The following is a 72,089-nucleotide window of genomic DNA, read 5'->3' on the forward strand; positions in this document are numbered from 1 at the left end:
TGGATACGCTGAAAGCCTAGGTGAGGATTTGATGAGGATTTTGGGTTGCTGCTGATGCTGCTCCTGCTGACGCTTCCGCTGCTGCTGTGGCTGCTGCTGTGGCTGCAGTCGCTGCTTCTTGCACCTCTGGCTTTTGCAAACTGGGGGCCCAGGAGCTGCACCCAGGGGTTTTATAAGCCGTTCTTATCGGTCCTTAGGATCAACGACCAATCAGGTCCCTCAACTGGTCTGGCTAGCCAATCGGAGGGCACGCTCATTGGGCTGGAGCTATTTGACTTCTTAGAAATATTTTCCAGCAAATTAAAAGTACCTGCTGCCAATGTTTCATATGTGTGTGTGACTGTATGTGCATAGATGGGTGAAAAAGCTATTTTCACAGAATTAAAGGATAACTTTGTATTGCTTGAACTAAAGGAAAATCATAGGACAATCTCAGCAAGGTGCTTTGGAAATCTATCCATCTTTTTAAAAAAATGAGCTGGGGGATGGGAATGGGCAGCGAGGGCAGGATGGGGAGTGTGCTTTCTGCATTTTCATTCAACCCCGTTATAGTGGTTTTACTCTAATTTTAATAGCACATTCTCTGTGTTGTAATCTACATAGATGTTACCTCGTCATCTTCTCAGCATATACATGGTCACAGGTCTGTGATGTATTTTGGCTGTGTGTGAGAATCCTGAGTTCTCACCCATATCCAGGAGCCCTCAAGGGATACACATGAGTGAAAGGGCCCAGATGAACAGGGACAGCTCTGAGCTGTGACCCCAGCTTCCCTCTTGCTTAGCTCTATGACCCTGGTTCCTTTTACCTTGCTCTGCCTTTGTTTCCAAAGCTGTGAAAAGTCAAGGTTGGGGTCTAGCATTCCTTGGGCCTCTAACACTATGATTCTCTAGTAACACAATGAAACACAACTCTGTCTCTTTAGTCACCAACAGGATTGCAAACTCCAGGACTGTTAGTCATGATAGGTACCCACATGTACACCTACATACACTGCACTCAGCAGGGAGACCTGGCCTGGAAAGAGAATAAATGGTGCTTTCAAACCCAGCAACTCCATAGGTACATTGAAACAATAAGCCAGTCAATGCAAGCCTAAAACCACTGGGGAAACCAGTTCATTTCTTGGGGGTAGGGGTGGGGATGGGGGCAGCAGGACTGGGAGGAATGGGTATGAAAAGTCCAGAATGTGTAGGAGAGAAAACTGATAAGTTCTAAACTTAATGGGGAAATTACAGCGGCATCATGAGGCATGCCTAGCATAGAAGCTCCTATATTCTTACATGTGGGCTGTAGGCAACAGTGAAGCTTGTCTCTAACTTGTGAAGGAGCTAAATAATTCAGGGCAGGATTTGCCAGGGTGGAGAGGTGGATCTTAAGCGCTGGGCGAAGTGAGGGGATTAAGCGAAACAAAAACAAAACAAAACAAAACAAAACAAAACAAAAAAACCTTAAAAATTTTCAGGAGGTAAATGAGAAAGGGCCACTGGGGATTCACACAGACACAGGCAGGATGATCTTTCAAAGAAACAGAGCCAGCCAGCAGTTTCAGGTTAAGTGCTAAAACCTCCCACAAAGGTTGAAGAAAGAGTGCCAACTCTATTAACTACAAACCAAGAATCAGCTCTATATGTGTGTGGGGAGTGGTCTTGCTGAGTGTGTAGCCACCCTTGCAAATAAAGGGACTGTTTGGAAAGAATAAAGAGATAGAAAAAATAGGTAAAGAAAATATCTAAGAAAAAGAAAGAAATGTCCAGTTTCCATGATACAGTCAGTACATTTCAATTTTTATTAATTAACCTGATCACTATTTTTCAAGTACGGTCTAGGCTGAGTGAGTAGACCATATGAGGTCAGTTGAGAGAGTAAAAGAGGAAAGATACAGAGGAAGGAAAAGTAATGGTTCTTGTCATTGAGGTGCTTGCAGTCAAGTCTGGAAGACAGTCAACCTCAGTCCTACTTCCTGGATGTTCAGGGTGTTAAAACCTTGCGTGGTAAGGGAAGGGCATGGTCCACATTGGTTAGAGATGTGGGGAAGGCTTCATGTAAGGGTCTGCAAAGAATGATCAGCAAGGGAACGATGTGAACTGGTGTTGTTTATTGCTTTTTAAGAATTTCGGGAAAAGCCATGATACTTTCGTTTTAAAGAATATAAGAGCTGAATGTTCTCTTCTAGAAAAGGAAGAAGAGGACGGATGCGTGCATTTCCCCCCCAAGGATCTTGGTTTCTGTTCCTCAGCATTCTCTGCTTTCTTCACAGTTCTTCACCATTAAATGCCGTGCTGTTGGTTTCTCTCATTGCACTTGCTCCATGTTGGCCTACTGGCTTAGTGGAGTGATGGAGACTTCCTCCCCGCCATCCACATTCTCTTTCTCTCGTGTTCACAGACAGCACATGGTCCCACAAGTATCAGGATGTTCCCTTGTGCTTTCTCTGATGTTAATTTATCATTCTTCCTTATTTCTTTACCTTTCAGTCGTGTGCCTGGACATTCATTACTGGGTGTGCAAAGTGCCTCCCAGTGACAAACAAATAAGTTGTCATCTGAGGAAATCCAATAGTGGTCAGCTATATTGGTTTGCATATAACTAATGTCAGTGTGTTTGAGAACATCCAAGGACATAGCTGGAGTCTAAGCAGAGACACCCAATGTCAGGTTTCTTCCCAGGAGTTCATGGATATTTGAATGTCCACAGTCATTGAGTTTTGTCTTGAACTTTAATATAGCAATGATAGAAGAGTCTTGGGAACACTGAAGGGGATGTCCAGTTCCCTTGTAACTTCTCCTGGGGGTGGGGTGGGTGTGAGGGAATACCAAGGAGTCTGAATATCAGATTTCAGAGTTCAGATTTTATCCTGCAAGCAACAGGGACCAGTAGGGGTTCCTGAGTAGAAATTGTTAAATGATGTGTTGAGATTATTGTTTAGAGAAATCTTTTGATGATACTTAGGATAGTTTGGAAGAAGAAAAAAATGAAAGTTATAGGAATAGTCAGTAATATCAGTATGTATTGATATTGGGTAACTATGGTAGCAGTGAGAAAGGAAGTGAGGAAAAATAAGAGAGTTATTTTAAATGAAATGGAAATTCTTAATTAACCTAAGGACTCTATTGGAAAAAACCTTTTTCCCAGCTTCATGACAACAGAGATGATGTACATTCCTTCTTCATGTATTGGTTCTGACTTTTAGTTGTCAGGACTCTCTAGCACCTCCATTAGGCAGACACTGTTTGGCCTTCTGTTAAGGTAGCAGACGGGACTGATCAAACAAAAAGCTTGAAGGGGCTTTAGATAGACGAAGAACCCTTCCAACCCTGGTTCTGTGAGTTGGAGGTGCCCCCAGGTGCATGGTGGGAGGGGAGCGGAGCTTGCCACTGCCCTGGAGTAAGGAAAGTGCAAAGAAGTGAGTGGGAGAAGCTGCCAACACCTGAAGCTGGGGTGGGGTGGGGAGGGTGATGCCCTGGCTGTGCCCGTGAAAGGCTGGTACGAGTTCAATGAGAAGATTCAGCCAAAAATCTCCAAGCCTTTGTTTGGCTAGCTTAAGGCTAAGCAGCGAACAGCTCTATGCCTTTTTTGCTTAGAGGAAACCAGGAACGTGGTGTCTAAATATTTCTTTTGCTGTTAACAGAGCACAAGACCCATCTAGGTTGGTCTGATATAGAGACCAAGGTTGGAGTGACATTGTCACTCTTTTTCAGGAATTCTGGCCTGACTGCATGGCTGGATTATTGAGTCATGCCTTCCTAACCTCAAAAAAAAAAAAGGAGGAAGGGAGAGGAGGAAGATGAGGGGAAAATTTCATTTCCATTTTATATGAAGAAGGTACCAGGTTTTTTCTGTGCAGTCTCAACTATTTGTGTGAATCCTTGCCCCTTTACTTGCCTTAAATTGCTTTAAACTCTGCTAAAGAGAGAGAACAGAGCAGGAGGGCAAACTCCCTCTCCCCACTTCTCCAAGGTTTGTGGAGGGTTACTGAGTGCCTGGCAAGAGGGCAGGTGTTGTGGGAAATGCAGGGAAATGTTTGACCTTTCCCTGTGCTCCATGAATTCCCAAGCTGTTTCTTAATGCATGAACGTTACATTTGAGGAAGAATGTCTGTTTTCTGGAAATATAATACAGCATGTGGGTTGGAATCGAGTTTACAGGTTTGGATTCAATTAACATTTACAGGGTGTCTATCTACTCTAGTCCAGGCATTACTGCAGATGTTTCTCATCCTGCGAGAAGAAATGCTACTCTGTCTTTCCACAGGAAGAGCCGGAATCCAGGGAGAAGAATGGCTTACTCTTGGGCAAGCGAGGAGGGGGGAGCTAGGTCTCTTGAGATTTGCTATTTCAGAAGTAGCTGGGGTCCTTCAGGTGCGTGAGCACCGCAGTGGAGAAGGGAGTACCTGTGCCCACGGCGCTGCCCCTCGGGGTGGGGGAGGGGCGGGAGGAATAAGAAATAGATGGGCTGATCTAACTCGTTTAAACCAGAGCAGGCAAGTTGAAATTAGCCTCTACTCCTGAGAACACCGGCTTTTCTCTCCTTTTTTTTTCAGGTATAAGTTACGACGTCACTATATATCAGGGAAGACAAATTCATAGTCCTAGGGCAGCCCACAAGTCTTCAGTTTCACACAAGGCTCCTGAAACAAGTATGAAGAGGATGTGATCTGTATGTCATTGACTCTGCCATTAGCGATAACCCTTTGGCAGACCTGAAAGGACGTTATGCTGCGGGGGACACACGAGGGCGCTCGAATCAACCGACAACAAGCGGTTTCTTTTACATTAAAAAAGAAAAGTTGTGAATCCTGGCTCTGTTAGATTGACCATTGTTTCAGGATGCTTTTTAGGGAGATAACTTATGTTTGTCGTTTAGGTCACTCACCGGTAACTTAGCTGGTGAGCTCGCAGACCAGCCTGTCAGCACGTTTGGAAGTTTTGCAGCATATGCTGTTCTATATCCCACGCTGTTACTGCTTAAGGGGAAACAAGCTGCAGGCAGTTTCTTAAGTATTCTGCCCCAGTGCTGAGGGGGGAGTAGCATCTGTACCTAACTTCAGGACAGATAAGATCATACATCAGATAACACGTGGGGAGATCCTTGGTTTAACGAAGGGATTCTATTTCCCAGTGATAGTGAGCACTACTCCTAAACTTTAGTGAAAAAAACGAAACGCCTGTGACCCACTTTTCCACTTAGCATTCTTTCTCCCGATGGTCTGCTGACAGAGGTCGAGGCCGAATCAGAACTGTTGTCTATTTCTAACACTTTGGGTGCCTATTCTATTGCTTGGAAGTCTTCCAGGGGAGTGTGGGAGTTGGCGGGTAGGTGGCATACTGGAGCATGACTGCTCTCTGGCTTCTTGGTTCTGCCTTAAACACCTTTGTGAAGAAGTTCTCTGCACTCTGTTAGACGCAAGAATTGGAGTGGGGCAGGCCTATCACCCTGAAGACACACGAGAAAGCCTTTCACCCAGCACTTAATGCAGCCCTCTCCAGTTAGAGGTCAGGGCTCAGCACTCGCAGCCAACCGACCCATCATCCATGGGTGCATGCGGGGCAAGGCATGGCAGCATGCACCTGAACCTGAGGTAGCAAATACACAGGGCTGAACTGTGACCTGTAGTGAATAAGACTGGTGGATGATGCCAATGAGTTTGTGAAATAGAAATAAAAACAAAATCTACCTCAACAATCATGCTGAGGCATCAATCTGACATATTTAAGCTAAAGCCAACTTGTCATGTGCAAAATGCTGTCCAAGTATAAAGAAGTGTCTTGCAGCCATTCTTGAGTGCTACACGAATCTATTATTACTAGTTTATTGGCTGAGAATAAGGGATGTGGAGAGGGAGCAGCTTTTATATAGAGTTACCTGGCAAGTCAGCAAAGGGGCCATACTAGGAGATTATAGATTTCTTTACTTGATGTTTGGAAATCTTGCCAAGAAATTTATTATGGCAATCCAAATGCATTTTATAATCAAGTTGCATTTAATATGCTTTAGGCTAAAGTGCAATTAAGATAAACCAGTTCCCAGCTCTGGATGAGTATCATGGGAGTATCAACATATTCCGATGACTCTATCAGAGTAATAAAGTGCAGAATGCAAAGTCAGAATGTAAACTGTAAGGGTTTTATAATGGTAGCAAAAATGGTCACCAAGTGCCATTTTGTTTGCTTTCATGGAACATGGTTTTCATCAGCTGTTTGGGAAATGAGCTCTCTCAGCCCTTTTAAAAATTAATTGTAAGAAAGTTTAGTGGAATAAATGGAAATCCAAGTGCAAAGGAAACACACTCTCTGGCTGTCAGGCATGCGTTTTGTTGCACATGTCATTTTGCATTCTCTAGTGACAATAATAGGAAGGTGGAGGAAGAGGGAGAGAAAAAGCCAGAGCTTCAGAGGAAGTGGGGAAATCCTTAAGGACAAAAGTGTCATCAGGGGAGTAGTTGTGCTATGACAGGGACATTTAGCTCAAAAGACGTAGAGCTGGGGAACATTATTGTTTTCAGAGAGCAAATTTTAATAATATCTCATTGGCTCTTTTCATGTTTGTATTTATAATATTTTTTGCATTGTTGTAATTCATTGTAACTGTTTCTCTTGTTAGATTAACAAAGGAAGGGCAGTTTCCTGTGTATGTGTGTGTGTGGCGTGTTGTGTGCCCGTTGGGGGAACACTTATTCTTCATTTGATGTTTAGATCACTCACAGCAAACTTGGGAAATGCGGAAAACAATGAGAAATGAGCCACACTGTTCAACTCAAACTTTAGAAGTGAGAAAAGAGTATTTCTCATTATGATGTTAAGCAGACCTTGAAAAACAGATTGATTTGAAGGAACGGTCAATGTTTTGGTATTTTTTAGTAATAACTTCTCTCTATTTTCTCCAAGAAGTAGAGAAATGGACTGATTGTTTAGACTTATTCTATGAGTCTCGATATCTTTCCAGATCCTAGAGAAAGGTGCAGAGATACAGAATCACTTTGCTTATGACTCAGTTGTCCTCATGCACAAGCTCCTCCTCCCAGCCTGGCTACCCCCAAGCTGGAGTGAGGGACCTGAACTGAATGTGAGGAGCTGCCTTCTATCCCCCAGTCTCTGTCCACACAGCTCTGAGGATTTGTACCTCTCCTAGCCTGTCTCCTTCCAAACAAATGAAATCCTTTTAGAAGATCTTTAGTCCTTCTCATACCCCTCCCCCCACACCCCTTGAAATGTTGCCTTTTGCCATGAATTGGAAAGAACCACTGAAGCCCACAGCTTCTTTTAGAAGCCGTGAATGCAAAGTCATCAGCTGTAAAATAGGGGCCTAGAATGGCTTTTCACAGGGTGGCGGCAGATTTGCTGAGAAGGAGCTGCATTTGCTGCAGGGTTCTGTGGCTATTGCCAAATAGGATTTGGCGCATGGTTAAGGATCTAAACCCATGGACTCCTTGGGCACTGTGGGCTTGTGTAAGGTCTGGGGGACCCCAACAACCTTACTGTTAAGTGACTGAATCTGACTGCTGCACTCATGGTTCTTAGTTGAAATGTCTTCAGCCCCAGGTTGTGTGCGCATTTGTGTGCACATCCCACAGTGTGTGCATGCAGTTTAAAGGTAGGGCCCTTATCAAGGTCACCAGCAGCCTTAGAAACTGCTAGGCTCTCATTCTAATGGAGCCCCCAAATCACAGTGTAACAAACATGTCGCAGTGCACCCACAGTCCACAAAAAATATATTTTTATGTAATGATATATGATGTGTTGAACAGCAGTTGACTATTGGCATAATGTTAGATTTTGTAGGTATTTACTTAAATATCTGTTTCAAATTTCTTATTGCATTTTTTTCTTTTGGAACCAGCAAATTTTCTCCCCAGTTCTCAATCATCTTTAGGAGGTTGAAGAAGTCAGAGTTGCTGGGCACCCTCCAATGCTGACAAGCCCGGGAAGACCAGCATGGCAGGCTCTGTAAACCAAGGTGGAAAGTAACCACATAGGATGGTCTGAACACAAAATTCCTAAGTGAAAGTAGGTTGTGGTGGCTAGTAGCATTCTAGACCTATAGCTGCCTCAGCAAAGGTCAGCCTTGACCTTATATGAGCTTGTCTATTGTCTTTTTGCATCAAAGAGAACATACCTTTGAAATGTCAGAGAAATGTCCTTTTCCAGACCTCTTGATACTGCCGGGCACTGGAGCCGAGGCCACAGATCTCCTCGTTGTTGTTCATCGCCCGCATTCATGCTGTAAATGTTGGTTGTTCACTATCCTAAACTGGCCAATGTAAAAGACCTGTGTGTTCCTCTACATTGTCTAGTTACCCAGTCCCAGAGATTTCCCCACTTCGCTTCCTCCCATGTCCTTAATCTTCCACTAATGGATTTCATTGTCAATACTCTTTATTTCTCCTCCTTTTATTCTAATGTATAAAATCAGCTGCAAAACTTCCATTTCCTCAATCTGCTGAGATTTTGCTCCCCAGAAATTGTCAGTTTGACTCAAATAAACGTTGATATATTCTCTATGTGTTTGGATGCTCCTCACATTGACAGTCCTATAGTGCTGAACGAACAATTTGCTTCTGAGTTTTTGGTTTAAGAAGGAGCTATCAGACAGGACCCTGAGATCCATTCATTTAAACCAGCAGTTCCAAGAGGCAACTGTCCTATAAAATGCACCAAGAAAAAGGGACCCCATGCTCAAATGCATTTTCGTAGGGGGTGGTTTTCCATGAGCATCAGCATATTAAAGTCACTCAGAAATCCTACAATAGGAAAGCTTTTAAATTGTATAATTAAATGTTTCTCAAATATATTATTCAGACAGTGTTTTAAAAAATGAGTACTCCTTTTTAATGTCCTATAGGACTAGTGTTCCTTGGAACAAACTTTGGGAAATGCTGCTTCTAAACCCATTAACTGTCACTGGCCTTCTCTAAATTTCACTGGGTGCTGCTGTGAACCAGCTTTATTATCCCCACAACCTCATGCTCCCTTCTTTGCAGCTGGACTCGTAGCTATACCCACCATTATGTGAGTATCTACATGACTTTCTGGGTTGGATATATCTCATTTAATCTTCATAACAGGATATAACACAGCTATTATTATGCATGCCGCACCTACAAAGAGAGTGAAATTCAAGGAAGCCCCATCATTAAGAAGTTGTGTTTTGATTCAATATTGGGTCTGTCTGACTCTTGAGAACACGATTCTAACAAGTGGTGTTCTGTAGAAAAAAACTAAAACACTTTATTCAGATATAAGTATATTTAGGAAAACAGTAGAAAGTGTGTGTCTCTCTTCAGGTTCCTGAAGACTCTGCCTTCAGCTGATCAAAACTTTTCCAAACTGATCATTGGAGCAGAGTTGGGGGTTGTGGGGGGAGGAGCCCAAGCTCTCCTGAATGGCATTTCTCTTCCAGCTTGGTTGTCCCTATTGTTACCAGTGATTTGGGGTTGTTAGGCCAGGCTTCACCCAGATATTTAGGAGTGCTGGGATTTCGGAATTTCTCTGCTTCTTCTTGTAATCACTGCTGGCTCCTTCAATTTGCTCTGGCTACCTGAAATACTACAACTAAACAGCACTGCCTAGGCTACCCTTGTCTGTGACCCTTTCGTTGTCTCATTGAAATTGCTCCTGCTGAGCCTTGTTTCTCACTAGGGCATGGCTCAGCCTCTGACTGAAGGTTAATTTCTTGCCTTGAAAGAGGGGAGGAGGAGCACAATGACTGCTTTGATGAGTCTGGGAGGGTGCAATGGCTTTCTTGGCTTTCTCTCTACTTAAAGAAAAGATCTTTAGAGTTACAACTATTACTGCTGCTCACTGGAGGAGTCCCAAGTCCTCACTCTTCAAAACTTCTGGGGAAATTCTAAGCTTATGCCTTTCCCCATCAGTATGTAATGTAGTGGATGTACACCTGGTAAACATTACAAGACCTAACTCTGTAAAGCACCACTTAAATAGAAGAGCATCTGTGTGCTCCTGAATAGTTGTTTCTCCATTAGTGAGGTGTTTGGTCTGGATTATAAGGCTATGCATAGTTATGGCCTTCCCACGTATCTTTTTTGGGAGAGTTAGGAAGGGAACAGAAATTTGCACATATATACTCTTCAGGACTTTCAAGTGTATGAAATGGAAAATTTAAAAGCCAAGTTATTAAAATTGAAATAATTATTCATGTTGTTTTATTTTTTCCCTTTACACTGTGTCTAAGTCAAGAACATCATTTGGGATAGGGAGAAACTACATTAAATATTAAATAGACATTTGATGTGTTAGGAGGAAAAAGATCCAACCACACTCTGATGTATAACACTATGTTCCATCCTATGTTGACATCACTAGTTTGCTTGAGTGGCAGTTACAGGCTAGCATAAACAAGTAGTGACCAACATGCCAAATGTTGCAATTCAAAAATTCAAGACATGATCAGAATGAACCTGGAAGGGTGGTCAGAGAAGTTTTCCTACATGAGGAGGCGTTTAAGCTGAAATCTGAACAATAGCCAAGAGGTTAGTCTGGCAATTGTGGGGCCAGTGGGGGCTGAGGGTGAGGTTGCACAACTTTAGGGATCACCAGTCATGGCTTACGTGCTCTGTGTTTGAGGCCCTCTAGTTACTCAACCCTGCTGTGAAGTGTATGAAGTGGGAGCTCCTTCTAGTAAGGATGACGTGCATGGACATGTCTAGTAAGGCCACGTGCATGGCCATCCAGCAATGCAGTATGATACGTCCAGGGAACTGAAAAGTATCCAATGTGGTGAAACTTAGGGAAAAGAAGAGTGATATTAGATGAGACCACAGAGGTTGGATGGAGCTAGATCAAGCATGACTTTGTGGTCTATGTTAAGATTTTTCAACTCTTTCCTAAGACAATGAGAGACCTTAAAAGGGTTTAAGAAAGCAAGTGTTGTAAGATTTGCATTTTAAAAGTACATATTTCATACTACAGTATAAAGAATAGACTGGTTGAGAACTAAGATAGACTGTGTACACTAATTGCTGATGAGTGATAATATGATGTTTGGACTACAGTAACGGTACAATTGGAGAAAAAGGAACGGATCCAGGAGACATGCAAGATGTTGGGTCAATAGGGCCAGGTGATGAATGTTTGGGGGTGGGTGCATATTGTGGAGAGGGGGAGAAGATTCAGAGATAATTTCTGGGTTTCTGTTTTAAACTGGGTGGACGGGGGTGACATTTACTGAGGAACACTAGTGGGAGAGAGGTTTTTTTGTGTGTGAATGCAAAATGATGACCTCTGTTTTGAATTGAATCAAGATACTAGGATGTCTAATGGGAGATTTTGAGTAGGTGGTTGGTTATATGGATCTAGCCAACAGAAGGGAAATCTGAGCTGGAGTTACAAATTTGGCCCTTGTCAGGTGTAGAAACCATGGAAGTATTTGAGATTATTTAAAGATAAAGTGTGGAAATCACACATTAAATGGTTGGGTAGAGGAAAAGGTGGTTACAAAGGAGATTTAAAAGGTGAATCCAGAGAGACGAGAGGGTGCAGTCAACATAAGCCAGGGAAGAGAGGGTTTCAGGAAGAGGAGGGTTACCTGTTTCAGGAAACAGGTAAGTGCAGTTGAGAGATCAAGGGTATAATGTAGGCTATCTTACGCTGGATGTAACAGAATCTGATTCAAACTTGCTTTAAACAACAGGATATGTACTTACTCTTCTAACTAGAATTTAAGAAGTGTCTAAGCCTTCAGGTTCACCTTATTCTAATGGCTCTGCTTTCATTATTCTGTATTCCCTTAGGTGTACCTTCCTCTGTGGGTTGGTTTTATCCCTTAGCTATTTCCCTTATGGGGACGCAGTAGTTGTAGTCTTTCTTGTGTCATATTTGTACCTGCTGGTGTCCAGAGGGAGAGTTTGTCTCTTCTGCTTGCTCACTGATGAAAGTGAGAAAACCCATTACAGGAGCCCTTGGAACACTCCTGGCTTCCTGGACTTGGAGGCACATGCTTATTCCTGAACCAAACTCTGACCAGGAAAATGCCTTGCATTTAATGACATCAGTGTGATTTCCTAAAACGATTACTGCTAAGGGGGTGAAGATAAATAGACCAATAAGGCTCATTTCAGAAAATAGGGATGGAGGTAATGTCTCTTGAGGCACAAAACTGTAGTTCTTTTAGGAATGATGAAGAAAAGAATAGATGTAGGTTGAGCAACCACAATGTCCACTATATTAACATAAGCAAGGACTGAGAATTGTACATTGGAATTTTAAATATTTACACACACTCAAAAATAGTTTATTTTTATTGTATTTTTTTCTTTTACAAGTTATCCGTCCTATACCCTTTTCCACCTCCACACTCCCAAACACAATTCACAGCAATTACCACAATGTCGTCTATGTTCATGAGTTCTTTTTCTTTTTTGCTTGATCCTGATTCTTCCACCCATCCCCACCCTCCCTAGAGCTATCAGCCTGCTCTCTATCTAAGAGTCTGTCTCTATTTTACTTGTTAGTTCCGTTTGTTCATTAGATCCCACATATGAGTGAGATCATATGGTATTTGTCTTTCTCTGACTGTCTATTTCACTTAGCATAATGTTCTCCAGGTCCATTCATGCCATTGCCAAAGGTAAAATTTTCTTCTCTTTACAGCTGAGTAGTATTCCATTGTGTAAATGTACCACAGCTGTTTCATCCATTCATCGTCTGATGGGCACTTGGGCTTCTACCAAATCTTGGCTATTGTAAATAACACTGCAATGAACATAGAGTGCACATGCTTATTGAGATATAATTGACTTACATTACATGGCATATAGCTAACCATGACCATAATCAGGATGAAGAACTTACCCATACCATGGAGGTTTTCTCATGACTCTTTGTAATTATCCCCCTTGCTTCTCTGCATCCTAGCCCTCCCTCCTTGTCCAGTCCTCAGGCAATCACTGTTTGTGTCTTCTGAGGAATTTATCCCTTTCATCTCAGTTGTCTTATTCATTGGTATGAAGTTGTCCACAGCTGTTCCTTCTTTCCTTTCACCATTTGTAGTATCTGCAATGATGTCACCTCTCTCATTGCTGTTATTGACTACTCATGTGTTCTCCCTTCTGTTCTACGTCATTCTAGCTAGAAAATTCTTCATTGGATATCTTTGTTCTTTTTTTTATAGGTCTTCTATTGGTTATTAAAAAATCGAAAGGAAGAAATAGATCAGGTTTAGATACTCAATTAAAGAAAGTACCTCTTGCCCTGGCTGGCGTAGCTCAGTGGATTGAGCGTGGGCTGCGAACCAAAGTGCCGCAGGTTCAATTCCCAGCCAGGGTACATTCCTGGGTTGCAGGCCATGACCCCCAGCAACCGCACACTGATGTTTCTCTCTCTCTCTCCCTCTCCCTCCCCCCCCCAAAGTGAATAAATAAAAAAAAAGTACCTCTTCATTCACAACAGTTTTAATGATTCTTTTTAAAGCATTAAATTACTTTATATAAGATAATCATTTTCAATTGTGAAAAATTTGAAGAGTGCAAGATTAGAAAATAAAAATTAAAAGTTCCACTTTGTTTCTCACATTGGCATCCCAGAGATTGTTTTCTATAGTTTGGTGAATGTTCTACACAATGATCTCATTGTTTTAAAATTTGAATGGGATTATATTGCACATATTACTCCATAATTTACTTTTTTTTCCTCCAGAAACATTTTGTAAACACATTAATGTAATTGTATAGAGATGGACATTATTTTAAAGCTGTTTCATATAATTAATGTCCATAATTTGTAATGAATTCCCTAATGAGAGGATATTTAGTTGTTTCAATTTTTTCAATATTACAAACTATTCTATATCATTTTCAATGCCTTTTTGGGCACATCTAACCCTTTCTTTTATTATTATTATTATTATTATTTATTTTTTAGAATATATTTTATTGATTATGCTATTACAGTTGTCCCTTTATTTCTCCCCTTTATCCCCCTCATCCCTGCACCACACCTTCCACTAGTATTACCACCCATCCCCTTAGTTTGGTTCTTAACATCCCCCCTGTGTATTTTGTACCTACCATTTATGCTTCTTATTTTCTTTTTACCTTTTCCCCCTTTTTCCCCTGTCACCCTTCCTACTGATAACCCTCCATGTGATCTCCACTTCTCTTATTCTTTTCCTGTTTGAGTTGTTTGCTTAGTTTGATTTTGTTTTTCAGTTTCACTTGTTGATAATTGTGAGTTTGTTGTCATTTTACTGTTCATAGTTTTGATCTTCTTTTTCTTAGATAAATTCCTTTAATATTTCACATAATAAGAGCTTGGTGATGATGAACTCCTTTAATTTGACCTTATCTGGGAAGCACTTCATCTGCCCTTCCATTCTAAATGATAGCTTTGCTGGATAAAGCAATCTTGGATGTGGGTCTTTACCTTTCATGACTTTGAATACTTCTTTCAGCCCCTTCTTACTTCCAAGGTTTCTTTTGAGAAATTAGCTGATAGTCTTATGGGAACTCCTTGGTAAGCAACTGTCTCCTTTTCTCTTGCTGCTTTTAAGAGTCCTTATCTTTAATCTTGGGTAATGTAATTATGATGTGCCTTAGTGTGCGCTTCTCTGGGTCCAACTTCTTTGGGCCTCTCTGAGCTTCCTGGACTTCCTGGAAGTCTATTTCCTTTGCCAGGTTGGGGAAGCTTTTCTTCATTATTTGTTCAATTAAGTTTTCAATTTCTTGCTCTTGTTCTTCTCCTCCTGGCACCCTATGATTCAGAAGTTGGAGTGCTTAAAGTTGCCCCATATGTTCCTAAGCCTCTCCTCATTGTTTTGGAATTCTTGTCTCTTCATTCTGTTCCGGTTCTATGTTTATTTCTTCTTTTTTTTCCAAAACGTTGATTTGAGTACCAGTTCCTTCCCTTCACTGTTGGTTCCCTGTACATTTTCCTTTATTTCACTTTGCATAGCCTTCCCTTCTTCCTCTATTTTGCAACCACACTCAACTATTTCTGTGAGCATCTTGATTACTGGTGTTTTGAACTCTGCACCTGATAGGTTGGCTATCTCTTCATCCCTTAGTTCTATTTTGGGGGTTTTGATCTGTTCTTTCATTTGGGCCATATGTTTTTGCCTTGGTGTGCCAGTCTGGATGAATGTTTCTTCTTTAACTCCTCAGTTGTCAGACTCCCATACAGTTTGATTTTCTGGCAGTTCTGGTTATTTTTTTGTTTTTATGTTTGTTGCTGTCCTTTTGGTTGTGCGAGGAGGCAGAGTGTATCTACCTACCTCTCCATCTTGGCTGGAAGTCAAACTCTTCCTGCAGAATGTTTCTCAAGGTGAAATTTCTGGGCCAGAGGTAAGCACATAAAATTTTATGGAGGCTGACGTAGCATCCTTTTTTACATGACCTCTTTGAACAGTCTGTGAGAGTATTTCATCCATGTACTGACCAATACTGAAAACACCAGCAATTAGAAAATATTTGGCAAAATCAAATTGTCATTTTAATTTATTTTCTAGAGCACCATTATGTCTTTCAGAATGAATCTTTCCCTCTATTTAAAATTTTTTTTTCTGTTTACCCAAGGACATATTTTCATTATTTTTAGTGAGAGAGGAAGGGGGGGTGGAGAGATAGAGAGAAAGAGAGAGGAGGGAGAGAGAGAGAGACATAGATGTGAGAGAGAAATATCTATTGGTTTCCTCCTGCATGTGCCCTGAGCAGGGATCAAACCTGAAATGTAGGTATGTGCCCTAACCAGGAATCAAACCTGAAACCTTTCAGTGAATGAGACAACATTCCAATCAACCAAGCCACACTAGCCAGGGCTTCTGTTTTTTTTTAAATATATTTTATTGATTATGCTATTACAGTTGTCCCATTTTGCCCCCTTCACTCCCCTCCACCCTGCACACCATCTCCCACCCATATTCCCCCCCTTTAGTTCATATCCATGTATCATACATTTAAGTTCTTTGGCTTCTATATTTCCCATACTATTCTTGACCTCCCCCTATCTATTTTCTACCTACCATCTGTGCTACTTATTCTCTATACCTTTTTCCCCTCTCTCCTCTTCCCACTCCCCTGTTGATAACCCTCCAGGTGATCTCTATTTCTGCTGTTCTGTTCCTATTCTAGTTGTTTGCTTAGTTTGTTTTTGTTTTTGTTTTAGGTGTGGTTGTTAATAATTGTGAGTTTGCTGTCATTTTACTGTTCATAGTTTTAATCTTCTTTTTCTTAGATAAATCTGTTTAACATTTCATATAATAAAGGCTTGGTGATGAAGAACTCCTTTAACTTGACCTTATCTGAGAAGCACTTTATCTGCCCTTGCATCCTAAATGAAAGCTTTGCTGGATAGAGTAATCTTGGATGTAGGTCCTTGCCTTTCATGACTTGGAATATTTCTTTCCAGCCCCTTCTTCCCTGCAAGGTCTCATTTGAGCAATCAGCTGATAGCTGATAGTCTGATGGGAACTCCTTTGTAGGTAACTGTTTCCTTTTCTCTTGCTGATTCTAATCTTGGGTGATATAATTATGATGTGCCTCAGTGTGTTCCTTCTTGGGTCCAACTTCTTTGGGACTCTCTGAGCTTCCTGGACTTCCTGGAAGTCTATTTCCTTTGCCAGATTGGGGAACTTCTCTTTTATTATTTGTTCAAGTAAATTTTCCTCTTGTTGGTCTTCCTCTTCCCCTTCTGGTACCCCTATAGTGTGGATGTTGGAACATTTAAAGATGTCCTGGAGGTTCCTAAACCTCTCCTCATTTTTTTGAATTCTTGTTTCCTCATTCTTTACTGTTTCTTTTCTTCCTTCTTGTCCACTCCATTGATTTGAGTCCCAGTTTCCTTCCCATCATTATTGGTTTCCTATACATTTTCCTTTATTTCACTTAGCGTAGCCTTCATTTATTCATCTAATTTGTGACCAAATTCAACCAATTCTGTGAGCATCCTGATCACCAGTGGTTTGAACTGTGCATCTGATAGATTGGCTATCTCTTGGTTGCTTAGTTGTATTTGCTGTGGAGCTCTGTTCCACAGCAAATACAACAGAGCTCTGTGTGATCTGTTCTTTCGTTTGGGCCTTTTTTTTTTTGTCTTGATGGGCCTGTTATGTTGTGAGAGGCAGAGCCTTAGGTGTTCACCTGGGTGGGGAAGCCCAGTTGCTGGATTGTGAGCAGTATGTGCAGGAGGGGTCCGAGAGGGAACAATGGCGCTTGCTCTGCTCTCTGTCGGATTTCAGTCCCTTCTGCCGCTTCCCCCAAGCAAACTGGGCCCTTCTAGTGCTGGTTCCCATGTGGGTGGGTTTGTGTACATTCTAGGACCCTGTGGGTCTCTCCAATGACCTCGCATGGGAGGCTGGGAGTCTCTCCTAGAACCTCAACCCCCACAGCTGTTTCAATCGGTGTTTTGAGGCTTTATTTTCCCTCGCTGGAGCCCTGGGTTGCACGGTCTGTCTCACTCCCCAGTTTTACCTGGTTTATCTGCACACAAATGTGGGACCACCTGGTCCACCAGCCACCTTGCGCGCTGCACCCTGTTCCACAATCTGCCTCCTCGCTGGGTCCACCTGCTGCCACCTGGTGTCTGGCGTCCGCCAGCTACCACTTTTTTTGCTGCGACCCCTCTCTGCTCAGCTGCCCAACTCTGCCCCTCCTACCAGTTTAGATGAATGTGTCATTTTAACTCCTTGGTTGTCAGACTTCCATACATTTCAATTTTCTGTCAGTACTGGTTGTTTTTTGGTTTCTAAATTATTGCTGACCTTATTTTGGTTGTGAGTGGAGGCAGTGTGTCTACCTACACCTCCATCTTGGCCGGAAGTCCCCAGGGCATCTTTATTGTATTTTTATTTTTTGCTTTATTTGGATTTTCTACTTTGAGTGCAAATTAGCAATTTATTTTTCCTAGAAAAATTAGTCATCTATATTTTCATTATGTTGGTATAAATTTCTCCCTTGTATTACCTTCTCATTTGTAAGTTTTCCCCTGTGCCTAAGATTAAGACCATCTGTTAGCTTTTATTTATTTTTAAAAGGTTATTTATTTATTTTAGAGAGAGGAAAAGGTAAGGAGAAAGAGAGGGAGAGAAACATCAAGATGTGGTTGCCTCTCGCGTGCCCCTTACTGAGGACCTGGCCTGCAACCCAGGAATGTTCCCTGATTGGGAATAGAACTGGTGACCCTTTGCTTTGCAGGCCTACACTCAATCCAGTGAGCCACACCAGCCAGGATTTGCTGGCTTTTAATATTGCTTATTTTTATCTTCTTTCTGTTGTTGGTTAATCAGACTTGGTAAAATTTGCTCATTATTGTTTTCAAAGCACTATTTTTTGTTTTATTGATTCTTCTAGTTTTTTATTCTAGGTTACTAATTTGTTATCTTTACCAATTTATTCTTTCTGCTTTGAAGATGCTTATTTTGCTGTTAGTTTTATAGTCTTTTTGATTAGAAATTTAATTTATTTGAAAAATCTCTGGTTATATAATGCATTAAATATATTTCCCTGAAAGCTATTTTGGCCACATTGCAAAAATTTAGTTATCTGTTACATAGATGTATCATTTTTTCCCATTAATTTGTAATTTTATTTTGAAGTCCCCTTAAAAAATGAATAATTATTTAGATCAATTCTAGTTTTCTAATGGTGGCACTAATATTTTTAAACATATTTTGACATGTTTTTTTCTAGTGATGGCTAACATTAATATTCTTCTTCAATAATATTAATTAGCCTGGCTGGTGTAGCTCAGTGGATTGAGCACAGACTGCGAACCAAAAGGTCATCAGTTTGATTCCCAGTCAGGGGACATGACTTGGATTGTAGGCCAGGTCCCCAGTAGGCAACCACACCTTGATGTTTCCCTCCCTCTCTTTCTCCTTCCCTTCCCCTTTCTCTAAAAATAAATAAATAAAATCTTTAAAAAAGAATATTAATTAGCATGCTACATCTTTTGCTTTATCCAATTTTATCATATCCCAAATTATCACCTGGAATTTTAGATCCAGATTTATATTAATATTTTAAAGCTACAGGTCAATACTTATTAGCTTTAACTATAGGTTTTTATTAGATTTTCCAGTAACTGCTATTTATATATTCCATATCTTCCTCTTTTTAGGCACATAATAATTTTCTTGTTTGTTTTGAACATAGTAAGTCATTAAGTTATTCTTTCAGAGAGGGTCTCTGGTACCTTACCTGAATTCTTATGTGCCAAGAACATCTTTATTTTTCCACATTTAGTATAGCTTGCTCAGATATAGAACTCTTATTCAAAGTCATTTTCCTATAGATCATGGCAATTGCTTTTTTACTACTTTTTAACATCTTGTGTTGCAGGTGGTAATTTTGATGCCTGTTTAATTTTTATTGCATTGATGGTCAGCTATTTTTAAAAAACAATTTTTGGAAGATTTTGGCTTTCCTATTTATTTTTAAATAGGAAATTTAAAAATAAATAGATCTGGAATCTATTAATCTAAGATCTGGAATTTTTAAAAAAAATTTCAAGTTTTACATCTTTGTTTTGATTTATAAAAACATTAACATGACTGAAAATGTAAAAGGCACAGTGAGTTATTTGGTGAAAAACTTCTCTTTCTCTCCCATTCAATTTCCAGCTCTCCCTTTCTCCCTACAAACAACTGATGTAATCAATGTCTTGTGTATCCTTCTAGAGCTATCTCCCCTTTCTCCCTACCCCATGTGGCAGCATAGTATATATATTGTTCAATGCTTTTTTCCTATTTAACACCCTGGAGAACAACAGACAGAATATTTGAGAAATGTTTTTTGGATATAAAATTCTGGATAATTTTTTCCCATTAAGCATTTCAAAGATGTTATCTCATTAAATTTGGCCTCCTTGCTTTTTAATGATAAGTTAGTAGTCATTCTTAACTGTGTTCCTTAACTAGGGATGATTTCAAGACACTATCTTTGTTGCATAAGAATGGTTCCTTTTATATTCATCCTGCTTAGAGTTTGCTGAACTTCTTGGATTTGCAAGTCAGTGTTTTCATCAAATTGGGAAATTTCAGCCTTTATTTCTTCAAATAATTTTTCTGCCCCATTTGGCTCTGTTCTCTTCCTGAGATTCTTATTACACATGTTACACCATTTTCTGTTTTCCCATAGGTCCCTAAAGATGTGTTCCTTTTTCTCCAACCTTTTCCTCCCTCTATCCCATAGATTAAATAATTATTGATACTCTGTCTTTATACTAACTAGGTTAAATATCCAAGATGACTCATTCACATGACTAGTTGTTGATGCTGGCTGCCAGATGGAGCTTGATTAGAGTTGTCAAATAGACTTACATGTGGCCTCTCTGTGTAGCTTGAACTTGCATAGCATGCCAACTGTGTGAGTATTCTAAGACAGAAGCTGCGAACAGGGGTGTCCAACATTTTGGCATCTCTGAGCCACACTTGAAGAAGAGTTACCTTGGGCTACACATTAAATCCACAAACACTAATGAAAACTGATGAGAAAAAGAAAGGTTTTAAGTAGATTTACAATTTTACATTGGGCCAGATTCATAGCCATCCTGGGCTGCAGGTCGCTTGCAGGCCACAGGTTGGACACCCCTACTAGGGCTTCTTATAGTCTTGCCTAAGGAGTCCCATAATGTCACTTCTGCTGCATTCTATTTGTCAAAATGTTCTATGTTCAGACCATGAGAGAGTGGTACAGTCACTATGAAGGAAGATACTGGTGCAGCCATCTTTACAAAATAGTCTGTCACAACTTCTTTAGTCTTTGTCTGCTAATTATACCATCTGGGCCATCTTGGTTTTGGTTTCTACACATTACCTTTTTCCTTGGTGATATGTTACATTTTCTTCTTTCCTTGTGTGCTTAATAGTTTGTAATTGAATATCAGACATTTGGAATAACACATTGTAGTGACTCTGTATTCTATTATCTTTCTCTGAAGATTATTGAGGAATGTTTTATTATTATTATTGTGGCAGTGAAATTCCTGGCTGGTTGTTTGGAATTTGTGTAATCTTGACTTTGTGCTTTAATTGGGTGGATATTTCCCAAGCCTCAAGAAATTTTGGTAGTCTCCTATAACAAGATGTATTTCAACGTCCAAAGTCTCTCTTCCAAAAAGATATTGTCAGGGTTTGGTTGAAGGCATTGTTGGTTCTAGGAAGGTCTGGAATATGTCTTACACTAGGGCATCATTTTTATCCTAAGGAAAGCTGGTCTGGTAATGCAGCCTGATGGTGGGGTGTTGATGAGATTTCTTCACTCCAGCAGAGTCAGAACTCCCTGGCACTGCTCTTACCTCAGCAGAACCCAGCCTCTGGACTCTCAGTTCTACTCTAAACCTGAAGGACTTGCTATCTGGTGAGACTGGAATGGACTTGTCTTGTTCAGTTACAGCCTAGCCCTCATCATGGAAGTACCCGACAGAGATTTTTGGAGCAGCCCCCCAACTCAGTGCATCTTTATTTCTCTCTTGTTACTTTCCCTGTAGAATCCATCATTTCAACTGCTCTGAAGTCAGATTTCTGTTGTCTCAACTCAGCGGGATGCCAGGTTCTTCTTACCTCCTGAATTTCCCTTTTCCCAGAAATTGCAGACTTGTCCTACTCATTACCCAAGTCCTTAAAAGAATTGGTTTGTATATTCTGTCCCGTGTTACAGTTGCAATGGTAAAGAGACTAATGTAGTACCAGTTACACCATCACGGCTTGAAGCAGAGTTTCTCTCAGTCTTGTTATTTACGACTCCTCAACTTGGTATTATATTTAGGAGAACTGGCTCCATTCGGAGGTTACTATAAAAAATTCTCCCATATTTTTTCTAGTACTATTTATGGTTTTAATTTTTAAAGATTTTAATCTCTGATCTAAGATTTATTTTTATGATGTGTGCTATGAAATATGGAGCCAATTTAATTTTCCCTCAAGATGGTTGTCCTCAAACCATTTATTTATACACTCCTTAATTTTTAACTACTAACTTGAAATGACTCATAATTTATTGTATTTTAACACTCAAAGATATTTTTTGTCTTTCTAGTTTATTACACTAGACTATCTCTTCATATATGAACATTACTGTTTAATTCTAACTTTATAATGGATTTTAAATATGGTAAAGGTATTTCCTCCTCACTAACCTTCTTTTTCACAATTATAATAGTTCTTTTTTATTATTTTCCATATCAACTTGTATTGTTGAAAATTTCCATTGTTATTCATTGAATTTATAAATTTAGCAGGAAGGGTTATCTTTGTGATGTTATTCTCTTCAAGAATGCATATGGCCATTTTATTTAGTTAAGCATTCTTTTGCATTGTTCAGTGGCACATTTCTCATTGTATTCACATACAGGTACATCTTTGCTGTATTATTTTTCATATGGATCATTTTTTTCTACATTTTTTCTAATTGGTAGTTATTTGTGTATAGGAAGACCTTTGGCTAAATAATGCTCCATTGTATGTATCTACCACATTTTCTTTCTTTATTCATCTGCCAATGAATCTTTAGATGGTTTTTACATTTTGGGTATTGTGAATAGTGTTGCAGTGAGCATGGGACTGCTAATGTCTCTCTGAGATGCTGATTTCAATTCTTTTGGATAAATACCCAGGAGTAGGGTTGCTGGATCAATTTTTAATGTTTTGAGGAACTTCATACTGTTTTCTAAGGCAACTGCACCATTTTGCATTCACACTAAGAGTGTACAAGTGTCCTGATTTCTCCATATCCTGCCAAAACTTACATAAACTTTCAGTTAAACAAGCTGAATAAGTTCTAGCAATCTGATGAACAGAATTATACCTAAAGCTGACAATAGTGTATTATACAATTTAAATTTTATTAAGAGGGTAGATCTTACATTACATTTATTCCTCACCTGCCACCCCTGGATGTAGTGATCTTAATTTATCTATCTATCTATCTATCTATCTATCTATCTATCTATCTATCTAATTTATTTATTTATCTACCTATCTATCTACCTATGCATTTAATTTTAGAGATAGAGCAAGAAATATTGATGTGTTGTTCCACTCATTCATGCATTCATTGGTTGATTCTTGTATGCCCCCCAACTGGGGATCAAACCCGCCTGCAACCTCCACAACCTTGGCATATGAGACGATGCTCTAACCAACTGAGCTACACAGCCAGGGCAAACACTGCATTTATTCTTACCACAATAGAATAAAATTTAAAAAAGAGAAAGCCTTTAGATAAAATACAGATATGGTTCTCATTTTCAACCAATTTTTAACAACTTCCTGTGATGATATAGATGGTACCCTTTTAATCTAGCAATATCACACTTGCAAAATTAAAAAGAAATCCACAGACAATAACAAATGCTATTCATCATACTGTAATCACTCCACCTTGCAAAATGAATAAATAATACAAAATCCTTTTTAGCTCATGTGGCACTTGGAGTTTGTGGGTGATTTTTACTTTGTATTTCTCATATGATGAGATTGCTGTCATTTGCTTTTCTTGCCAGGACTTCCAACTTTTCTTTCTGGACAGTTTTCTCTTAATGGCATTCAAGCCAAGCACCTGCTATTTGGAGCTCCACTCACCTGAATAGGTCATCAAACATCCCAGGATGATAATCATGGGCCAGCAGTGATGTGGTCACCAGATACATGCAGTATGGCTGGTGTATTCCTTTTATCCGTAATCTCACATGGATCCCTGGGAAACAGCCTATGTGCCTTCACACTCTTTCTCACTCTTTCAGTGGGATTTGGACCCATTGGCTTTCTAGGTGCTTTGAGTTTATCTGTAGCTACCTGGTCAGCTCGGGAGCAGACATTGTAACTGAGGTACCTACACACTCACCTCCCAGGTCTGGGCCCTAGGGCTTCCCCACCTTCATATTTATCCAAGAAATGTAATAACCTGGTTGTCAGCATTATGGAAATATTGAGGAAAGAGGGCTAGAGTGTCATACCCCATCCCTCTGTGGGAATTTGCTTTCTAGAACCCTCTGTACCCCCACAGAACATGGTGCATAAAAAAGATAATGGTAGACCATTGTATAAGAACTGAAGGTGTAGAAATATTGTTTGAGGGGGCAAGTTTCTTCTCTTTGATGTTAATGATGTCAGTGACACAATTTTCTCTAACTATTGCTACTGTTACTGTCACATTTTTATGACTTCAGACCTGAGGGTGTAGTGGATGCTAGAAGGTTTAGGGCCTGGAATAACTCATGTCCTTGAAGGAATAGGGTCATCCTGATGCAGTTGGATACAGTACTTTGCTCCATGTGCCTGTGGGCCATGTTTATCTGCAGCCATTGCCAGGCAGCCCACCCCACACCTTGGCCTTTCACCACTTGGGATTGTGTTCCCTTTCTCCTGTGCTTTACAGAGGACTTGTGCATTATGCAAGTTTGAGAAATGGTGGGGTAAAGCATTATCTCCAGACTAGTAAAAATGCTGGTGTGATCCGTGGCAGGATCAAAGGTGAATGTAACTTCTTCCAACATTCAACAATGAATATGTAGATGGTATCATTGCCTAGTTTTCTGCACCATAACATAATAGTGGAGCTTCATATGGGGCCAGCTGAATGTTCATGAAGAGGCTTACTTAGAATCTAAACCATGAAGCATTTGTCCTAGTCTGTTTGGGCTGCTCTAACAAAATTCCACAGACAGGATGGCTTATTAAAAACATAAACTTATTTCTTACAGCTTTGGAGTTTGGAAGTTCAAGACCAAGGTGTCAGCATGGTTATGCTCTTGTAAGGTCCCTCTTTCTTGTTCAGAGCCAGCCCCTTCTCATTGTGTCCTCACCTGATGGAAGGGGCCATAGATCTCTCTGATACCTCTTTAATGAAGCACTAATTCCATTCATGAGAAATTATGCATCTCCTAAAAGCCCCACCTACTAATACCATCACTTTCAACATTAGGATTTCAATATTTGAATTTTGAGGGGACACAAGCATTCAGACCACAGCAGTGCTTAAGAAGGGAAATAAAAGAATAGCAAAATGCAGGGAACAGTCTTCTGTTAATCCACATTTCCCTTTTGTATAGGTCTAATTTGACAAAGATTTAATTAATATAAAAACTTATCATGACTGTACATGGATCTTTGTTGGTGAAGCCATTTTTTATCCCTCCATACCCACTTTCACCCTCACCTGGTGCTCAGGTGAGCTTGGTGGGCCTCAATTTCATTCTCCTTTTTACTCTTCACAGCATTGCATTGGCAACATTAATCTGGTTATATCATTTTACATGTTTTTAAAGTCTTTTTTATTTATTATGCTATTATAATTTTCCCCCCGTTCCCCCTCCACCCTGTCCCCAACCCTCCAGCATCTCACACCCCCTAAGTTTATGCCTATGGGTTGTACATATAAGTTCTTTGAGTCCTCTGTTTCCTATTCCATTTTTTATCTCCCCCCATCTATTTTATGCCTAATAATTATGCTTCTTCTTCTCTGTACCTTTTCCCCCCTATTCCTCCCTTCCCCCTCCCCACTGAAATCCCTCTGTGTGATGTCCATTTCTCTGGTTCTGTTCCTGTTCTGGCTGTTTGCTTAGTTTTTGTTTTCATTGTTTTTCTTTTAGGTTCATTTGTTAATAGTTATGAATTTGTGGTCATTTTATTGTTCATATTTTTATCTTCTTTTTCATAGATAAGTCCCTTTAACATTTCATATAATAATGGCTTGGTGATGATGAACTCCTTTAACTTGACCTTATCTGGGAAGCACTTTATCTGCCCTTCCATTCTAAATAGATAGCTTTGCTGGAGAGAGTAATCTTGGATGTGGGTCCTTGCCTTTCATGATTTGGAACACTTTTTCCCAGGCCCTTCTTGCCTGCAAGGTTTCTTGGGAGAAATCAGCTGATAGCCTTATAGGAAATCCTTTTTAGGTAACTGTCTTCTTATCTCTTGCTGCTCTTAGGATTTTCTCTGTCTTTAATCTTGGGTAACTTAATGATGATGTGCCTTGGTGTGTTCTTCTTTGGGTCCAACTTCTTTGGGACTCTCTGAGCTTCCTGGACTTTCTGGAAGTCTATTTCCTTTGCCAGATTGGGGAAGTTTTCCTTCATTATTTGTTCAAATAAGTTTTCAGTTCCTTACTGCTGTTCTTCTCCTTCTGGCATCCCTGTAATTTGGATATTGGAACATTTCAGATTGTCCCAGAGAGTCCTCAGCCTCTCTTGATTTTTTTGGATTCTTGTTTCTTTGTTCTGATCCAGTTGGGTGTTTATTTCTTCCTTTTGTTCCAAGTTGTTTTGAATCCTGGTTTCCTTCTTGTCGTTGTTGGTTCCCTGAAAATTTTGCTTTAGTTCATTTTCGGTATCTTTCATTTGTTCTTTCATTTTTTGACCAAGCTCAATCAGTTCTATGAACATTTTGATTATCAGGGCTTTAAATTCTCCATCAGATAGGTTGGTAATCTCCTCATTGCTTAGTTTTGAGGTTATGCTCTGTTCTTTCATTTGGGCCATATTTCTTTGTCTTGGCACACCTGATAAGTTGTAAGGGGGAGGGACCTTAGGTATTCACCCAGGTAGGGTGATCCTCTATGCTGCACTGCCTGTGGGGGAGGGAAAAATGCGGCTTGCCTGCTCATCTCTAGTGCACTTTACAACAGACTCTTGAGTCAGACTGGAAGTATCTCCCACTGTGGCAACCCCAGCTGAAGCCCACAGTCAGCTCCGAGTCTCAGTTTTCCCCTTAAGTCAGTCCCTCCTGTGCAGCTCTACCAAGCTTGACAGTCAGCCCCACCCCACTGCCTCCCCACAGTTTTTCTGAGTTGCCTGCTGTCAGAGGGGTCTGCCTTACTGGTCTGGTTGTTCTGGTTGATTTTTAAAAAATTCCTTGGTTGTTGGAGTTCCATGAAGTTTGATTTTCTGGTGCTTCTGGTTGTTTATTGATTTTAGATTGGTTGTTATCCTCCTTTTGGTTGTGCGAGGGAATGAAGGGTTTCTACCTATGCCTACATCTTAGCCAGAACTCCCCATCATTTTATATTTTAGGAAACTCAGTTCTATTTATTTTTTCATGACTTACCAAAGATTTCTTATCTTGCAGCCTACAATAGTCATTGCCTACCTTAAAAATACTAAATCCCCATCCTCTAAGTAAGGCAGTGAAGGACACAGTCCCCTGTGAGGATTCTTTCTGAGACCAGCCTCAGGAGATCAAAGCCCAACTTCACAAAACTTGTGGGTGAGTTTTCTAACATGCCTTTGGAACTAAATTTATGTAGAGCCACAGCAACAGTGAAAGCTTTTGACAGTGACAATCATGGGTTTACACAGACTAATATGAAGTTAAAAGAGATTTATTTATTAGTGGAAAATGTGAGAAACTGTTAGGTAGCTATGTGAGTTGATGACAGGCATATATGCCAGAAATAAAGATTTGTATTTGTATACCTAATATCTCAGAGTGAATGTTGTCTTGAGAATTTTGGCAGGAAAACATACTATGAAAGGAAAACAGTTATTCTAGACACCTCAACTAAAATAAGAATAAAATCATGACTTATTGGCCACCCCATGGCTATTTCTTTTTTCTTCAAGTACCATCAGTTGGTTTAACTTTATTTAGTGTCTGATTCTCTTTCTTTTCTAACAGTGGTAATTGCCAAGCTATTTACCTATGTATTTATTGATCTATTCCTCTGTCACCAGTGAAGGGGTTATTACCAATGCCCCCACCCCAGGATAGAAATCAAGAAAGGAGGAGAAACAGATTCAGAAGAGGAGAGATTTACTAAAAAACAGAGTGAGAGGAAAAGGGAGAGAAGAGGGAGCTTGATGCATCAAGGGAGCTCATGCTGACAGTCTGGCTCCCTGGGCTGCTGCCACGGTCTGGCTTGCAGAGTGGATCTCTTTGTTCCCCAGGTTCACATGTGGGCTGGCACTGACTCCTGCTGATCAGTTCAAGGTCTGAGAATACCTGGAGGGAATTCTACTCTTATTTAGGAGACCCTCAAGAAGGACATTCTCAATCATCTTGGAGGGTCTCAAGTCTTATATCCATCATCTAGCATCACACCTTGGGCTGCTGTGGCATTTTTTATGGGTTTATTTATTTCTCATATTGCACTCTAATTGTCAGATTATATGGTTTGTTTTTTTTTGTAAACACCAGACTGAATTCTTTGAGGAAAGGGTCCTTGTCTTATTTGAAATCACAAACACTTTATTCATTTCATACGTTCTTATATGCCATACACAGTGCTAGCTGCTGGGGATACAACATTGAATGGGAACCATGAAAGTCAGTAAGTATCCACCCTTAAGCTACTGAATGGGAGAACATATTCACCAATGAGACATCTGACAAGAGGTTACTATCCAAAATTTATAAAGAACTTATATAACTCAACACCAAAAAAAACAAACACTCCAATTAAAAAATGGGCAAAGGACCTGAATAGATGCTTCTCCAAAGAGGACACAGGGATGGCCAATGGACATATGAAAAGATGTTCAATCATCAGAGAGATGCAATTTAAAACCACAATTGTATATCACCTCCCACTTGTCAGAATGGCTACCATCAGTAAATTAACAAACAAGTGCTGATGAGAATGTGGAGATAAGGGAACCCTTTTGAACTTTTGGTGGGAAAGCAGATTGGTGAGCCACAGTGGAACACAGTGTGGAGATAGCTCAAAAAATTAAAAATGGAACTGCCTTATGACCTTACAATTCTACTTCTGGGAGTACATCTGAAGAAATCCACAACACTAATTCAAAAGAATATATGCACCCCTATATTCACAGCAGTGTTATTTACAATAGTCAAGATTTGGAAGCAGTCCAAGTATTCATCAATAGATGAGTGGGTAAAAAAGCTGTGGTCCATTTACACACAGCATCATGTGCAATGGAATACTATTCAACTGTAAAAAATAAGGAAATCTTATCTTTTGGGACAGCATGGATGGACCTGGAGATTATTATGCTAAGTGAAGTAAGTCGGTCAGAGAAAGACAAGAACCATATGATTTCAATTATATGTGGAATCTTTTTTAGGTATATTTTATTGATTATGCTATTAGTTGTCCCCTTTAATTTTTGTTTCCCCTTTGTCCCCACTCCAACCTGCATTCATCCCTCCAGCATCCCCCCTGTCCTTAGTTCATGTCCATGGGTTGTACAAATAAGTTCTTTGGCTTCTCTGTTTCCTTTATTATTCTTAACCTCCCCCTGTCTATTTTATGCCTACCAATTACGCTTCTTATTCCCCCCGTTCTTCCCCTCCCCCTTCCCACAGATAACCTGATGCGGATCCTGACTCCTGGGGTCCTCGGTGTTATGGATGAGATGAGATAAATTCACACGGACTACCGAGTCCTGTGGAGGAAAAGGGACGGTGCAGCTTCTCTCTCAAGAGGAGAAAAAGCCTCAGAGCACCTCGGCCACTTTCTTAAGGGGAGAGCGCCTTGACCCTTGCCTTGATGAGCTTTTATTGGGTTCAATTTACACAGGAATACAGGGTGTATATGTAAAGCTCATCAATCATTGTGAGGCAGAAATGATTAAACAATAGATAACATCCAAAGAACTCTGAGGGCTTATTCTGAGTCAGGGTCAGAGAGTTAAAGGGCCATAAAACTTTGGGGAACAAACTCACTTCCTACTGGGGCCCTTATCATTTAAATTAAGGGTATTAGCAAAGTAGGTTTCATAGGATTTTATGCATTCTTTCTTAGGCCTGATCACCCTAGGGAACCCACCCTTTTCAGCACAGGGCCGCACCCACCTCCAACATTGTTTCTGGTTTAAGGCATTGTTTCAGGCTTAAATCAGGCAGGGAAAGTAAGGCAGGCAAGAGATTAGGAGACTTCCTGCAGACAGAATGAGGACTCAGGTTATGTCAAAGCCAGGGGGCGAGGATCCATCACCCCCTTTTTCTATAACCCCCCCAAAGTTCTGTTCTCAGGGCCCCTTCTCGACTGTGCCTGTCTTAGGTCATTCCTCTTTTAAGGAACCTTACTCATCATTGGCTAACCAGTCATCTCCCCAGGGTCAAGCAGGGTGAAGAGAAAGGGGGCAGAGGTTGTTCCCCTACAAGGAAGATAAGCTTTGTCTCCTAAGTGGCTTATGGTCCTAAGGTCCTTTACTCAGCCTTAGCCATGAGGGATTACAGCTTCTGAAACCAGGCAGGGCAGTTCCCAACAACAACCCTCCATATGATCTCCATTTCTCTTATTCTGTTCCTGTTTAAGTTGTTTGCTTAGTTTTTGTTTTTTAGGTTAAGTTGTTGATTGTTATGAGTTTGTTTTCATTTTACTGTTCATATTTTTGATCTTCTTGTATTTCTTAGATAAGTCCCTTTAACTTTTCATATAATAAGAGCTTGGTAATGATGAATTCCTTTAACATGACTTATCTGGGAAGCACTTTATCTGCCCTTCCATTCTAAATGATAGCTTTGCTGGAGAGATTAATCTTGGATGTGGCTCCTTGTCTTTCATGACTTCAAATACTTCTTTCCAGCCCCTTCTTGCCTGTAAGGTTTCTTTGGAGAAATCAGCCGATAGCCATATTATTGGCACTCATTTGTAGGTAATGTCTTTGCTCTTGCTGCTTTTAAGATTTGCTCTTTATATTTAATCTTGAGTAACTTAATAATTATGGTGTGCCTTTGTTGTTTTCTCCTTGGATCCAATTTCTTTGGGATTATCTGGGCTTCTTGGACTTCCTGGAAATCTATTTCCTTTGCCAGATCGGGGAAGTTTTCCTTCATTATTTGTTCAAATAAGTTTTCAATTTCTTGTTCTTGTTCTTCTCCTTCAGGCACCCCTATGATTTGGATGCTGGAGTGCTTAAAGTTGTCCCATAGTTTCCTAAGCCTCTCCTCATTGTTTTGGAATTCTTGTTTCTTCATTCTGTTCAGCTTCAATGTTTACTTCTTCTTTTTGTTCCAAATTGTTGACTTGAGTCCTGATTTCCTTCCCTTCACTGTTGGTTCCATGTATATCATGCTTTATTTCATTTTGTGTAGTCTTCATTTCTTCCTTCATTTTGCTACCAAGCTCAATCAATTCTGTCAGCATCCTGATTATCAGTGTTTGAATTCTGCATCAGCAATGTTGTCAATCTTCTCATCATTTAGCTTTCTTTTTCTGGAGTTTTGATCTGTTCCTTCATTTGGGCCATATTTCTTTGTCTTAGTGCACCTGTTATGTTGTAAGGTAGGGGAGCCTTGGGTATTCACCAGGATGGGGCAAACCACATCACTGCATTGTGGTGCTGTCTGTGGGGAAAGGATTGGGAACAATGCCACTTACTCTCTGCTCTAGTCCCACTTTCCAATGAACTCTCCTGTGAGACTGGGAGTTTCTCCCACTTTGGCAACCTTCACAGTATTTTACAACTAGAGGTTTTGAGTCTTTAGTTTTTCATTCAGCCCCCCTTGCCCAAGTGGTCCACTGCCTTGCTGCACATACTCTCTGCTCAGCTGCCTGGTCTCCACCCCTTCTACCAGAATGGATGAATGTTTCTTTAACTCTTTGGTTGTCAGAGTTTCATGCAGTTTGATTTTCTGGCCCTTCTGGTTGTTTATTGTTTTAAAATTTCTTGTTATCATTTTTTTGGTTGTGTGAGGAAGCAAAGCATTTCTACATATGCATCCATCTTGATCAGAACCCTCACTTGTATGTGGAATCTATATAACAAAATAAACTAACAAATTTGAGACAGACTGATGGATACAGAGAACAGAATGACAGTTGTCAGAGGGGAGGGGAGTGGGAGTTGGCTGAGATGGGTGAAGGGATTAAACAAAGAACAAAAAAGAAAGACTCAGTGGAATCAGACAATAGTATGGTGACTGGCAGAGGGAAAGGTGGTGTGGGGAGGTAGAAGTGGATACATGGGGGACATATGGTGATGGAAGGAGACTTGACTTGGGATGGTAAACAAACAGTACAACATACAGATGATGTATTGTACAATTGTATACCTGAAACCTATATAATTTTATTAACCAATGTCACCCCAATAGATTCAACTTAAAAAAAAAGAGCTGAAGAAAAGGAAAATGGACATTTCTAATTAATGTGATAAGTTATTAAGGGATCCGTGTGAGACAATTGTCCATTACAAGGAACATCTGTCATACCTTTGGAGGTTGGGTGGGGAAGGTTTCCCAGAAAAAGTGACATCTCAAGTGAATGGTAAAGATAATCACAAAGTTGCCAAGGAAAGGAGGGTTTCTGAAACGGGAAATCCAGAGTGTCATATAAAGGCATTTGCAGGGCATTCCAAGTAGTTTAGCCTGGCTTGAGTATGGGGAGAAAGATGGGGTGGGGGAAGTGGTGACTGATGGAATTGGAATGGTAAGAATGAAGGGCCTGGCTTACAAACCTAACCTAGTTAGAGAGTATATTATTAATATTTAAGATATCTTCTTCCTTATACCCACTCTGGGATATTTATCAGGTTACTATTTTTTATTTTATACTATGCCACCTAACATCTTTGCATTCTCTTTTCCTCTTAGAGTAAGGGCCTTATTTGGGTACTCAAGTCAAAACCACTGTCAGAGACTCTAGTTTTCTCATTAATAGTCTACATTCTTTTAATAGATTTTTAATATTATTATCATTCTTGATTTCCTGGAATAAAATATGTTTTATTACAAAAGTATCCTTCAGGTCCTGGCTGGGTGGCTCAGTTGGTTGGAACATCACCCTGTAGGTTTGATTCCCAGTCAGGGCACATACCTAGGTTGTGGTTTGATCCCTGGTCATGGAATGTATGGCAGGCAACCTGCTGATGTTTCTTTTTTCATATTGATGTTTCTCTCTCTTTTTCTTTCTCCCTCTCTTCCACCCTCTCTCCCTCAAATCAATAAATATATCCTTGGGTAAAAATTAACAAAAAATGTATTTTTTCTGATAATTGGTAGATCTATTTACTACTACTTTATTTCAGATTTTTCTTGTCTATTTTATCAAAGAGATGGTGCTTCAGCTGTGTTTTTGATTGCTTAGATGTCAGAGAGAATAAGTAGAACTTGGTGAAATAAACCACCAAGTAACTCTCTGTTATTTCTTATGATCTGGTTCATATTAAATAGTGCAGGAATGATCTTTCACTGAAATTTTGAAAGCTTTATTATTTAGTAAGAAAAGTTTCCAATGGAATCTTTAGGATTTTCTGTATATAAAAATCATGTCATGCCCTGGCTGGCATAGCTCAGTGGATTGAGCGTGGGCTGAGAACCAAAGTGTTGCAGGTTCGATTCCCAGTCAGGGCACATGCCTGGGTTGCAGGCCATGGCCCCCAGCAACTGCACATTGATGTTTCTCTCTCTTTCTCTTTCTCCCTCCCCTCCCTCTCTAAAATAAATAAATGAAATCTTAAAAAAAGAAAAAAAATTGTGTCATGTGTGGATAGAGAAAATTCCAATTCTTTTCCAATTATGATGCCTTTTATTTCTTTTTCTTGCCAAATGGCTGTGGCTAGGACTTCCAGTACTATGCTGAATAGTAATGGTGAGGGTGGGAACCTTGTCTTGTCCCTGATCTTAGAGGAAAGTTTTCACTCTTTCGCCATTGAGTATGATGTTAGTGGTGAGCTTGTCATACACAATTTTTATTATTTTGAGGTATATTTCTTCTTTACCTTACTTGTTGAGAATTTTTATCATGAATGAATGTTGAATTTTTTCAAATGCTTTTTCTGTACCCATTGAGGTAATCATATGATTTTTTTCATTCTATTAATGTGATATATCACATTTTTTGATTTGTGTATGTGTGGTGTGCCTGACAGCTGACATTCTTCATGGTAATGCAAATTCATGACATTCAGCTTTTGATTGCAGAGGCATCCATTCTAAAGACAGCTGTCTTAAATAGACACGTTGCCAGACACAAGACCAGATAAAGAGCCAGGTAGCCCTACCCCTGACATTTTCTTTGTGTTAGAGATCTCTGGTTGACTTAGATAACAACTGAATGTTCGCTTGTTTTTCCCTTCCTGAGCTTTAACTCCTGTTCCTATGGTTTAAATTTGCTAGTAAAGAGTGAAGCTGTGAAATAATAGACACCCCGCCATTAACTTCAATAAAAGCAGGACTATAGACCCATCTTCTTTCTCTCTCTCTTCCTCCACCTTTCACTCTTCCTCCCTCCCTGCTTCCCACACACCTCCCTCCCTCCTTCATTCCCTTCTTTCCTTTCTGTCTCCCTTTCCCTCTCTCTCTCCCTTTCTTTCTCTCTCCCCCCATGACCTCACTGTGTGGCCTGAGGCTTGTTGTATACCTTCCAGGACCTCTAAGCAATAAATCTTACTCCTCCCCACCCCACCAAAGTTTCATTATGGTTATTGCTCAAATGTGTCTTTGCAATCATAATAAGAACTATAGGGCTGGGCCAGCCACAACACTGTTCCAAAAGGGAAAACATCTGTGAGCGCTTGCCATGGGCCCAGGTGAGTGCCCTCAGAAATTTCTAGCTGAAAGCATCACTATAGATAGGCTAATACTAGTACAAAACAGTATATTGAACCATCATTTCATGCCAGGAATAAATCCCACTTAATCATAATAAATGATCTTTTTAATGTGCTACTAAATTTGGTTTGCTAGTGTTTTATTGAGAGTTTTGGCCTGTAGTTTTCTTTTTGTGTATTATCCTTATCTGGCTTTGTTTGTCAGGATAATGCTAGCCTCATATAATGAGTTTGGAAATGTTCCCTTCTCTTGGATTTTTTGGAAAAGTTGGAGAAGGATTAGTGTTATTTCTTCCTTAAATGTTTGGTAAAATCACCAGGGAAGTCATCTGGTTCTGGGCTTTTCCTCTTTAAGAGATGTTAAATTACTGACTCGATCTCTTTGCTAGTAATTGGTCTGTTCAGATTTTCTGTTTCTTCCTGATTCAGTCTTGGTGACTGGTGAGTTGTATGTCTCTAAGAATTTATCCTTTCTCCTAGGCTGTCCAGTTTGTTGACATATAATTGGTTATAGTAGTCTCTTATGGTCCTTTATTTATCCTTGGTATCAGTTGTAATGTCTCCTATGTCATTCATAATTTTGTTTATTTGAGTTGTCCCAGAAAAGCTTTGAATGGTATGAAATTTACTCTTTAGCTCCCAAATTTTGTTTAGTTGTATAGTGCTTGAACCTTATGATTTATTCAAATAATTTGCGATCAGCAGTTGTATTTCTAATTTTATACAATTGCCTGAAAGTGTTTTCTAGTTTTTAAATTAGTTTCCCTTCATGAATTAAAGTCATTGCTGTAATTTTCTTTCTTTTTTAGAAATAAAGTTGTGATAACATACTTTGGTTTAGATTTGGATAAGCAAATTTTGTAAAGAGTCAGTTAGGATGGCATTGCAGATGTGCAGTCTCTGTTGCAACTATTGAACTCTGCCATTGTAGGAGGAAAATAGCCATAGACAGTTAAAAAAAAAAAAAAGGAGCCCTGACCAGTGTGGCTCAGTTGGATGGGCATCACCCCACAAAGCAAAAATCCCTGGTTTGATTCCCAGTCAGGGCACATGCCTGGGCTGCAGGATCTGTCCCTGGTCAGGATGCATACAAGAGTCAACTGATCTATGTTTCTCTCTCACATCAGTGTTTCTCTCCCTCTTTCTTCCTCTGTTCCTGTCTCTCTAAAAGTAAGTGAATAAAGGGAAAAAATTAGCTGTGTTCAAAATGGTTATATTTCAGTAAAATTGTATTTGCAGAAGCAGATGGTAAGCTGAATATTGCCTCTGGGTTATAGTTTGCTAACCCCTGGTCTAGACTACTTTAGATTTTTGCAATTTAGTGGCTTAAAAAATCTTAACATATGATTAAATTTAATAAATGTTCCCTGATAACTGAACAAAAAGGTATATTCTACACATGTATGGTAAATTTTTGATATTTTAAATCTTATTACATATAATTTAAGCCATTTTAACCTTTTTTATGGCTCGAATTTCTTAGACTTTGACAGATCAATTCATTTCTATTAATTATAACAATTTTATTTAGCACAAATAAAATTTTTGCCAGTTGCCCTCAAAAAGAATTTCCAGGAGAGCATCAAAATGTCTTTCTAAAAAAGACTCTGAACTATAACTCATCCATCCATTCTGCAGTTATTTTTGTTTGGCCTTCACAGTGGTTTTTGTTTTTGTTTTTGCTTGAATTAGTTGCCAACATTTAGATATCTGGAGAGTTAATATTCCATATCCTATTGACTCTAAGATGTCTAAGGTGCCAGGACTGATTTTAAGATGTACCTTTATTTTATATTGTACTAAGGAAGAAAAAAATTGCTGCCAATTATAATTGTAAGGCATATACTGATTTAAAAAATGTTAAAATGTGAAAACATTGTGCATCTTAGTATCAATGAATTATCACAAAACTCTGGATTTGTGACTTTCTTTATAGATGGGAGGATCTAATAGTATTGGGATGACATTGGCATGTCATGGGAATGAGGCTGGAGTTGGGTGTTAGCTGCTCCTTTTGAGGACACTGAGCTTTATCTGTTCTGCAGTTCCCACCTGGCTCACAGATTTATGGAAGTGACCTGCAGGTGTGACCTCTGCTCTGTGATGAGAGACCCAATCCAGAGGCATATTCTCCCCCCTGGAAATGGATGGCTCCTCATGGCACTGGAGAGAGTATTTGACATCTCATTCTGCAGCATTTGAATTGGGATGACTTCACCAGCACCTGGAGCTCCCTTGGTGGAGGAATAGGTCCTTTAATAAAGTACATCTGCATGATGAAGGGGCTCACCTTGAGGTACCCCTAGAACAAAATATGTATGACTTTTATCCTTAGATATGTCCTAGTTTTCAAACCAAGAATTTGAGGAAAGCATGGTTCTTAATGTTGTCAGATAAGAACTTTTTCTCTATCCTTACTTCCTGTGTCAACATAAGAAACTCCCAACCTGTAAGAATTTTTATGAGTTTATTTCAGCCAAACTGACCATAACAGCTGGGAAGAAAAACCTCAACAGACTGAAAAAATACTCTGAAAAATGGCAGTTTTGCACCTTATTTTATACATTACAACCCAAAGAGAAGGTGTAAGGGGGTTACATGAAATCCATTGGTGACAGAGTAGAGAGGCAGGAAAAGCAAAGTGGGGAAACCTCTGGGATTGGATAAAAAGTAAAGTGATAACACACTTCTTTTAGTAAGTACAGGATAGTTAACAGTCAACAATTAACATGATAACTATAACAAGGAGGGGATTTGTGGTGTCTCCCTGCTAACTGTGCTTTGAGGGGTCTAGAAAAAGAAAATCTGACATCCCAAAGGTGTTTTACCGTAGATGCAAAAAGACAACATACAGGCTGAGTTAAGGTGTTTGTCTGGGAAGATTCCAGCCTAGGACATGACTGCCTCCCTAACATACTTTTAATTAGGAAATTTTAATTTCAGACCATCCTATATGTTTAGGTCTCTGTGTTTGTAGGGCCCACCACAACAGGCCTCCCCTGAGCTTGTCAGGTTTCATATGTGGCCCCTTTTCTTCCATACCTGGTCCTAAAAGATCAGAGACATTGAAGCCCTTTCTCAGTGTAAGGCTGGAATATTTCTTTAAGCAATTAAAGAAATGAATATTTATGTGTCTAGTAGGCTTCATTTTTAATGTAAAGATAAGAAGCCAAAATATTTTACTGTTCCACTTAATACTCAACACTAGCAATGCATTTACACATTCATTGTGAACACTTCCCTTTAGCACTGTAACATAATCCTCTTTGGAAAGCTTTTGGCTATGAATTCTAATTTGTCTGCCATATGTGATTGTAGCTATCTCTAGTTTACATATTGCCACTTACCTGGCATATCTCTTCTTGTTCTTTTATTTCAGAACATTCTGGATCACTGTGTTTTAGGTTTGTACCCAGAACTGACAGAGGCTGGGAAACATGGCACTTCCCAGCACACACTGCCTGTGGTGTTTCTCCTTTCTCTCTCCAGTATATGGTGTGTTAGCCTCGCTCTTGGATGGCAGTGAAGTGCTGCCTGTCTTCCTTCTGCCTGTGCTTCTGTAAGATGTCTTTTCCTATTTGCTGCAAGACATGAAACCCAGTTTTGCCATGAGGGGAACTCTCAATTGGGTGATTCCAATCCACCTCACTTCAGCGGATATTACTAACAGAGTCTGATATTACATTGTCTCTAAGCTCTGTGTTGTGGTGTAGTAAGTTTTCATATATCTCTGTACCCTCAGTGATGTTTTAGTGTGAGTTTGGTAGAGATGGGCACCATTTTAACCAGAAGTTCCTTCCTCAGCTAGAGAGGGAGTTACCAGTTGTGGGTTAATGTCTCTGACTTCAATCTTTTTTTTGTTGTTGCTGTTCAGCTTGAATAATTTTGGGGAAAACAATTTTACTTATTTTTTGTTTAACATTTCCCTTTTAGAAACCTCAAATATCTTATGACCATTACTTAGAAACAATGCATAGTTTGTTTGAGTCTAGTGTGTTTGGTATGTGTGTGTGTGTTTTCTAAAGAGATATTGAGTACAATCTCCAGGTAATGTGTGAGGCAGAATACTTAGAAGAATGCTTCAGAGCCCTGGCAACTTTAAACAACTTGTTAACTCCATTGTTTATTAAAGTGAAACAATGGAAAAGAGGAAGTGGTAGAAGGCTGCTTGGTTAATATTAAATGAAAGTCATCCCTCTCCCAACATAAGATATGTCAAACCATAGTGAATTATACACTAAATGCAGTTCTGAGGGCTGATCACAAATCTTTGAACCAAACCAAACACAGCCTTAATACCATCAGTTTCATGTGCAATGTCTTGCCAGGTTGTTTTCTACAGACAAGTGAAAAATCTGCAAGAGGTGCCTCCTTGGGGTCAACCCTGGGGCCACTCTCCAAATAGAAGAGGTGTAGCTGGAGCAGGCTTTGAAAAGAATGGATTTAGGAAGACAGGGAAGTTTTTTTCTGCTAAGACAGAAGGCCTGGTACAACTTAAGACTGATTGAGTGCTTGCTTTTTGAAGTTTCTTCTAGCAAGACTGAACATCCATTCCAAACAGACTATGAACTCCCCCAGAAGCCAGGACAACTGGAGAGGAGTCCAGATTGGAGGGATAAGATTCCTGGTTTCCTTTCTATGATGGCGAATTATATGTGTTAACTTCATCAGGCCAGTGTACCCCAATATTTGGTCAACTGCCAGTCTAAATGTCTCCATGAAAGCATTTTTAAAGATGAAATTCACCTTTAAATAAGTAAATCTTGAGTAAGGCAGATTACTTACTCTCCATAATGTGGGTGGGCCACATTATACTCTCCATAATGAAGGTGGGCCTTCAACTACTCCATTGAAGACCTTAATTATACAAAAACTGTGGTCACTTGAGGAAGAGGGAATTCTGCCTCCATTCTGCCTTTGGGCTCCAGCCATCACATCTCAACTTCTTTGTGGGGCTCTAGCCAGCTGGCCAGCCTTGCAAATTTTATATTGGCCAGCCCCCAATGGGTGTGAACCAATTCCTTTAAAAAAATCTCTACCATTTATCTTTTCTTTCTTTCTTTCTTTCTTTCTTTCTTTCTTTCTTTCTTTCTTTCTTTCTTTCTTTCTTCCTTCCTTCCTTCCTTCCTTCCTTCCTTCCTTCCTTCCTTCCTTCCTTTCTTTCTTCCTTTCTTTCTTTCTATCTATCATCTACCCATCTGTCTACCTATCTTATTGGTTCTGTTTCTCTGGAGAATTCTGACCACTACACTTACCAAAGTATAACGAAGACATATTGTGCCACGGGCCACCTAGGAAAGTGACAGCTCATCCTTTCTTTGGTAATAATTGAGCCACTCTTCCCAAGGTATGCAATCAGTTTACACCTGAATGTGAAAAGACCCTAGAATGGCTCTCCATTGTCCAGGCTTCTCTGGCTGTGAGTTAGGACTTGTTAAAATATGGTCTATGTTTTCTGGTCCACTTATTACCCTCTAAAACAAAACCACTGCTGTAGGCTGACAGTTTCTTTTACTCTACCTACATTTGCCAGAAAAACGTCCTCTTCTGCAACTTGACAGTCTGTTGCTCTTGAATGGATTGTCCTTCTGTCCCTCCTTCTTCAAATCTTTCCACTCCTTCAAACCCCAGCTCCAGTACCACCTCCTCCATGCAATCTCGTTACTTTTCCTTTCTCTCAATTCCATTTGCATCTCTAGTATGCCTCATATTGCAATGACTTGTTCTCAAGTATTGATTCAGAAAGCATACTACCTCAACTGCAGCCTGCTGGAGAGAAGATACTAATCCTTCCACTCATTCTGCCTATCCCATGGTGCCCACTAGAGTGCTCAGCACATAAGGCACCACACAGTACTTCACAACTGGTGGTTGAGAGAATGTCATCTGGGGTTATGCAATTTGACCTTGTGTTTCCTATACTCACAGCTGTGTGTTAAACTGTACAGTCTGCCACATGCTGTCTATTAGAAGGTAATGATCCAGTCTTGATGTGGTTTCAATACAAACAATGCCAATGACTTCCTAGCAGTTATTGTCCATTTCAGCCATTAGTAAATTGCCATTTACTATCTTGGAATAATTCCTGGATGATTCTCTTTTGAGGTGTTGTTTGCTTATTCCGTGCTTTAATATTTCATCAATTTATATCTCAAAGTTAAAGACTTTTAGTTTGCTCTGTGGTACCTGGCACACAGTAGGCCCTCCATGAGCCAAGCTATGATATAAAGAGTGTGGGAGAAATGTTCTATTCCTTGGTGCAGTGTTCTACCATTTCACCCCTCCATGAAGTTCACATAGCTTCCTTTGCCTAAAACACTCTTCTTCCTCTTACCTGGAAACATCTTATCCTTTAAAGCTCAGTCCTGGCTAGTGTAGCTCAGGGCATATGCCTGGGTTGAGGGCCAGGTCCCCAGTAGGGGGCATGCAAGAAGCAACCACACATTGATGTTTCTCTCCATTCTTTTCCTCCTTTCCCTTCTCTCTAAAAATAAATAATTAAAATAGTTTTAAAAAATAAAGCTTGACTTAAATTTCACTCTTCTGTGCTGCTTTTTCACTCAGTCTGTGTTAGTTGCTCCTTTCTAGAATTCCCCCATAACCCATAATTCTATTGTAGCACTTGAATGGTGACTATCTGCTTCTTTGTATTGCCTCTCTGTCCCAGTCCTCAGTAAGACTTTAGGTTCTCAGGGGCAGAACCTATGTCTTATTCACCTATGAATCCACATTCCTGGGCACACAATGGATAATAAGTTATGAATGATCAAGTAAGTGAAGAATAAATGTTAGTCAAAATAGCTGAATATGCTTATTTTTTGAGCCTTGATTTATAAGCAGATATGGTACAGTTTGAGAAGAGTGTCCAGATTCTTTTCTCAATAATTCAGAATCATATTTTCCTTTAGTGGGAGACAATGATCTTAATTTTGTTGTTAGGAAGAAAACAGTGTATCATTACCCTTAGGAGAGGTAACACAAAATGACTCATTCACTATGAACAGTTCTATAATTAATAACAGAACTTTTCCTGAGAGTAGATTTTGGTGAATGATGGTGAGGGAATCAGGGTGGTGCTTCTTGGTCCTAGGTGTTTGATGAGTTGGGTAAGATGTCATAGAAAAGGATGCTAGAGATCTCAAGATCATCTTATATTTAGCACTCCAAGAGCTCTTCTGTTGGCACCCTAAGATCACTGTGGAGAGATCTTAATACCCCTTGTAGATATGTGTAGACTTGTCTTAGTTATACCAAACTCTGTTACCTTCTATTTTCATAATCTCATATAAAAGGTTTAATCCCTCTAAACCTCAATCACCTTGTATATCAATGGGGATTATACTATATAACTCAGAAATAAATTGTAGGGATTAAATGAAGTCACATATATTAGAAATTATATAGTTTTTGCAAATGGAACAAATTACTATGTTATTTTATATTTTTTTCCTGATAACTAGTACTATGCCTGGCATACAATGGACATACTATTTTGAATGTCACACCTTGTACATAGGCAGTATGCAACTTGTGGCCAAGATTGGGATTCTTGCAAGTCTGTTTCTTTATTGAACAGGAGGAGTTTGCAAGTAGAATATCTGAGCCACCTTTTCTTTTCCTCAGTGAGGATTACATTCCCCACTTCTAAAGACTAGACTTCACATTTTCCCTTCACCCATTAGTGCACACACCTTCTTTTTTTGCACCCTCTAATCTCACCTGCTAGGCATAGGAAACTCAATAATTCTTTTCTGAGCACCTCTGACTGATGACAGTGCAGACCAGGGTGGACCATGGACCAAGAGGGCTTCTTGGATCAAAGTCACCCAGCACACATTTTCATGGCCCTTTGAGGACTGCTCTGTGTGGCCTCTGCCTGCATGGTAGATTCGTCCTCCCAGGACTGTGCCTGTTCTTACAACTCCTCTCCCATTGGCAGATTATTCCATTATTCCTGAGCCTATATCATACTCATTTTTAAATGTTCATCTGATTTTTGAGGAATTGTCCCTCCTCTCTTGAGCTGCATGAAAAGAATGGAGTTGAACTCAGGGATAGCAATGGAATGGAGACAAGATTGAAGTTCGTCCTTCTGCATGAGGTCTTGGACAGCTTCCCACACTGGAATCAGCTATCCTGTCTTGGGCATGTGCCACTTTGCCCCACCTCCCTGCTGGCTGGTGGTCTTTTGGGGCCAGTATCTCCTGAATACGCCTTGGGCAATAGTAACTAGTATGTCCACAGACTGTAGCAAGATAGTCACACTGAAAAGATTCCTTCAGGAAGGAAGCAGTCCTACAAAGCAGGACATGCATTGTGGCAGATGTCAGAGTGTGTTGGAGTTTTGGTGCTTTGTCTGTGAACAGCATGTGGATGTGGTTGGTGCCCTAGTGTGATAGTTAATTTTATGTACCCACTTGACTGAGCACAAGATGATAGTCAGATATCATCCTGATATATCAGTCCTATGTTATTCCAGGTATTCCTGGGAGGGCATTTTGGGGTGAGATTAACATTTAAATTGGTTGTCTGTATAGTGGTGGGCCTCATCTCATGGGTTGAAGACTTGAATAGAACAAAAAAGGTTGATCTTCCCCTGAGGGAGAGGGAATTCTTTCTGCCTGGTTGTTTTCCAACCAGGACATCAGCTTTTTCCTGTCTTTGAACTCAAACCGAAGCCTCGGCTCTCCTGGGTCTCAAGCCTGCTGGCCTTTAGACTGGCTCTTCTGTCAGGCTCCTGGTTCTCAGGCCTTCCGACTCCTGGGTCTCCAGCTCCTCAACCCACCCTGCAAATCTTGGGACTTACCAGTCTCCCCAGTTGTGTGAGCTGATTTCTTACAACAAATCTCCCCCTCTATGTATACATTTTATTGGTTCTTTTTCTCTGGAGAACCTGTCGGTTTCTTACACAGCTCTGTGTCCTCCCTGAGATCAGCGACAGGCCAGCATGACTGACAAAGACATCAAGTTCACAAAAAGGTCATTCACCAGCTTCTGTGGCCCTGTCTGGTGTTTCCAGTTTGGCAAGATTAGAATTTCTGGTACTCAAGCATGATCTGACCTAGTACCAGGTCAGGCTCTGTTCATGTCTTCCTGGAGGGGATTTTCTGGGCCCAGGGAATGTGGGGCTCCTCTGACACAAGGGATAGAGACAATCTCTGCCAAATGGACAGGGAGGTGGCACAGAAGGATAAACTTAGTAGAATGCTGGGGTTTGAAGGGAACCAGTGCAGGTGGCCTCACAGGAACCCACCCAGATTTTCTGAAGTCAATTTTCACCCCAGTTACACGGCTTGGTGTGTGTTCCTTAACAACAATGAAATATCTTTTTCTAAAAAAATTATAAGATTCAATATTTATAAATGTGGGAGGTTCAGAACCTTTTCTCAGCTGTGAACAGGAGTAGGGTGAGTGGGGAAACGCCTGGGTGCTGCTTCACTGAGTTAGGAGGGTGCATGTCTAGAACAAGACTTGGGTAGGGCCAGGGTTGGTGAAGTGGACTCTAATGCTATTCCTACTGTTACATTGGGAGATGGCCTCTATGTCTTGCTCATGTCCTCTTATGTCTACTTGCTTCTCAAAAAATGGTCCTCTTAGCAGCTCTCAAGTATAGAAAACAGTATTGTTAACGATAGTCACTGGGATGCACCTTGCATTTCCAGGACTTATTCATCTTATAATTAACCTTAATGTGGTAATCATTTCACATTATATATGCATGTCAAGTTATTGTGTTGTATACCTTAAACTTATACAATATTACATGCCAATAAAGCTAGCAGAAAAAGAAATTAAAAATGCAACAAAAGAAAAGAAGAATGAATAAAAAAAGAAAAAGTGGTCCTCAAATCAGCATCCCCCCCATCACCTTGGAGTTACACATTTGGAATGTACTACTGTAGGTACCTATTGTAGGTCTAAAGGTCAGATCTACATTCTGCCCCAGACCTACTGAATCAGATCTGCATTTTAGCAAGGCTTCCAGATGATCTATTTACACATTAAAATTCGACAAGCACTGGTGTGGGGCAGGGAGCATAACATTTTGGACTTAATCAGAAAGTACTGTTTTTTGGGTCTGGGTGCTCCTGTGTGATTTTGAACCTGTCACTAAACTCCCTGAGCATCAATTTCCCTGTATGAGCTCTAGGGATAGACATAGCTGCCTAGCAAGCTGATGGAGTTTCCCTAGGATCACATCAACTTCAAATGTTATACACATGTACCAAGTGGCATCATCTGTGGGCCTGGGCCTATGTCAGCGCTGCAGGGTAAAGAGATAAATTAAACACAGTCCTGATGTCCGAGAACTCAGCCATTAGAAATGGGAAAATATGTATGAAAGCACTTTGTGAATGCAAAGGGCCACCTAAATGTTAGCTATTATTAGTATTAATGGAGATAATAATACTTGCCCTACTTACTCTGCATGGCTGTTATTAAGCTCAAGTGAGATAAAGCATGTCAAAGCCATTTGAACTGCTGAAAAGTACTGACGTAAGAACATATTATTAGTATTATTATTGCCATCATAGACTGAATGATAATTAAGTCCAGTAGGGGAAAACCTAGATTTAATTACATTTACTCAGGCCACAGAGGATCCTGAGGTTTAAATACCAAAACTTGGCACTCTTAGTTGAGCATGCAAGGGGATTCTCACTTGCTTTTGGTTCCGTAGGGGAGCTGCATCAAAAGTTAAGAGTCTGTTAATACTTCTGCTATTTCAGGCTATCTGATCCTAGAAGCAGAGATTTTTTGCAGTTTATTGGCAACTCACTGAAATGCATCCACCTGTGAGGTGGAATGTTTTATCTGATGGGCAGCCTGACAATAGTACAACTCTGCCAATTAGGATGTGGTCAGGTGGAAAAAATACAGGAGGCTTATGTTCTTCCAGGTCCTCTATCTGGGCACGTACTGAGTGGCAGCCCCTGCTCTGTGTATGGCTGTCTGTGGAGACTGCGGCATCGTGCTGAAAGCCAGCCTTCCTCGGGTGACCACTGGCCTAGAGAGCTGACATGTCATCTGTAATTGCTCTGGACCACACTTCAAGTTGATGGGAAAGAAACTTGAAAACTCAATTCTCTTAATTCCCAGTCCAATGTTCCCTCATTCTCCATCATATACTAGAGGATGCCCTGTTTGTTTGTGTTTTTTTCTTTGAGTAATGAATGTACCTGCAGTTTTGATCTAGACATGCCTCATGTATCTTTTTGGTTTTTGGTTTTTGCTCTGGACAGTGTAGAGGCAGTCCCTGCTCTTCCTCCCCACTGGCTGTAGCTCTCCTCTCTGTGGCATGGTGAGTGCACAATTCAATGAGGCAGAGAAAGGGCAAGATGAACATTTCTCTTCCCTGTAGTCCTCATACATATTGTTTGCTTTTTTGTTATATATGCAGGGTGGTTGGCCTTGATTTTGAGCTATTCATGCATGTGCCTATCTCTCCCACACAATTATAAGGCTCTGTGGCTCTGGAGGTGGCTGTTGAAATCCAGACTTGTCACTTGGTTGTCCTGTGATGTTGAGCAAGTGACATCATTACTCTGAGCCTCTGTAAATTCATATATAGTCATATCTACTTTCAAGATGATGAAAGTTAAATGATACCTGTGAAGTCATTGATATGGTATAGTTACTGCTGACTCCATCCCTGCTGCTCACAGATGGGGTTTTGGGAGGGCAATATTTGATTAACTGTAGCCACTGTCTCACCTCTCCAGGGTACATGCCAGCAAATGGACTCCCAAAACAAAAGCAGCCTGAGCTCTCAGCATTACAGATCTCTCAATCACTAGTGGGCCAGAAACTCTATTTATTGGTCTTTTTCTAAGGACCATGGTTCGGCTTCCTCATGGATCCTGAACTACCATCTCCTTTGATGTTTGACATTACTCTTCAACTCTGATGTCTCTTGTCCTCTCACTGCCATCCATGTAAGAAACGTCCATACCTGTAAGAATCTTTATGAGTGTATTTGAGCCAAACTGATGACAATTGCCAGGAAGAAAAATCTCAAGGGATTGAGAAAATGCTCTGGAAAATGGCAGCTTTACCACTTATTTTTTTCCCTCAGAATCAAAGGGGAAGATGTAAGGGGGTATCAACATAAGAAACATCCAGACCTGTAAGAATTTTTATGAGTTTTTTTGAGCCAAACTGACAACAATTGCTGGAAAGTAAACCTTAGTGGATTGAGAAAATGCTCTGGAAAATGACAGTTTTGCACCTTATTTTATACAGTACAATCAAAAGAGAAGATGTGAGGTACATGAAATCCATTGATAGACTAGAGAGGTAGGAGAAAGCAAAGTGCGGAAACCTCTGGGAATGGATAAAATGTAAAATGATAAACATGCTACTTTTATACAGGTGGGTGCAGGATAGCCAGTTGTCTACAATGAACATGATAATAATGATGGGGGGAGCTGTTGTCTCCCCCTGGTGCAGTGCCAATACTTTGAGGGGCCCAGAAAAAGGAAATCTGACATTCTGAAGGTATGGCATCTTATGTGCAAACAGACAATAGACAGGCTTGATTAAGGTGAAGATTGACTTTTGTCCAGGAAGATTCCAGCCTAGGACATGACTCCCCACCATGTCCTGCTCTAGTTAGAAAGTTTTAATTTCAGACCATCGTATGTGGTTACTTGAGGTCTCTAAGTTAATAAGGATACCACACAGGCCTCCCCTGAGCTTGTCAGGTTTAGTACATGACCCCTTTTTCAACCACACTATCAAACTCATTTACATTTTGTTTTGAAGGATGATGATGATTCTTTCAGGGAAACATCTTGCTTGCTAACCTGCATGTGGAGCGATGTGTGCTGAGTTGAGAAATGTTTGATGCTACCTGGCTTGGGATTCTAACTGGGTCCTTGGGCACATTGTAATCAACTTTTTCCCATCCTGTAGCTCACCTCTGGAAGTGACCTCTTCCTCCTTTGACCCTGCCAGCCTAGACTATATGCTTCTCAAAGGCAGGCATACCTTGCATTTCTGCAGCCTGACCATGCCCCAACAAGCAACTTGAATCTAGTAGAAACTCAATGCTGAGTTGCTTGATTCCTGCTTCTTGAATTTAAAGCTCTTCCTTCAAGTAAAAGGAGATGTTTCCCCTTAGCAGCAGGTGTTAGAATTCCTCTGAGACAGTGTTTCCTTCCCTAAGAATATGCTTTCTTAGCCCACTTGGGGTAAGAAATTGAGCCTGTGGAGCCTGGATGTTGGTGCTGAGTTTTGTGAAGGAGAAAGATACTTTGTGTAACAGAGGGAAAAGATACTTTGCAGGGGAATGTGAAATTGAGGGAAATGGTGGTGATGAAGGGACAGAGGGAGAGAACTGGGTAGATACGATGAGCCTGGTGGCAGAATATTGTATTCTTGATGTGGTGGCTTCTACCCAGGTCCCAACAGTTGTAGAAGCCTGGTGTGACTGGCTCTCGTTCGGCGGACACCAGATACCAGTGGAAGGCCAGTTCTGCCTGGGGCGGATGGGAAGGCACTTCTCAAGACCATGCAGCTGTGCGACTTCACAGAGACATGAGGAGGGGCACAGGCAGGAAACAGCTTCAGGCTTCTCTGCAGGCCTTGGGAAGGGAGGTCTGCTGCAGTGTGTGCTGGACTGGGGAGCCCGGAAATTTCAGTCCAGCACTCCAGGGGAAGAAGCTCTCAGTTGTGCTCTGGGTTGCAGAGAGTCTGGCGCAGAGTCCTGCATTTAAAAATGACATCTTGCCAGGACTTTTTGTTTCCTTAGAAAGGGGCATGGCAACCTTTCAATGGAAAACTGTTGATAGCAGAAGGCCACTTTGAGTCACCTCATATCTAGGAGTCTGTGCTAGCTCCCATTATGCCAGCTATTAAGTTGATGATAGGCACTTGCACCACAGCCATTCTCCTGCCTGACTTCTACCTCACTATCCATAGGTGGCAGCTACATGGGCTGCAGGCATTTGGGGCATCTCAACCTTGCTTGCGTCATAGATGACTGTTACTTGCTCCGAACTCCACACCTCTTCTGTGGAGAGCTGAGGAGCTAGGCTGGCAGCATGGTCACTAGGGCATTGAGTCTCTGCTCAGTTTCCTTACCTGCAGGATCAGAAAGAGGAGACAACTGACCAAACCCACGTGCATATTTTAAAAATGAACCAATGAAGGTTTCTGAATTCCCTAAGTTACCTTTTCAAGGGGCACCTCAGCACATCAGCCTCTTTCCTGGGCTCTTGCAGCTTTGCCGCTGGCAGCAGTAGCTACTGCTGCAACATCATAAGAGGTGGCTCAATATATATATTTTTTCAGTATGCTTTACCCCCAGCTGTTTACATATTTGGTTTCTTCTAATGTCTTTTTTCCTCATGGATTCAACTAAAGGAGGAGTTTCATGAAGCATAATGCAGTATAAAATAAAATTAACACTATGCTTTAAATTTAAAAATGACCTTAAATAATTTTTTTATTTTTTAAAATATATTTTATTGATTATACTATTACAGTTGTCCCATTTTCCCCCCTTCATTCCCCTCTACCCTGCACACCCTCTCCCACCCATATCCCCCACTTTAGTTCATGTCCATGTGTCATAAGTTCTTTAGCTTCTACATTTCCCATACCATTCTTGCTCTCCCCCTGTCTCTTTCCTACCTACCATCTATGCTACTTGTTCTCTGTACCTTTTCCCCCCTCTCTCCCCCTCCCACCCCCCTGTTGCTAACCCTCCATTTGATCTCCATTTCTGTGGATCTGTTCCTCTTCTAGTTGTTTGCTTAGTTTGTTTTTGTTTTTGTTTTAGGTGTGGTTGTTAATAATTGTTAGTTTGTTGTCATTTTACTGTACATGTTTTTGATCTTCTTTTTCTTAGATAAATCCCTTTAACATTTCACACAATAAGGGCCTGGTGATGATGAACTCCTTTAACGTGACCTTATTTGAGGAGCACTTTATCTGCCCTTCCATTCTAACATTCTAAATGAAAGCTTTGCTGGATAGAGCAATCTTAGATGTAGGTCTTTGCCTTTAATGTCTTGGAATACTTCTTTCCAGCCCCTTCTTGCCTATAAGGTCTCTTTTGAGAAATCAGCAGACAGTCTGATGGGAACTCCTTTGTAGGTTACTGTCCCCTTATCTCTTGCTGCTTCTAGGATTCTCTCCCTCATTTTTACCTTGGCTAATGTAATTATGATGTGCCTTGGTGTGTTCCTCCTTGGGTCCAACTTCTTTGGGACTCTCTGAGCTTCCTGGACTTCTGGAAGTCTATTTCCTTTGCCAGATTAGGGAAGTTCTCCTTTATTATTTCTTCAAATAAATTTTCCTCTTGTTGGTCTTCCTTTTTCCCTTCTGGTACACCTGTAATTCAGATGTTGGAGCATTTAAAGATGTCATGGAGGTTCCTAAGCTTCTCATTTTTTTGAATTCTTATTTCTTCATTCTTTTCTGTTTGGTTGTTTCTTTCTTCCTTCTGGTCCACTCCATTGATTTGAGTCCCAGTTTTCTTCCCATCACTATTGGTTTTCTATGCATTTTCCTTCAATTCACTTAGCATAGCCTTCATTTTTTAATCTAATTTGTGACCAAGTTCAACCAATTCTGTGAGCATCCTGATCACTAGTGCTTTGAACTGTGCATCTGATAGGTTGGCTATCTCTTGGTTGCTTAGTTGTATTTGCTGTGGAGCTTTGATCTGTTCTTCCGTTTGGGTCATCTTTTTTTTTTTTTTTTTGTCTTGTCATGCCTGTTACGTATTGAGGGGTAGAGCCTTAGGTGTTCACCGGGAGGAGGCTACTCAGTTGCTGGGTTGTGATACTGCATGTGGGGGTGGGGTCCAAGAGCGAACAATGGCACTCGCTTCAATCTCTGTCAGATTTCAGTCCCTTCCGCTGCTTCCCCCCAAGCAAATTGGGCCTTTCTGGTGGGTGGGCTTGTGTACGTTCTAGTACCCTGTGGGTCTCTCCAACGAACTGTCCTGGGAGTCTCTCCCTGCGCCTCAACCCTCACAGGTGTTTTCAATAAGTGTTTTGAGGCTTTATTTCCCTGCACTGGAACCCTGGGTTGTGCAGTCTGTCTCACTCCCCAGTTTCGCCTGGTTTATCTGCACATGTGAATATGGGATGGTCCGGTCAACCAGCTGCCTTGCACACTATGCCCTGCTTCACAATTGCCATCTTGCAGGGTTGCCACCCTGCACCACTGGCCCGCCCACTGCTGTCTTGCGCACCTGGGGTTTGTCAGCTGCTGTCTTGTGTGCCTGGTGCCACTGATTTTTTTTTTGCCGTGACCCGTCTTCGCCGGGGCGCCTGACTCTGCCCCTCCTACCTGTCTGGATGAATGTTTCTATTGTAACTCCTTGGTTGTCAGACTTCAATACAGTTCAATTTTCTGTCAGTTCTGGTTCTTATTTTGTTTCTCAATTGTTGTTGTCCTTCTTTTGGTTGTGTGAGGAGGCACAGTGTGTCTACCTGCACCTCCATCTTGGCCGGCAACCTTAAATAATTCTTGGGTTAACAGAGAAATCAAAACTGCAAAACTTAGCGAAGAACCAACAATGAGAATACTACATGCCAAACTCATGCTGATGTGGTTCTCAAGGGAAACACCACTCACTGTAGGGCACATGCTCGGGAAGGAGCAGTGAAAATGGAGAGGAACTAAACTGAGAGTTGCAAGAAGTTAGCTGAAATGTACACTTGAGGGACACCGGGGAAAAACATAAAAGTTGTTATTATTAAGTGGAATACCTAAAGGTAATACAATGGATTAATAAATCTAATAGATATTTCTTTAAATGTAATAAAATAGAATAAACTCTGGCTAATGTAAATGACAAAGGTAATGAAAACACAAATATTTAATATGAGAAATAAGAAGGAGGATATACCCTAGAGAAAGAGATGATTTAAAGAGTAAAAGAAGTACTATGGACAACTTTATGTTGGCAATTCTGAAAACACTACATAAATGAATAATTTTTTTACACCTACAAATCAACACTTTGACTCAAAAAGAAATACAAAACCCGACCAGAACAGTGGCCATAAAATAATTGGGAGAAAGTTCTTTACTGGGATGATGATTACTCAGTAAGTTACAGAATATAGAATATAATACCTCCAAAAAAAAAAAAACCCAAAACCAAAAACCTTATTTCTAAAAAAAGTTCCTGGTACATAGAGTTCTACTGTGTCCTTCTTTTAAAGTTTTTATGAAACCCAGCCATCATAAAAGAAAAATGGAAATATTTGATTACATTAAAATTAAAAATTTATTATGGCACAAGATATAAATAAAGTTCTGAATAAGAAGATAAATGAAAAGGATATATATGCAATATACAAAAAAGGGTTACTACTCTATATATATCTAGAGCTCTTAGAGCTTGATAAGAAAAATCACCTAATAACATAGAATTTACAAACAAACAATAGAAAAAGAGATACAACTTGTCAATAACATGCAGAAAGATACACACACTAACTAGGAGTTTAGGGAAAACAAAAGGATATTGAAATACTATATTTCAGCCATCAGACTGGAAAAAAAGATTATTTAACTGAAAGATTATTTAAACTATTAAAAGGTTCACTGCTGACAGAACAATGGGGACACCAGTCGAGTCACACACAGTTGTTGGGATTAGAGTCGATTACAATTTCTCTAGAAAGAAATTGACAATATTTCCCTTAGCAATACCTGCTAAACAACCAGCCATCAACAAAAACCTTCTCTGCTTGCTTCTTAAGGCAGCTAGATCAAGAAAGATAGCTTATATAAAAGTATTTGTTCCATTATAAAATACTATAAATGAGAGGTTATTAATAACAATTTTATAGTATTCTTGTTCATAGGAAAAAATGCAGCTATAATAAGCATTCCCCCCGATGTTGGATTTCCAGGCACATTTTGTGGATGGTGAGCAGCTTCCTCTCCTTTGGGGAGCCACTGCTCTGGACAAGGCTGCATGAGCATCAGGATTAGGAAGGGTGTGATCAACAGCTGGGTCTTGAACTACAACTGACCTCCATCAGCCACCAGATTGCTCCTTCTGCCTCTGACAGGCCTGTAACTTAGCTTTGGGGGAAGGGGGGTGGGGGGAAGCTGTGCCTGCTGGCCATGGAATGATCTCTCCCTCTCTCTTTCATCTGTCTACCATCTCTCTTTTTTTCTTTTTAAACCTCGGCAGAGGTTCTTAACTCAAATTCCTCTTCCTGCTAGGTTAACTCATTGTCATAACATAGCATACTCCAGAATAGTTTCTTGCCACACAACCGAAGACATCTATTTCTCTATTATACCTGAGTCTAGCTGCCTGTCTGTCAGTCCTCTCTCCATCTGTCTTTTCATTTATCAGTTCAAACTTTAGTTCAGCCCAGCCATTCAATCTTACCTGCTAATGTTTATCTTTTTTTTTTTTTTAATCTTTTGCCTGTCTTAGGATCCAACCTGGAATAGGAACTGTGGCTTCCATCCAAGGAAGCTTGCTTCATTCAACTTGTTCTCAGCCAAATAGTGGTCTAAATTTGGAACCCACAAGGTTTTGAGAATATCTTTCAACCATTGAGTGGTTATCTGAACTCCATCCAAACCTTCATGCTTGAAGACTCTGCTATTGTTAATTATGGCTCTTGTTCACTGCTGGTCAGTCACCTGGCTGTTTTCCTTTTGCCTGGGAAATGACCTTGTACAAATTCCCTGGATTGTTTAAAACCAGCTGCATGGCAGAGGCTGGTTGATAATGGGTGAACCAAAGAAGGTTGATAGCTTTCAGCTCAGCCTTCTCTGGACCAGGGCCCAAAGCTCCTGGCTTTGCATAAACTCAAACACCATTTACCTGAAGGGCAGATTTCCTTACCAATTGTTTATGGTGCAGTCTGAGCCACAAAAGCCTCATGAGAACTCTGGGCCAGAAAGCCCAGGGATGGGTGTGGTCCAGGCCCACGTGGGCCAGAAAGCCCAGGGATAGCTGATTCTGGGCTAAGCCCCTCCTTTATCACTGGTGTAGGTTGGTTTGGTGGTTTGATTTTGGGACATCCCAAACCAGTTTAGTTTCCTTTACTCTGAATTCTAGTTGGGGCCTCGAGAAAGACCTTTTATTTCATTCTTGGTTTAAAAAAAATAAAGGCATATGTTCTTTTATAAGAGAAACAACAAAACAGGTTTTGCAAGGGTCGGATTTTCAGTTCTGGAGTTTCCCACACTATCTTTGAAAGACCTTGGCAAAGGCAGCCCCTGGCTATTTAGGGCGAAAAGGGTAAAAATAACATCTTATACCAGTGCAGAGCTTTAGACTTTGTCTTTTCAGCACTCGTTGATTGCATACATAATCTCTGCTAGGCCAGGCTCCTGGGAAACAAAGGGGTAAAGCAAGGTCCTTACTCTCCAGGAGCTTCACTATGTCGTGGAGAGAGACCAACACTGCTGGAGAGAGGTAAACCCCCACTGTTCCTGCTGCCATACGCTGTGACTCTGCAGGGGAGAGGATGGAGCAGACAAGGCTGCTGCACTGAGAGTAAGGCCATCAGAGAGTCAGGACACAAATGTCCAACACTCAAACCTGAAAGGTCTCGAGGTTTTACATAAACCTGCACACTCATTTTAAAGATGAAAGAACTTTGTCCCAGAGGCACAGCAACGTGCCTAAGGTCCAAAGCTCGATGAGCCACACAGTGGGTGTAGGTAGGGTGCCCATCTTTAAGTTCTCAAGGCGGTGGTGCTTTTCTCCCCTCCCGCATCCACAAAAATATACTGCATCCTCAGGAAAGGGCCTCAGCGCTTTGATGGGGCACTGGGCAGTGCAGTGAAGACCACACCTCCTCTTCCGTTCTTCATGCAGGGTGAATTCCAGGCCAATCTGGTCTCCAGCCCTTGCTCCCTGCCTTCCACACTCCCTTTCCCTGATGACCAGGGCTGGGATGCTCAGGGTGTCTCCAGGAATCAGATATCCTCATGCACTCTAAGGTGTTAACGACTTCGTTTTGTAATCTCGCTCAGAGCATAGCATTTAGTAGATGGTCTGAGAAGGGGAGCTAATGGTGGGCTCTTAGGAATGGAGTATAGATATGTTTGGGGCAGGAGAGTGACTTCTATCCTCTTAGTCACACCATAACAAAGACCAATCAGATCTAGTTTGTTTTTTTTTTAAATTCTCACCTGAGGACATTTTTCTCATTGTTTTGAGAGAGAGGCGGATGCGGAGAGAGAGAGGGAGAGGGAGATAAACATTGATTGGTTGCCTCCTGTCAATGCCCTGATCAGGGATTGAACCGGAAACCTAGGTATGTGTCCTGACTGGGAATCAAACTCACAACATTTTGGTGCACAGGATAATGCTCCAGCCAACCGAGCCACCCACCCAGTGTGACTCTAATTTTAGGGGCAGTGAAATTTTATGTGTGGGGATCCCCTGCTCTGTTGTCAGAACCGCTCCTTACCCCACGGAAATGCACTGGGACCCCACCCATAATCATTGCTTTCAGGTGAAACTAAGTGGAGGAGGTGCTGGCATCTTACAGAAGACCCGGAGCAGTGACCTCTATGTCCAGGTCACATAGCTGGGATAGGACCTTGGTGCTTATGCTGCCTGATGAGGTGATGGCTTCCTCGGAATCAGGGCACACACCCATAGGTGCCGGGAGCACTGCGACCCTCCACACCAGGTTTGGAGGCAGAGCTCTCGGTGCGACTGCACAAATGCACCTCTCTGTGCTCTTGCTACTGCCTCACCATTCTCCCCTGCCCTGGTGTCAGAAGGAAAAATACACAAAAGATCCCATCCCTACCCCAGTTTGACAAGCACTTTCTGTTGTGGGCCTATCCTGTTATTTAATTCCTGGTTGCTTTATGGCTGTATTTGCAGAATATTAGCTCCTGGGACAGGTGCGTGTGTGTGTGTATGTGTGTGCTAATCTCTATCAGTCAACACACAAAAACAACAAAGCCGCACCATTCGATCCAGGCATCTGATTCTGAGGGCCTTAATCTCAGAGTAGTCTAGACTAAAATTTTTCAAATTGTTGAAAGTCATAGAATCTTTACACATCGAGTGGTTAGAAACGGGGGATGCTGTTAACCACCCTACAGTGAATGGGGTGGTCCTCACAGCCGAGAATCCCTGGACCGTGGTGAATGTCTCCTTCACCTGGGGATGACCCCACCTGTCCTGTTTGCCTTCTGCGGTGGACTCTGCCGAATGTGGGGATCAGTCTTGTGTAGGGTCTAATATAAAGCTAGAAGAGGAAAATACATCCAGTCCCGGACATAAAAGTGCTTGTATACTTTACGAAAGGTTATGACATTGACAAAATCATGTTAAAATAAAAGGAAATAAACACCTAAAATAAAGTATTTCTTCTGTTTTTTTTTTAAAAAGATTCTATTTATTTATTTTTAGAGGGAGAATTTATTTATTTATTTATTTATTTATTTATTTATTTATAGGGGAGGGAGCAAGAGGAGCAAAACATTGATGTGAGAGAGAAACATCAATTGGTTGCCTCCCACACTCGCCCCGCCCAGGCACCTGCCACGACTGGGGATTGAACTGGTGACCTTTTGCATTGCAGTATGTTGTCCAACCAACTGAGGCACACTGGGTAGGGCTAAAATAAAATATTTCTTCATCCAATTACATAATTAAGTTACCCCCATACATACTTAAAATGTGAAGCATTCACAACCATCCAATCCTAAAGTTATTAATAAATATTCACCTGATTCTAGGAAATGCTGTGCAATCCTAGAGAACTAACAAAACATTTCCTAGAACACTCCTCACAAGTCTGTTCAATGAGAGAAATTAACTGAAGCTTCTATTAATTGGATCCCTGGCTAATTTGAATGACTGTAACCTTGTCTAACAGAAAAGATAGAAATGGCAAGGAAAATAAATTCATGAAGGGATTTAATTGTGGGAGTGATTTCATAGGCATTTTCCAGGATCAGTACAAATTCTCACACCCCTTACAGGTACTGGAATGATCTGGTCTACTATAAATGAGGGCCCTGTGGGGCTTCAGTTTTCCTGCACAGATTTAGCTTGACCTTACCAAACCAGGAATGTAAACAGAAAAAATTGTATCAGCAGAAGGATTGGGAGAGAAATGTTGCAAAAATGATTTCTGGGGGTTTCACATGAATTGCTTGGGAAAACTGAGGCTTGGGCACTCTAGTGAATAGGGTTTTGTTGCAAAATACCCTGTACATGTGAAAGACTGAGTTGGAGGCTTGATACGAATGCAATGGATGTATGAGAGGGGATCCTCCCAAAACCAGAATTACCTTCTTGATGGTGGACCCCTTGTGGTACAGCCTTCCCCTGCTAGGTGAGTGTTCTAGGAACTCACTGTTACATCTGTAACAGTGTAGCAGCTGGCACTGTTGTGAGAGGCTGGGCTTGGCTTCAGCGAATTGTTTTTGAAGACTCTTTCAATGCATTTGTCCATTTAATGATGGGCAATTTAGAAGCGTGGCTGCCCACACTGCCCCGAGTATTTTGACCACAAACAGCATTACCCTAGTGCCCCACCCTCCTTATTCACCAGGTCTCTCCCCAAGCGACATTTTTATTGTTTGTTTCCTGGGTTGAAGGAAGTCCTCAAAGGGAAACATTTTGCCAATGCAGAAGAGGTGAAACCAAAAACAGCAGAAGCACTAAAAGGCATCAAAATCAACAGTTCAAAAACTGTTTGGTGCAGTGGAGAAAATGTCTTCATAGGTGTGTTGTGTCAAATAGAGAGTACTTGGAACATGACTGAAATTTAAACGTGTAAGAATAAATACATAATTTTTATAAATAAATTCATGTTTGGGGTCCCCCTTGTGTGTACCTTTTATGAAAGAGAACCCATCCTTAGCAGAGCATCCTGGGAGGCGTGAGGCTGGGGGTGTGTGTGTGTTGACATCGCCTCCAAGTGTGCTTCCCCAGCCTAGCCCGCTTGTGGCAAAGGGGTCCTGCCTGTGCAGGAGGGGCCCAGAGAGGTCTTGACAAGCCCTGAGCATGGTGTGGCAAACCACTTTTCTAAAGTAAATTTTTTTTGTTGTTGTTATTAGACAAATTTGACATTCACAGAAATTTTGAAAAACCCACTATAATGTTTTGAAAACTGTACTGAATGCGACACATTTCCCACCCAGATTTCTCCAAGGGTTGTCATCTTGCCACACTATCTCCATATCAGGTTCTCACTGGGAACACACCACCTTTGTGCTGAACCGTTCAAACCATCCACAGCATTCATAAATGCTCTGCCAACATCAGGATACTTCGCTTCCAAATGCTTCAGCATATAGCTCCCAGGAAAATGAGAATTCCATACACAACTACACCAGTTAACAAATGTCAGGCAATTAACAAATTGAATGTTATCACCCAGCACACAGTATATACCCAAATATTTCCAATTGTCCCAACTAATTGTTCTAACTTGTTGAGAACCTGGGGAGAACGTCAAAGGAGGTGATTTTTTTCTCTCTCCTTTCTCTTCCATTGGTAAGCTTTAAGATCAGGATGCACACTGTTTAAAATACACTTTTGATTCTTGATAGCCAAGAGTAGTAGTTCTCAAACTTTTTGATCTCTTACTGTATAAAAATTTTTGAGTAACCCTAAATAGTTTTGTTTATTCAGGATATAGTTATTGATATTTACTAAGGCAGAAATTAAAATAAAGAAATTTTAAAAATATTTATTAGTTTATGTTATCTTAACACATTTTAATAAAAAGGACTATATTTTAAAAAAAGAATGTGCAGAGTGGCTTTTTGTTTTCTTTTTGCAAATCATTTTCCTTTGTTGCTCAGAAGACAGTGATAACCAGATGCCCGCTCTTGCGTTCAATCTGCTGCAGTACACTGTTTTCCTAAAGTGGATTTGGTAGGAGCTTAACACAGATATGAGGTTGAAAAAGGGAGTGTTTTACTAGATGTCTTAAATGACTGTTACTATTCCTTGATACTTCATCAAAGCTTAACAAGTGGTAGTTCCTTACAGTTAATGCAATATGGAATGTGAAGCCTTATTAATAAACTTTTTGTGCTCTGTGAAATTAAAATCTATTGGTCTATGTTGCAATTAATAACCTTTATACATGAAAATATATCTCTTCTGCATTGGTTATTTGGAAGATATGGGTTCACCAAATTATGAAAATTTTCCAATTGTTGATTTCTTTCATTAAAAAGAAAATCACATTTATTAACCACTAACCTCATCAGAAATGTCTCTAAGTTGTATTGTAACTGCCATTACTCATGGCATGAGTAATGGCAGATACAAGTTTTCTAATATTCTTACTTTTTTTGAAAGTTCAATTTTTACCATTGGCACCAAATACTGATGACAGTTTCTCTCTGAATGACAAGCTCACTTTGTTTATTTTCAAGAAAATGTTTGCCAACTACTCAAATCTAAACAAACTTAGCATAGTGGCTAGTCATTTTTTTTTTTCAAATAAAGTTGTTGCTTCATGAGCCATGTAGATAGCTCAGCTCAAGCTCAGATGACCACACAGGTACTTTTCTTCAAGACAACTGTTGTAGTTCAGTTTGTGCTGGAAGCGCTTTTTGCATCTGCCCCATTTTGTCTCCCTGAATATGCTTAAGACATGCACCCTGAGGTCAAAATTTAATAATATTTCTACTTTGTTTCTCCTGCTTCACCAAGGATATTCTGAAGAGAAACTGGCATTTTTGTTCCCTTATAAGTATATGGGGGTTGAAGAATATGACTACAAGTAGCATTTGGTTCCACGTTTTTAATCTTCACCCAAAAACATGTTTATTGAATTTAAAGAGAAGGAGAGAGAAACATCTATTGGTTGCCTTCTGTTCATGCCCTGATCAGGGATTGAACTCCCAACCTAGGTATATTCCTGATCAGGAATCAAACCCACATCCTTTTGCAGAATAGGATGGTGCTCCAACCAAGTGAGCCACCAGGCCAGGGCTGGTGCTACTGTCTTGATTTATTTTAAGTCATCAGTGATTTTATCCACCATTGTCATTGCACTTTCACTGCAAGTGTTTAACAGTTGGTCCAAGATAAAACATGAGACATTTAAAAATTATTCAGCACTGTGGATATTTCAGTGTCACTTTTGTTTGCTAGTAAACACTCATATACAATAAAACATCTTTAATCATTAGTTGGTGCTAATACCAGGCAAATTCAAGCAAAACTGTAAGTCTAGCAATATCTATAGGCTCATCTATAACAAAGCAAAAGTGAACTTCAGCAGATGAGTACTAACTCAATTTTTATATTTACACCTGGATAACCAGTCAGGTTACTATAGTTTTGGAAGGTGGCTGTGTCAGAGGAACAGATGACCTCTTCATGCATGTGCTTTCTTTCTGGTGCTTGTAACCTGAGCCTTCCCTCCTTATTAGAGTGCATTAAGATGCCTCTGAAGTACCACCTCTAGCCTAATTTCACCTCTGACTATTGGGACAATTTTCCTTTTATTGGTAGACAATCATTCACTGAACATTGGTGGGGCCTGTGCTCAGCACCCTGTAAACTGCTGGGTGCTTTGGAAGATAATGCGTATGTCCTTGTCCTCAAACAGCTTAGAATTCAAACAAGAGTAACACACTTAAAATCTTGCCACCGATGTAATAGAGGATATGTGTGGTATCAGATGAATGAATGGTATAGACATTAAGCACAAGGCTGGTTCAGAGGAGGGAGAGATGTCTTCCAGCTGGTGTGATCCAGCTGTCGTGATTCATCAGCGTGAGGATGCCCAGGGGTATGGTGGCTGTTTTCTGAGGCCTTTACTGCTTACTTAGCCATTCCGGGAGTGAGGAACCTGACTCGGTGAAAAAGCCCCAGTCTGGTTTCTGCTTTTCTAGAAAGAAACATGCTGGCAAGTGGACTCCGTATTGTAATTCAATGAACAGCAGCTTGAAACAACTGTCACAGACTGTGTCCTTTTTTTATTTTTTTAATTAGCTTTTCCTGGATGTGAATTAGATCCTTTGGGAAGCTGCAAAAATTCCTTAAGGTCACAAAAGTGCCATTCTGTTGTGTAGTTCTTGTATATTACAAAAGTCTCCTTATTAATTGTGTACTTGAGAAAAATCCAGATTCTCATTATTTATATGTAATTTACAGCAATGTGAATTAAGATCTGGATTTGAATGTCAATTTTGTCCTTTGCCAGCTGTGTGACCTTGGAGAAGTCAATCTCTCTGGCCTTTCTTCAGTTTTTTCCCCCACAGATTTTTGCTTTTAATTCTGAGCATGTAATTGTTATACGACATCACACATGCTCAGTTTATCCAATAGTTTCCATTCAGCTTCTCTCGTTTACCCATTTTTCTTTTTTGATGTTTCTTTCTGTTTCCAGTTTCCCTTTGGATATTGTTTACATTATACTATCTCCAATATAATTAATTACCTCAAGAAGGGAGGAGATAATCAAACCTCCCTTGAGATCACCAAAAATAAGGGCTGAGCTTTTAAACATTCTGGGAAAACACTGCACCTAAGCCTAATGTCTAGCATGGCTGTTCCGGTGTGGAGACAAGGTTTTGTGGTGCCGAACAGGTGTTTGTTGGAGGGAAGGACTCTTCACTGATTCCTTCTCCAACACTTTTTCTTCAGTTAGGTAGATCTTAGTTTCTGACCTGTTTTGTTTTCCTTCTCCCTCAATAACTTCTTTCTTAAGACTTTTTTAAAGAGCAGGTTTAGGTGTGCTGGAAGATTGAGAGGAGAGGACAGAGAAATGTCCCATATACGCAGTGTCCTCACACAGGCACAGCCTCCCCCATTACCAACACCCCTCACCAGAGTGGTGTGTTTATTATAATATGAGCCTACCCTGGCACGTCATAATCACATAAGGTTCGTAGTTTATACTAGGATTCACTCTTGCTGTCGTACATTCTGTGGGTTTGGACAAATGTGTAATGACATGTACTCACATTATAGAGTAGTTTCACGGCCTCAAAATTCTCTGTTCTTTGCCTATTCATTCTTTTCCCCATCCCCAGTCCTTGGCAAATAATGATATTTTTACCATCTCCATAGTTTTGCTTTTTCAGAATGTCATATAGTTGAAATCATACAGTATATAAACTTTTCAGATTCTTTCACATATTAATATCCACTTAAGTTTTCTCCATGTCTTTTCATGGCTGAAGAGCTCATTTCTTTTTAGCATGAATAATAGTCCATTGTCTAGATGGACCACAGTTCATCCATTCACCTACAGAAGGACATCCTGGTTGCTTCCAAGTTTTGGCGATTATGGATAAGACTGCTATAAACATCTGTGTGCAGGGTTTGTGTGGAGATAACTTTTCAACTTCTTTGAATAAATAGTAAAGAATGTGATTTCTAGATTACATGGTAAGTGTATAATTAGTTTTGTAAGAAACTGTGAAACTGTTTTCCAAAGTGCCTATACCATTTTGCAATCCTACCATCAATGGATGAAAATTCTTATTGCTCCGTTCTTGCCAGCATTTGATATTACCAGTGTTTCAGACTTTGTAGTTAAAAAGCTCATTGTTGTAGGACTTCCAGCAAGATGGAGGCATAGGTGCACACACTATACCTCCACACACAACCAAGATTGGAACAACAACAATTTAGAGGCAGAATAACACCCAGAACTGATAGAAAATTTATCTGAATGGAAGTTGGACAGCCAAGAAGTTGAAATAGACCTGTTTATCCAGACCAGTAGGAGGGGAAGATACAAGCAGCCGGGCATAGGTCGTGGCACAGAGAACAGGGAGAATTGGGCGCATAAGGCAACCGAAAGCGTGTAAGGCCTCTGGGGCGCGCAAGATCTCAGTGGGTGGACCCTGAGTACACAAGTGGCAGCTGGCAGAACCAGTGAGGCGGTGATTGTGGACCAGGGCAGAGTGCGCAACCCAGGATCCCAGAGAAGGGACTGAGGTTCCATGGAGAACGGAGCTACCGCCATTGTTCCCTCTTGACCCCGCCCTCACATACCATACAACGTCACAATCTAGCAACTGGGGTGCCCAGCCCTGGTGAACACCTAAGGCTCCGCCCCTCACCATAACAAGAACAACCAGACCAAAAAAAAAAAAAAAAAAGAGAGAGAGAGAGATGGCTCAAACAGAAGCACAAATCAGTGCCCCAGAACTCATCCGTTTGAGCGACTAAGAGATAGCTAACCTATCAGATGCACAGTTCAAAACACTGGTGATCGGGAAGCTCACAGAATTGGTTGATTTTGGTCGCAAATTAGATGAAAAATGCAGGTTACCATAAAAGAAATGAAGGAAAATGCACAGGGAACTAACAGTGATGGGAAGGAAACTGGGACTCAAATCAATGGAGTGTACCGGAAGGAAGAAAGAAACAACCAAACAGGAAAGAATGGAAAAATAAGAATTCAAAAAAACAAGGAGAAGCTTAGGAACCTCCAGGGCATCTTTAAATGTTCCAACATCCGAATTGTAGGGGTACCAGAAGGGGAAGAGGTAGAGCAACAGATTGAAAATGTATTTGAACAAATAATAAAGGAGACTTCCAGAAGTCCATGGAAGCTCAGAGAGTCCCAAAGAAGTTGGGCCCAAGGAGGAACACACCAAGGCACATCATAATTACATTAGCCAAGATAAAAATGAGGGAGAGAATCCTAGAAGCAGCAAGAGATAAGGGGACAGTAACCTACAAAGGAGTTCCCATCAGACTGTCAGCTGATTTCTCAAAAGAGACCTTACAGGCAAGAAGGGGCTGGAAAGAAGTATTCCAAGTCATGAAAGGCAAGGACCTACATCTCAGATTGTTCTATCCAGCAAAGCTTTCATTTAGAATGGAAGGGCAGATAAAGTGCTTCTCAGATAAGGTCAAGTTAAAGGAGTTCATCATCACCAAGCCCTTATTTTATGAAATGTTCAAGGGACTTATCTTAGAAAAGAAGATTAAAAAAATGTATAGTAAAAGGACAGCAAACTCACAATTATTAACAACCACACCTAAGACAAAACCAAAAGAATCTAAGCAAACAACTAGAACAGGAACAGAACCACAGAAATGGAGATCACATGGAGGGTTAGCAACAGGGGAGTGGGAGGAGGAGAGAGGGGGAAAAGGTACAGAGAATAAGTAGCATAGATTATAGGTAGGGTACCTATACCTATAGGTATAGATTATTTCTTATAGGAAATAGGGGGAGGGTAAGAATAGTATGAGAAATGTAGAAGCTGAAAAACTTATAAGTATGACACATGGGCACGAACTAAAGGGGGGGAAGTGGGTGGGGGAGGGTGTACAGGGTAGAGGGGAGTGAAGGGGGGAAATGGGACAACTGTAATAGCATAATCAATAAAATATATTTTTAAAAAAGTTCATTCTAAAAATATATTTCTGAACTTTAAAAGTTCACAACTTTAAAAAAGTTGTTTTAATATGCATTTTTTCCAATGACATGATATGAAGGAGAACTCCTCTTGTTTATTTCTTTTTCTTTAAAAAGTTTTAAATTTGCATTTATTGGGGTGACATTGCTTAATAAAATTATATAGGTTTCAGGTGTACAATTTTATAGTACATCACCTGTATATTGTATTGGGTGTTCACCATCCAAAGTCAAGTCTATTTTTTCTCACTGTTATCTCTGCTTTACCCTCTTTTACCTTTCCTGATCCCCCCTTTCTGGTAATCACCACACTGTTGTCTGTGCCTGTGAGTTTTTTCTTAATTAATCCCTTCACCTTTTTTACCCAGCCCTCATCCCCTCTCCCCTCTAATAGCTGTCAGTCTGTTTTCTGTGTCTATGAATCTGTTTTTATTTTCTTAGTTTATTTTGTTCATTAGAATCCACATGTAAGTGAAATTATATGGTAATTACCTTACTCTGACTGGTTTATTTCACTTCTCTGGGTCCATTTATGCTGTTGCATGCATGGATGGTAAGGTAAGATTTCCTTCTTTTTAATAGCTGAATAGTATTCCACTATGTAAACGTATCACAGCTTTTTTATCTACTCATCTACTGATGGGCACTTGGGTCGCTTCCCAATTTTAGCTATTGTAAATAATGTTGCAATGAACATAAGGGTGCATACATGTGTTTCTTCTGATATGTTCCTAGAAGTAGAATTGCTGTTCCTTTTAATAATTGCTGCAGAAAAGGTCTGCTAGCAATTAATTTCTTCAATTTTCTTTGCCTAAAAAGTCCTCATTTCTTCTTTATTTTGAAGGATAATTTTCTGTATATAGAATGTTAAGTTGGTATGATTTTCTTTTTCTTTTGTTTTCAAACTTTATTTTAATCATCGTTCAAATACAGTTTTCTGTCCTTTACTCCCATCCCAGCCCACCCACCCCTCCCTCCCCACCTCCCTCCCATTCCCCTCTCCCGTTTTTGTCCATGTGTCCTTTATATTTGTTCCTGTAAACCCTCCCTCTTTTCCTCTGTAATTCCCCTGAAATTCCCTCCCCTCTCCCTTCTGGTCACTGTCAGCCTGTCCTCTATTTCAGTGTCTTTGGTTATATTTTGCTTGTTTGTTTGTTTTGTTGTTTAGGATCCTGTTAAATGGGAGATCATATGGTATTTGACTTTCACTGCTTGGCTTATTTAGCTTAGCATAATGCTTTCCAGTTCCATCCATGCTGCTGCAAAAGGTAGGAGCTCCTTTCTTTCTGTTGCATAGAATTCCATTGAGTAAATGTACCATAGTTTTTTGATCCATTCATTTACTGATGGGCACCTAGGTTGCTTCCAACACTTGGCTATAGTAAACTGTGCTGCTATGAACATTGGGGTGCATAGGTTCTTTTGGATTGATGTTTCAGGGTTCTTAGAATATAGTCCAAGCAGTGAAATTGCTGGGTCAAAAGGCAGATTCATTTTTAGTTTTCTGAGGAAATCCATTCTTTTTTCATAGTGGTTGTACAAGTCTGCAATCCCACCAACAGTGCACTAGGGTTCCCTTTTCTCCACAACCTCTCCAACACTTGTTGTTTGTTGCGTTAATTTATGATGGCCGTTCTGACTGGTGTGAAGTGGAATCTCATTGTGGTTTTAGTTTGCATCTCTTTGATAGGTAGCGATATTGAGAATCTTTTCATGTGTCTCTGGATCCTGTGTGTCCTCCTTGGAGAAGTGTCCAAGTCCTTTGCCCATTTTTTAATTGGGTTGCTTGTCTTCTTAGAGCGGAGTCATGTAAGTTCTTTATATATTTTGGAGATTAAGTCCTTGTCTGATGTATCATTGGCAAATATGTTTTCCCATATGGTTGGTTCTCTTTTTATTTTGATACTGTTTTATTTAGCTGTGCAGAAGCTTTTTATTTTGATGAGATCCCATTTGTTTATTCTTTCTATTATGTACCTTGCTCTAGGGGACATATCAGTGAAGATGTTGCTGTGTAAATGTCTGAGGTTTTTCTGCCTACGTTCTCCTCTAGGACTTCAATGATGTCACCATTTATATTTAAATCTTTTATCCACCTTGAATTTGTTTTTGTGTATGGTGTAAGTTGGTGCTCAAGTTTCATTTTTTGCACATAGCTGTCCAGTTCTCCTAACACCATTTGTTGAAGAGGCTATTTTTATTCCATTTTATGTTGCTGTTCCCTATGTCAAATATTAATTGACCATAGAGACTTGGGTTTATTTCTGGGCTCTCTGTTTTGATCCATTGGTCCATGTGCCTGTTTTTATGCCAGTACCAGGCTGTTTTGATTACAATGAACTTATTGTACAGTTTAGTATCAGGTATTGTGACCCCCTCTACTTTACTCTTCTTTCTCAAAAGTGCAGCAGCTATTCTAGGTCATTTATGGTTCCATATAAACTTTTGAAGTATTTTTTCTATGTCTGTGAAATATGCCATTGGTACTTTAATAGGTATTGTATTGAATGTGTAAATTGCTTTGGGTAGTATGAACATTTTGATGATGTTAATTCTTCCAATCCATGAACATGGTATATGTTCCCATTTGTTTGTGTCTTCCTTGATTTCTTTCTTCAGTGTTGTGTAGTTTTCTGAATACAGGTCTTTTACCCCTTTGGTTAGGTTTATTCCTAGGTATTTTATTTTTATTTTTGCTATTTCAAATGGGATTTTTTTCTTGATTTCTGCTTCTGCTGTTTCATTGTTGGTATACAAAAATGCCTTTAATTTCTGGAAATTGACTTTGTATCCCGCTGTTTTACCAAATTCATTTATTAGGTCAAGCAGTTTTTTGGTGGAATCTATAGAATTTTCTATGTCCACTATCACATCATCTGCAAACAGTGACAGTTTTGTTTCCTTCTTTCTGATTTGGATGCCCTTTATTTTCTTTTCTTGTCTGATCACTGTGGCTAAAACTTCCGACACTATATTGAATAGAAGTGGTGAGAGTGGTAGCCTTGTCTTGTTCCTGATCTCAGTGGAAAAGATCTTAGTTTTTGCACATTGAGTATGAAGTTGACTATAGGTCTCTCATATATGGCCTTTATCATGTTGAGGAATGCTCCCTCTATTCCTACTTTGCTGAGTGTTTTTATGATAAATGGGTGCTGTATCTTATCAAATGCTTTTTCTGCATCTATTGATATGATCACGTGGTTTTTGTCTTTGCTTTTGTTTATGTGATATATTACATTTACTGATTTGCGAATATTGTACCAGCCTTGCATCCCTGGGATGAATCCCACTTGGTCGTGGTGTATGATCTTTTTAATGTATTGTTGGATGCGGTTTGCCAGTATTTTGTTGAGGATTTTAGCATCTATGTTCATCAGTGATATTGGCCTGAAGTTTTCTTTCTTTGTTGTGTCTTTGTCTTGTTTTGGGATTAGGATGATGCTGGCTTAATAAAAAGAGTTTGGGAGTCTTCTATCATTTTGCATTTTTTGGAATAGTCTGTGAAGGATAGGGGTTAGTTCTTCCTTAAATGTTTTATAGAACTCTCCTGTGAAACCATCTGGTCCTGGGCTTTTGTGTGTTGGGTTTTTTTTTTTTTATTACTGCTTCAATTTCGTTTGCTGTTATTGGTCTGTTCAGGCTTTCTGCTTCCTTATTGAGTTTTGGAAGATTATAATTTCTAGAAATTTGTTCACTTCACCTAAGTTTTGAAATTTCTTGGCATACAATTCTTCGTAGTAATTTCTTACAATCCTTTGTATTTCTGTGGTGTCAGTTGTAATCTCTTCTCTTTCATTTCTGATTGTGTTTATTTGGGTCCTCTCCCTTTTTTTCTTGATGAACCTGCTTAAAGGCTTGTCAATTTTATCTTTTCAAAGAACCAGCTCCTGGATTCATTGATCCTTAGAATTGTGCTTTTAGTCTCTGTCATTTAATTCTGCTCGGACCTTGGTTATTTCCTTCTTTCTACTTGCTCTGGGCTGTCTTTGTTGTTGTTTCTTGAGTTCTTGTAGATGTAGGGTTAGGTTGTTTGTTTGAAATCTTTCTATCATTTTTAGGTAGGCCTGTATTGCTATGAACTTCCCTTTCAGGACTGCTTTTGCTGTGTCCCATAAGTTTTGGGTTGTTGTGAGTTCATTTTCATTTGTTTCCAGACACTTTTTGGTTTCTTCACTAATTTCATTCTTGACCCATTCATTGTTTAATAGCAAGCTATTCAATCCCCATGATTTTGAGTGTTTTGGTTTTTTTTCCTTGGGATTGGTTTCTAGTTTCAGTCCCTTGTGATCTGAGAAAATGTTTGGTATAATTTCAATTTTCTTGAATTTGTTGAGGCTTGTTTTGTGTCCTATCCTGTGGTCTATCTTTGAAAATGTTCCATGTGCATTTGAAAAGAATCTGTATTTATCTTCTTTGGGATGGAAGGCCCCAGATATATGAGTTAAGTCCATTTCATCTAGGGCATTGCTCAGTGCCACAATATCTTTGTTGATATTTTGTTTGGAAGATCTGTCCATTTTTGACAGTGGAGTGTTAAAATCTCCCACTATAATTGTGTTGCTGTTAATATCTTTCTTGAAGTCCTCTAAGAATTTTTTAATGTATTAGCGTGCTCCTATGTTGGGTGCATATATATTTACAATGTTTATATCTTCTCAGTGGATTCTTCCCTTGGGTATTATGAAGTGACCTTCTGGGTCTCTCTTCATGGCCCCTTTTGGAAGTCTCTTTTGTCTGATATGAGTATTGCTACCCTGGCTTTTTTTTTCCTGTCCATTTTCTTGGAAAATTTGTTTCTAGCCCTTCACTTTTAGTCTGTGTAGATCTTTTATCCTGAGGTGGGTCTCTTGTAGGCAGCATATGTGTGGGTCATGCTTTCTTATCCATTCAGCTATTTTGTGTCTTTTGATTGGAGCATTTAATCCATTCACGTTTAAGGTTATTATTGATAGGTACTTTTTCATTGCCATTTTCATACCTGTTTTCCTCTCTGTCTCCCTCTTTCTCTTCTTTTCCTTAAAGCAGTCCCTTGAGCATTTCTTGCAGAGCTGGTTCGGTGGAGGTGTATTCTTTTAGACTTCTTTTGTCTGGGAAGCTTCTTATTTGGCCTTCTATCTTGATTGAGAGCCTTGCTGGGTGAAGTAGCCTTGGTTGCAGTCCTCTGGTTCTCATTATTTGGAATATTTCTTGCTATTCTCTTCTGGCTTGGAGTGTTTCCATTGAGAAGTCAGCTGCTAACCTTATTGGGGCTCCCTTGTATGTTACTTCCTGTTTCTCCCTTGTTGCCTTTAATATTCTCTCTTTGTCTTGGTATTTTGCCATTTTAACTATGATGTGTCTTGAAGTGGACCTATTTGCATTCCTCTTGATTGGGACTCTTTGTGTTTCCTGGATCTGTGTGACTTTTTCTCTCATCAAATTAGGGAAGTTTTCCATCATTACTTTTTCAAACAGGTTTTCTGTCTCTTGCTCTTCTGCTTCTCCTTCTGGTATCCCTATTATACAGATATTATTACGTTTCATATTGTCTTGCATTTCTCTTAATCACTCTTCATTCTTTCTGAGCTTCTTTTCCTTTTCTTGCTCTTTCTGGGTGTTTTTTTCTGCTTTGTCCTCCAATTCACTGATCTGATCTTCTGCTTCATTGATCCTCCTTTTGATTCCTTCTACTGTGTTCTTCAGTTCAGAAATTGTATTCTTCATTTCCTCTTGGCCCTTGTTGATAGTTTCTACTTCCTTTTGCATGTTGATATAGTTTGCAATGATTTCATTGTAGCTTTCCTGTAGTTTCTGGTAGCTCATTGTGAGCTCACTGAGCTTCCTGATAATCATTTCTTCGAACTCAATATCTGATAGTTGAGTTGTTTCTATTTCATTTAGCATTTTTTTGAGGCTTCCTCCTTTCCCTTCATTTGGGGATTGTTTCTTTGTCTTCTCATTGTTTGTGAGACTCTTCTTGTTAGCCTCTGCTACTTAAATTGGTCTGTTCTGATTCCCTGTGTTTATGGTATGAACTTCTGTGGTAGAATACCTGTGAGATTCAGTGATGCAGTCTCTTTTGGGTATGCTGGTGTTCACAGCTTCCCCCTACTCTTTTTTGTGATCAGTTGGAGGGGTAAGGAAAAATGGTTTAAGCCAGGAAGAGAGTATTCCATGATAGTTACAGTAGCATCTGGTAGAAAAGAGATAGGAGATCCTTTGGCTATGTATAGTGTTAACTGTGATATTCCACCCAAGTAGCCACTTTTAGAAAAGATGGAAAGAAGATAAGACTCTTGTTGGGAAGGGAAGGATTGTGAGTTTGATCTAGAAAGCAGTGAGGTTGTGAGAGGCCAGATTCTGAGGTACAGTGAGAGTAAAGGGTAGTAAATAGGTGTAGTGCATGAGAGAACAGAGTTAACCACTACAGGAATAGATTTCAGTAAACTGAAGTGGGTTAAGGTGGGTGGGGGGGTGTTGTGTAGTATTTACAATTGTATGGAATAGCTATTATTTACAGTAATATTAGGGCAACAATCATTTAACAGAATCTATGAGATCTAGATAACAATAATAGGGAGTATAGAACCTTGAGTAGTATACTAATGGAACACAAATGAAGTGACGGACAGTAAATTAGCAAGACTCTATGAATGAGATAACAGGGGACACCTGTCAAATGATACAACTAGCCAAGCAAAGAAGACTATACAGAAAGAGGAGGAATACAAAAATACTATTAAAATAAAAGATGTAAGAATAATGAAAAAATAATAGTACAAATATGCCATAACTTGCAGGTTCTCTGTAATAATAAAGTGAAGTCTGTCCCACTGTCTCAGCTGTTGGGATGCCGCCTGTTTGGGTCCATCTCTGGTCTTTTCACAGTTTCAGTTTTTTTGTGTGTCACTTGTGGGTATTTAAAAAGAAAAAAGAAAAAGGAAAAAAAAGGAGAAGGAGGAAGGAAGAAGAGATAAAATTGGAAAGAATGGAAGATGGAATAAAACTAGAAAGAAGGAAAGAGAAGCAAAAAGAATTGAGAAATATAAAAATAATAAAAATTAAAAAATAAAAAATCACTTTTAAAAACCCCAAAATCAAACAAACAAACAAAAATTAAAAACCTCTTGTCGGTTTCAAACTGACCAAACTGATTCTTCTGGTCTTGCTGGCTGCAGCAGGCTGAGGAGTGATTGGTTTCGCTTTTCTCCCTCCCTGTTCAGCACTCAGTCAGCCTCTCAGGTACTCTCCCCAGAGCCAGCCCAGTGCTTCTCCACAGGGTCCTGGATGTGGGATCCAGACCCTCCCAAGCGCACTCTCCCCAGGTTAACGGGTGTGAATTCCAGGTCTCCTGCTGAACGTGCTCGCCCTCCCCTTGTTTATGGGTGTGGTCTCCGGGTCTTCCACAAAGCACTCTTTCCTCAGGTTGGGGGCACAGGTGCTTGGCCAGGCTGCCCTCGGTCACCCAGGCTCCAGCACACATCTTCCCAGGGCTATGCGTGGATGCTCACAGCTCCTGTGTGTTGCCTCTCAGTCCTCACTCCCCTCTCTGCACCTTCAAGCAACCCAGACCTCCCTTGGTGCTGCTCAATCCTTGTTTGGCTGGGGAGGGAGCCGTTGACCCAGTGCTCTCCCAGTAGCTCTGTGTCAGATCCTGTGAAGCTGGGCCTAGAGCTGCAGCCTCCCTGGTCCATTGCACTGATCCCTGGGCCCTTATTGTCCTGAAGCACTCTCCTTACTGTCTGGTTTTTCAATGTCTGCTGCAATTTTTGATCTCCTATTTTCATATATGCTGGGGTCCTGTTGGCTGTTTGCTCTATTCCTCCATAGATCGGCTAGGTTTTTCTCCCATGTGTAGGGAGAAGTTGAATCTGCTGCCTCCTACCACACAGCCATCTTCCCTCCCTAGGATTTTCTTTAAACATTTAAATATAATTACTGTAACTAAACATGTAGCTAATGTAACTAATAACATAGTAAGATTCTAGTTACAATTTTGATGTGTGTAGATTTTTCCCCATACCACCAAGAAGTTTTCTGATACCAGCCGAGTGTCCTACATTTCAAATCAATTCTGTCTACCTGGGGATAGCATTTGGTCCCATAGGTTGAGGTCCCAATCCCACAATTCTGCCCCCTTCGGATGCCAGTCACCAGTATAGGCTGTCAACTGTGCTTCTGACCACAACCTTTCCTTAGGCTTGATTGATTTGTGAGAGCAGCATGCAGAACTCAGAAAACCCATTTACTCATTAGATTGCCAGTTTATTACAAAGGACATTGAAGAATACAAGTCAACAGACAAATGAGGAAATAACAGTGAAGTTCTGAACAAAGGAGCTTCTGTCCTCCTGGAGTTTGGGGCTCAGCATGGTGT

At 40.3% G+C, this 72,089-nt stretch overlaps 1 protein-coding gene and 1 long non-coding RNA gene across 2 annotated transcripts in view; both read right to left on the bottom strand.

Annotated features, from left to right (window-relative positions):
- The window catches only part of STC1 (stanniocalcin 1), an 11,390-nt gene extending 11,231 nt beyond the window's left edge, over nucleotides 1-159 (bottom strand). Inside the window, exon 1 of the mRNA XM_028520644.2 lies at nucleotides 1-159. This exon is cut by the window's left edge and continues 209 nt beyond it. The gene's annotated coding sequence lies outside the window, so the exon portion shown is untranslated.
- Nucleotides 160-30,336: 30,177 nt separating this feature from the next.
- On the bottom strand, nucleotides 30,337-46,466 carry LOC118502301. The gene is made up of 3 exons (XR_004905011.1): nucleotides 46,333-46,466; nucleotides 40,726-40,735; nucleotides 30,337-30,349 (listed from the first exon to the last, which is right to left on the bottom strand). It is a non-coding gene; the product is annotated as an uncharacterized LOC118502301 (long non-coding RNA).
- Nucleotides 46,467-72,089: the final 25,623 nt, after the last annotated feature.

This window comes from Phyllostomus discolor, chromosome 8 (genome assembly GCF_004126475.2).
Source record: "Phyllostomus discolor isolate MPI-MPIP mPhyDis1 chromosome 8, mPhyDis1.pri.v3, whole genome shotgun sequence".
In the NCBI taxonomy this organism is placed as follows: domain Eukaryota; kingdom Metazoa; phylum Chordata; class Mammalia; order Chiroptera; family Phyllostomidae; genus Phyllostomus; species Phyllostomus discolor.